We start from the raw sequence: 55175 nt of genomic DNA, 5'->3' as shown, positions 1-55175 counted from the left end.
CCACTCGGTCGGTCCGCATCCACCACTCTACACTCCGTCGACAACCACTCGGTCGGTCCGCATCCACCACTCTACACTCCGTCGACAACCACTCGGTCGGTCCGCATCAACCACTCTACACTCCGTCAACAACCACTCGGTCGGCCTATTATCATCCTACGGGCGACTTATTGCCACCCTACGGGCAGCCTACTAAGGAGCTAGGAGATTCCGAATTATAGGAATCATTTGAGCTCCCCGAAGATTCTAATCGTTTGCAATGCTCGAGGCGACAAGTGATGGCATTTTGTGAGTAATTGCTCTGCCACCTCGAGCACGTCACGGAGATCCTGCAGAGCGACTGTTCAAGGTGACCAATGCCGACATGACACGTCAGACCATCCGCATGTCATCCGTTGAGTACTCACGTGACCTGCTTAGTATAAATAGGGGGATCACACCCCTCATTTTGGTGGGGGAGAACTCATCAGTACTAGACTAATACACTTGCGATTTGATCATCATCTTTCTCTTGCTTACTTTTTATGACTGTTCGTCACTCGTAGAGCGATATAGCTTCGAACCGTTCAGTCGTCGACCGGTGACCCACCGAGCGACATCCTTCACCACCCGTAGCACACGTATTCGTAGCGTAATCGTAGACCCCGTTTACATTAACGCTATCAATAATATATTACACGCAGCTGTGTAGACCAATAATGATTGAAGAGGAAAAATTTAGGACGAGAAGAAAGCATTTTTCTTTTATAATATATACAAAAGTGCCCCTTAAATATTGGGCCTTGGGCAACCCCCAGTCTGCCCCTACCCAAGGCCAGGCCTGGTGGGATGGCAGACAAAAATTGCTTTGATAATATTTTCGCATAAGAACCCACCATTTGTGATTTTTAGATGGTTTTTTTTGGGGTCAAGCATGATGTATAAAAAAGATAACATAGGAGAGAGACAAATCATGTCTACAACAAGGATTGATTTTTTGTGTGCTCCACAAAAAAAATAAAATTAAACAAAACTTTTGCGCACCAGATGTGCGCATGCACTACTGGCGCTCAGCCCTAGTTTTGTTTTGTTTTTTTTTTTTTTTTTTTTTTTTGTTTTTTTTTTTTTNCACTACTGGCGCTCAGCCCTAGTTTTGTTTTGTTTTTTTTTTTTTTTTTTTTTTTTTGCATTTGCTTATTTCTCTTTCTCCTACATAGACTTGCAAAAACCTAAAAAAATCTCCTACTAAAAGTTGCTTTAAGGTGAAGGAGAAAAGCTACAGATAACATGAGTTAATACTCAATAGTAATTAATGCTTTTAAAGAAGGTAATAGACAAGACAAAAAGGGCATAGAGAGGTCAAGCACAGTCTTGTAGAGGCCTAATGTGGACCACTGAATCCGGTACAGGTGAGATTGAAAATGCATGGAACAAAATCCTAGTGGGAAATTAACTAGCTAGGACATTTTTCAGAGGTTTCCTCATATCTTCATTAACCTTAATGATATCTTGAATCAGACAATCAAAATTGCAGTAAGATGATCCACCTTCACTAATAGCTTGTTTAGCTAACTTACCCATATTTTCAGCCCTCTCCAAGAACTCACCCTTCCTCTTCTCCATCAATTCTCTGATTAACTTCTCCACACTACTTCTATCACACACATCTTTCATGTCCAATCCCAGCTTCCAAACCTCTCCGACAAACCGACTATTCATCTGTTGATCCGCAAAGAACGGCCAGCAAATCATAGGCACCCCGGCCGCTATACTTTCCAATGTAGAGTTCCATCCAGAATGAGTTAAAAACCCTCCGACAGCCGGGTGGTCCAGGACGGCCTCTTGTGGGGCCCAACCTACAATGTACCCGTTTGCTTTTGTGCCCTCTTCTAGCTCTAAAGGAATTGGGGTTTCTTCATCTTTCCCTGCAACCAAATCAGACCTCATAACCCACAAGAATTTCTTCCCACTATTAACCAGACCATACCACAACTCCATCAATTGCTGCCTTGTAATCACAGAAATGCTTCCAAAGCTCACATAGATCACTGATTTTGGTTCTTGTGAGTCCAGCCAAGCCATGCAGGTCTCATCTTCTTGCCGAAGGCTGTTTGAGTGGGTGGATTTGGAAGCTAGGGTGGCCTTGAGATGGGCATGGAGTGGTCCCAATGTGTAAACTTTAGGACATTTGGTTCTGATTTGGGATAGTATAGGTCCCTCCAGGTCTTCGAAGGTGTTGAGTATGAGCCCTCGAGCGTGAACGGCAAGCCGGGTTTCAGTATAGAAAAGAACTGCCAAGTCTTCATCTCTGCAAAATGGAGGAAGATCTCTAACCCTCAGAAAATCTTCCATTCCCTTAATCTTTGTTATTGGTGATGAGTCTATTCCATTCTCTGCATTTCATGGTGGATGGATATATGGTGTCAATGGCAAGAGAATATATTTATGGCATGGGTGAATAATGTAACAATTTTCCATTTAGTATAATATGCTATATATATTATTTAAGTATTGAGTCAATAAGTGATTTAATCAAATAATGTAATTTAGATATTCAGGTTGATTTAAACTAGTTATAGGCTTATAATGATGACATGTAAACTTCTAAATAAAATAGTCCTCTTGGAGTTTCTATAAACAGAATTAACCATACTATCTACTATCTAATATTCAAGAAAGAAGTACATGGTGAACAAAACAACTCTAATGTTTCTTTGCAGGTCATTTATTCCAAAGACAACACTAAGGACTATTTGATTGGATGGAAAAAAAAATTTCTAAGAAAAATAATTTTCCTTAAATTTGAGAAAAATGTGATTTTCATCCGTCTGATTCATGAAAAAAAAATTTCCACAACTTTTTCTCTTAATTGTGAGGAAAAAGTTTTCCAATGGGAGGAGATTATATTTTGTTTTCCAAGAAACTTGGGAACTCACTATTATTTTGTCTTTGTGATTTATTCTTACTTTTATTATCATTATTATTATGTTGGGCATATATATCTTTATACTCATTATTTCTTACCATTCCGATCTGAATCCAACCAAAATAGAATTCATATTCCTAATAATATCTTTTTCACCAACCAAACAATGAAATCAATCTTTTTAATAATTGATTTTTCATGGAATTTCAATTCCATTTTTGCTTAAATATTTGTCACGAATCAAACTAGGCCTAAGGGTGTTATCAACTAATCAACTATATATAGCCTGAGACTGATCATTTTAAAGTTTCGGCTATTATTTGAGTTCAGACTCCTAGTGATTTAAGTTTTGCAAAATGATTGGTGTATTCTATTTTATGCTCTTAATTTTTTACTCCTTACAAATTCTTGATGTCCATACTTTTATGTAGACCAACATGATAAAAGTGTCACATAAAGTAAAATTAAAAGATCATAGTAGAATTTAAGAGTATGCATAGTACAACTTTAAGTTTTATTGAAGAAGATGAGGAAGAACAAACCTTTGATAGGTAGCTCGCCGGCTTCAAAGAGATCCGGCAAGGAGAAGTAAGCCCAGAAGCCGCAGGCGCTGATAGTACGAAAATAGTAAACCGGCAGATTGAAACACTCTTCACCAACAACATCTAAGGCGATGCTAAGCTGGAAATCCGATATGAAAGCCGTGAAGGGCAGACTGAAATTCCGCTTCTGGGCTATACACTCCCTCAAGAATGGCTTCGCTATTCTGTTCAGGGAATCACAGAGCTCCATGAATCCTTCCTTTGAATCGATAGCACCCTCATAGATTCCGGCGGGGAAGCTCTGGAGCCGGAATCGGGGGCTGAAACGGCCGGAGTTGACGTCGGTGTGAGCCAGAAGGCGAGCGTGAATGTTGGAGGGGACAGAGAAGGTGACATGGAAGTTGGAAAGATCGAAAAGGTGTGCAAGTTTGAGCATGGAGTTGACATGGCCCTGAATTGGGAAAGGGAAAATCAGTATGTGACCAATAAACTCCATTTCTTCCTTTTAGTCTTCAAACTCTGCCACACATACATAAACACAATATGACAATATAAATATATCATCCTCTATGGGAATCTTCCCATATCATCCCCTATGGGAACAAGTTCTAGTAGAAAACTAAGAACTAATCGTAACTTTACATCTAAAAAAAAATTGAATGCACCAGGTAGATTAGATTATTAAAAAAATGCGGTGGTAATTTCGTAATTATCACCAATTTTACTATGCAAATGTGAACACTGAAATCTGCAATTTTTAGACTTCCACAGGTTTACACATTTAGTATTAAAAGTTTGCACTTGCAAAAATGTTAAAGTACATTGCAATTAAAGTTTCGATTTTAGAGTTTCATGACTGATTTTTTTATTTTATTTGGTTCAAGCTAAGTAGTACAGTTCACTTTTTACTGCTTAAGGTCTAATATTTATGGTATAAATTTAAAACTTTTTCGTTGAATTTATAGAATTTAGCAGGTTTGCATATTTAGTTGTTAAAGATTGCATATTTAAGTGTTAAAGTTTACACAGTGAAATTGATGATAATTACGAAATTGCAACGTCTTTTTTTAAAATTTAATTAGATGCGTCGAATTTTTACAGATGTAAGACTAAGATTGGTTCTTATTTCTCTCCTATGGAAATATTCTCACATGATCCATAGTGTGTGTTGAAAGGAAACTACAGTGTATTATAAAATAAACTGTAGTTGTGTTGAAAGGAAAACTGAATAACAGTTTCACATATTTGAGTATATAATGTCGAATGAAACTGTAGTTATATCGAAAAGGAACTGTAGTTGTGTTGAAAGGGAACTGTAGTGTATTTAAAATGAAAGTTAACGGCGCAGAACGGAGTCGTGTCAGTCGTTTGTTTTCATTAATCAAAATGATGTCGTTTTAATGCATGGATCACAATCCATTGTGAACCGCGGTCCACAGTAAAATTTGTACACGTTTCGCAGTGTTTTGACGTTTCGGAAGGATGGAGGAATCTTTCACGTGAGCAAGACATACATGTGCTCCTGCATGCTAAATATTTATATATATATATATATATTCTTTATATCTTTTTTTTTTGGAACAAAGGGAAGGGCAACGCCCCAGAAAGCATAACAACAAAATCAGTCGCCACGGGCTACCGGACTCCCAATACGATCTCTACGGACAAACTCATCAAGAATAGCATTTGGGCACTTGTTTAGCAAAACCAAATTGGTATCAGCTCCTTGATTTCTCGCTAGCCAGTCCGCGACTTGGTTTTGTTCCCGTAGAACATGACAACATTTAACATTCCAGCTCCTTTTCATCCAACTTTTGCACTCAAAAATAATATTGTTTAAAGTGCCGCCTCTCGTAGCATCGAAAAGAGGGTCGTTAATCCATTTAACCACATTCTTAGAATCTCTTTGTATGATGATGTTTGTGCAAGCTCTTTGCCAAGCGATCTTTAGGCCCATGAGAACAGCCCGAGCTTCAGCAATATCCATAGAGCAATCCCCAAGATTAAGTTGGAATCCAAGAATCCAGTCTCCCAAATGATTTCTCAGGATGCCGCCGCAGCCTGCCTTCTTCTTACTTGGTCTGCTGCTTCCATCAACATTTACGGCAATCCAGCCAGATTCCAGCTTGTTCCAGTGAAGGATAGAGCTTCTCTGTTCCCCAGGTTGACTAGTGAATATCGGGTTGCGATCGAGAGCTTTGTGAATTTCCATGCAGTAATTTCTAATCTTGTTAGCCTTTATGTTTTTGTGGAGAGTTTCATTTTTAAACACCATTGAATTTCTCCATTTCCAGAGTTGCCAACAAATAACGCTGAATGCTGCACTCCAATCCAAAAAACCGTATCTCCTACCTCTGACCTTGAGATTTTTCATGATCCACAACTTGCAGTCTATTTGAATTTCACCCTCAAAGGCCTGAGGTGGCATTAGAGCTTTCCAAACCTCCATGGCTGCGGGGCATTTGCGTAGCACATGATCAATGTCTTCAGTGACATCCCGACAAAGGTGGCAGTAGTCAGAAGCAGTAAAATGTCTCCGTTTCCGTTCGGCATTACACATAATGCGGCCATGAGTTATAAGCCACATAAAGAACTTGATTCTGTTGGGCAGTCTGGTCTTCCATATAATTCCAATTTATGTTATCCTGTTGAAACTGCTGATTAATGGAAAGGTTGTAAGCTGTGTTCACCGAGAAGCTACCCGTAGGTCTTTATGGTTGGGTTCGTTAGATAGCATGACACCATTGAGGGTGTTTATGATCCCTTGGGGAAGAAGATGAGCAAGTCTTTGGGTATTCCAGCCAGTGTCCGAGCTCCAGTAATCCCTGACTGCGAGGTCAATATCTTCTAGCGGGATGTCACTAGTAGCCACATTGCCCAGAGCATCGTCAATGAGCCATTTAGAAGTCCAGAATTTGGTTTGGTTTCCGTAACCAATGGCGGTGCTAGAACCTTTCTTGAGGATATTCATCGCAGCGTTAATCCCTCTCCAGGCATTAGAGCTTCTTGAAACAGGTCTTATGAGGTTGATGTCATTCTGCCTACCAGTATATTTGGCCTTCAAAACTTGTATCCAGTAGGGTTTGTCCTCTTTCAATAGCCTCCACCCCAATTTTGCAAGGAAAGCTAGATTCATATGTCTCATAGATTTGATACCCAAACCCCCAACTGCTTTTGGCTTGGTTACAACTTCCCACTTGACCAGATTGCAACTTCTTTTAAGGTCGGGTCCTCCCCAAATGAATTGGCGAATTTTCCTGTCAATATTATCGCATAATCCCTTGGGCAGCAAACTAGTTTGCATGAGATAATAAGGGATAGAGCTTAAAACAGATTGGGCTAACACATGTCGACCTGCTAAGGAGAGATATTTTGTTTTCCATCCTTGTAGTTTGGTGGTGATCCTTTCTTCCACAGCTGCAAAAGTTGATTTATTGACTCTCCCATGTAGTGAAGGGACTCCAAGGTATTTTCCCAGCTCCTTCGTAATAAGGATGCTCATGATTCTTGATATGTCATCTGCAAGAGAGTTGGCAGTGTTAGGGGAGACAAAAAGTTGAGATTTTAGGAAACTCACCTTTTGTCCCGAGCTTGAGCAGAATTTATTCAAGCAATCAATCATAATTTCAGCTTGGGACACCATAGCTTCTCCAAAAAGAATCATGTCATCCGCAAAACAAAGATGTGAGAGAGAAGGTCCATTCTTGGAGATTTGAATGCCTTTCCAAGAACCATTACTAACAGCACCTTGAATCAAATGGCACAACCTTTCAATGCAAAGAACAAAAATGAAAGGTGATATGGGATCCCCTTGTCGAATTCCCCGACTGGGATTAAAAAAATCAGACCTTTGCCCATCCCAAAGGATAGAGAACCGAGCAGTGCTAATGCATGTCATGATGTTTCTTATCCAATCGGGATTAAATTTCACTTCCTGAAGGGTGTCTTGAATGAAATCCCAAGAAAGCCTATCATAGGCCTTTTCCAGGTCAATTTTGACCAAAATATAGCCTTTTTTTCCTTTGCATTTTCTCATGTAATTTAGAACCTCCTGGTAGATTATAACATTATCCGAAATTTGCCTACCATGAACAAAACTGCTTTGAAATGGGCCAATAAGATTAGGCATGATCACCCGTAATCTATTCGACATAGCCTTCGTGATTATCTTATACGAGATGTTGCATAAGCTGATAGGCCTAAATTGGGTCACAAATTCCGGATTTTTTACTTTGGGGATTAGCACAATATAAGTATCATTCAAGTTATCCTCCAAGACTCCCGTATTAAAGAAAGCAGAGGCCATGTTAAAGATAGTTTTTCCAAGGATAGACCAATGCTGTTGATAGAATGCAGCTATGAAACCATCCGGGCCAGCAGCTTTGTTGGGGGCCATATCGTAGACAGCTTTCTTAATGTCATCCTCAGTGAAAGGCCTATTGAAAACGCGCCAATCTTCTTCTTGAATAGTGGGGAAGTAATTGGCCGGGGCCAAGGAAAGGTCGATATCTTCATCTTTAGTGAAACACTTGGTGAAATGATCAACAACCAGCTCTCTCATTTCTTTCGTGTCAGTCGTGAGAATTCCTTGGTTGTTGAACATGGCTCCAATTTTGTTTCTCCTTCTATTTGCAAAGGTGACAGCATGGTAATACTTGGTGTTACGGTCTCCAGAGACAATCCATTCTTCCTTGGACTTTTGGAACCATTTAAGTTCCTCTTGTTTTAAAACCTCTTCAAGCTCACCCTGAAGTTTTTTGAGAAGTCTGATTAAGCCGCTCTCATAGTTGACTTCAAGTCTTCTTTGGATACCATCAATTCGAGCTAATAGCCTTTTTTTCTTTTTTTCAATGACTCCAAATTCCTCTCTGTTCCAAGTGCCCAGGACCTCAGCAAGGTTTGTGAGGTTGGTTTGGAATAGATTATTAGTGACCCACTGATTGGCTACTATCTTGTTGAGATTCTGGTGAGTTAAGCATGGTAGGAGGAAACGAAAATGGTGATTTCTTTGGGGTTCCAAAACATTTGAGAAAGAAACCAGAATGGGACTGTGGTCCGATCCCACCCTGGGAAGGTGATCAACCTTGAGATTTTTCCACATGAATTGGAAGTCCAAATTGCATAGGGCTCTGTCCAACCTAGCAGCTTTGAAAGTATCCTGAGAGTTGCCCCTTTGCCATGTGAATTTAGAACCAGTGTAACCCAAATCCAATAGTCCTTGATCAAACATCCAATCAATAAAACCAGTACATCGGTAGTGGGAGAAGTTCCTTGGGTTAGAAACCTCTTCATGATCAGCAACTGCGTTATAGTCTCCAACAGATAACCATGGGCCATTGATATTTAACAGAGTCCTATCGAGGTTCCTCCACAATTTCTTCCTAAGAGAAGGGGTAGGACTGCCATAGATGATAGAAAAAAACCAAGGTTCACTTCCATTATCCTTAACCTGAGACAAAATAAATTGGGGATCAGTGAAAATAATATTAACAGTGAGAGGGTTGTTCCAGAAAAGCCATATGCCTCCACTGAATCCAAGGGCTTCAACCCTTATCCAGTTATCAAATTTCAACTTTTGATACCCTGCCTTCCTACTCTGAACTCCCGATTTGCTTCTCCTAACAGTCAGATTTTATTTCTATAAAATCTTAAGGAGATACATCTGAAAGAATACGCAATTAACTTGTAGTATATCTTGATATTTCACAATTCTACAATTCTTCAAGAAGTTTTTAAACACAGCAACTTAAGAATTTCATTCATCTTCTTGATTGTATCTCATAAGATTAAATCTTGAACCTTGTTGTTTTCTTAGAGAGATTTAATGCTTATAGAAAAGTGATTACACGCCTGAAGATCTCGTTTTCTCACTCCCCTTCTCTTCATATTCAACTTTTCTATCAAAATTCTCGTCATATATCTTGATTTATTAAAGTGAAAAGAAAGTAATAGAAATTGTGGCATTTTTTTTTTGAATGATGAATTAAAGGATGACATGTAAGCAAGGATCGGAGTAGAAAACGGAACATAATGTGTGAGTATGTGCAATATTACTCATAACACAATATAATTAGTATGTGACCAAAAAAAATTCATTCTCGGCTTCATCCATTTCATTTTATGTGTCAATTTTAGTTAACGAGATTTGACTAAAGATATTTGCAATTTAAATTTTTGTAATATTTAGTTTAGTATTAGTTATAAAATTTATATATTTAGAAACTACATCAAACTACTACTATACATTAAAATTAAACTTAAAAATTATTAAAAAAATATTAAAGAAAATAAGTGAAATAAAAGAATGATTGATTCATTTGACCAATGCTCGCTAAACATGTAAAATGAGACAAATGAATTACCTTATTATTATACTAGCTATTATAATTGGACAATCAGTAATATGTCATGCATGATTCATAAGTTTTAGCCTTATTAGTGAAAATTTTATACTATATTTAGGTGCATATTTATATGTGATTGCTATTTTCAAAAGGTTGAATTCCAACCCTAAGTACACCCATTTATATGTGATAATATAAGCAATTGAAAACCATACGTATTGTTATATATAGATAAATATATGCATTATGGTACACGAATACATGATGATGTTACTCTTACAATGTTTTGAATGCTGATGATATGTAGTTTTGAACTAAGGGCATCGGTGGGTTTTTTCAAAAGAAAAAAATTGGAGGTGGGTTTTTAATTTGATTTGATGGGAAGTGGGTTTTTTTAACTATTTTTTCTCCTGTAAAATTAAAATTTTTGTGGGACCCATTGAATGGAGAAATTGGAAAAAGCTGTCGTGCAGCTTGGACGTAAATTTCCGTTGTTAAATTTTTTTAAAGCTTTTTTGTCATAATTGTTTTTCATCCTTTTTCCTCTTCTCTCTTCCCTTTCTTTCTTACCTGCAGTGGCACCATAAAATTAATTAAACTTGCAACAATCATGCACCGATGAGGTTGCTCTAACAACTTAAGATTTTATTTACTTGTCTAATGCATGCTAATTTCTTTTAAATTCGAAAATTTGTCTGACATACTTGGATTTAAATAAATTTCTGACGTCTTTGATGTACTCTTCTTGTCATCTTCTATGGACTATGGTGTGAGGCTGTGAGCCTAATAGCATATATATATCTAGTGGTCCGATATGTTTCATTGTTTGTCATATTGTATATTTTATTATTAGCTAAAAAATGAGTAATCATTGTTCTGAAAGCGGTAATGGAGTGGGTGGATCCAGGCCCGGGGTATGTAAAACAAATAGGCTGATCTTGAGATCAGCCGCAAATTATTGTGTGGACCATGGTCCACATAGCTGTGTGCACCATGAATATAAAGTACATTTTTATTATACTAAAAGTACATTATTTTTGTACTAAAGGTACATTATTTTATAGTATATATGAAATAATGTACCTTCAGTACAAAAATAACGTACTCTAAAATAATGTATTTTATGTACAAAAATAATGTGCTTTTAGTATAATAAAAATGTACCTTATATTCATGGTCCACATAGCTGTGTGGACCATGGTCCATGTAATAATGAAGCACCGACACATGGGGTCGGGCACGATAGATTTGGACCGTTAGTTCGAAGTGTTCGGGCCGAATGAAACTCTTACGAGCAATTGAAGCCCAAAGTAAGAAAATCGTCCAAGAAAGCATGTCACATTGGCACTCTATTTTGGGCCAGTCCTTATACCATAGACCATGGTCCACAATGCATTGTGGACCATGGGTCATGGTTGATACTGCAGTTGCGTTGAACTGATACTGCAGTTGTGTTAAAAAGGGATTGCAGTTGCGCGGAACAAAGGCCGTGTCATCTATCTGAAACTGCAGTTGTGTTGAACGGATACTGCAGTTGTGTTGAACGGATGAACGGTCTCTGTTCTGTGCAACTGCAGTTTCCTTTCAACACAACTGCAGTATCTTTTCAACACAACTACAGTATCCTTTCAATACAACTACAGTATCAGCTATGATCATGGTCCACAATATAATTTGCGATTTTGGGCAGCAGGGTTCCCAAGTCGGCCGAAAGATAGGAGGCGACTGTGACCGTCAAATTATTGCATGGACCATGGTCCACACAGCTGTGTGGATTAAAAATAAAAAATACATTATTTTTGTACTGAAGGTATATCATTTTTGTACTGTAGGTACATTATTTGATAAATACTATCAAATAATGTGACGGTAATAATGGGTTACCGGATATGTAATCTGAGTATTATTGAAGTAAGATGGTACAGTGTTTGAGTGCAGTGCTCAGTGTACAAGTGAGTTTAGTATGTATTTGTCTAAGTTCAATTGTCGTAAGAAGTGTCCCCCCTCACTATGTGGTTGTGAGCCTTTTTATTCCCTTCAGCTCAATAACGGAGCATTGATGAAGAGTTGATCGTTGGACATCAGTACCTGAGGTGTTGAATGCTGAGGAGCTGAACGTCTGTCATCAATGCTGAGGAGCTGAACGTTGGCCATCAATGCTGAGGAGTTGAACCGTTGAGCATTGATGCTGAGGGGTGAGGTGTCTTGGGTGCTGCCAATAGTGTGAGGTGTCTTGGGTGCTGCCAATAGTTCCGGGTCGGGTACCCAATTACCCTGTCATAATGTACCTACAGTACAAAAATAATGTACCCTAAAATAATATATCTAAAGTACAAAAATAATGTACCTTTAGTACAAAAATAATGTACTTTTTATTTTTGGTCCATGCAATAATGATTGACTATGACCATTGGATGATGCCCAAGTCATGTGGAGGCCATCCAAATCGTATGCAAGTTGTTTAGGACTAATATAAATAATCAAGTACTTGTCTAGCTTAGAATATACTTTGTTCTCATTGTAATAATCAAGCATTCAATAGAAAAATACAAAGTTCCTTTGTCTCTTTCAAATATTATCTTTGTTTCCATATTCAATTTATCATTAATCTTGTTATTAGATTAATTAATTGGAATCCCAAATTAATTCTCTCTATCATATACAATTGTAAAAATATGTAATAAAATTCTAATTAAAATTTTGCAAAGTATAAAATATACGGAGTAGTTTATAAACTTTAAAAATTTTATTAATTCAGAATTTTTATTTAAATTCGACTGAATTGAGTCAACAATCCAAAAGTGGGAACAATACTGAGCCGGATAACATTCTAATGTGGACGGCTAATGTGGACGGTGGACCACCGACCCGACGAGTTCATATAGCAATAAACAACAATTAAATAACAATTATGATTTTTTCTTCTACTACTAATAATAATAATAACAACAATGGTGAAAGTCCTGGTGGTGACCCTCAATAGCACAAAGCACAAAAACTTTGAGCAAGATGCATAATTGGGTATTGCGCCCAGAAGAAAGAAATAAATAAAACCTTGTAATTCCCTATGTCAATGTATTCATGATAATGACCGTGCACTATAAGCTCAGTGCTCTTGTTCTAATAAATTTCTTAATATTATTACAACATTTTCATAAATATGTTACTCAACCAAATGTCCAATAATTTAAATTTATGATTTTATAAGAACAAAATTAAGATTATACTTGCTGAATATTTTGGACTCATTGTTAGATATACAATCCAATTTGAGATATATGAAGACAATTGAATCCATAATATTTAGTAGAGTATCTTAATAACCTTTTTCCAAATGATCTTTCGATTGAAACGTTGTTGAGTCATCACAATTTATCTCATTCACCATTCTGATGAGTCAGAACGTGAGAATCTTTTGAGACAAATAATTTCTCATTTTGTAAGGAAAAGGATATAATCAATGAACACTCAACTCCTAGGACTCCATGTTTTTATATCACTTACCAAACGCTCAAAACTAGTATAAGATGAACCACCTTCAAGGATGCTTCTCTTGGCCAATTCTCCCATTTTCTTAGCCTCTTGCAAGAACTCATCTTTCCTCACTTCCATCAACTCTCTAACTATTCTCTCAATCGTCACTCGATCACATGTATCTTTCATGTCCAACCCTAATCTATAAACCGCTTCGACAAACCTGCTATTCACTTGTTGGTCCAAAAAGTACGGCCAACAGATCATAGGAACACCCTCGTACACACTCTCGAGCGTCGAGTTCCATCCGTTGTGGGTTAAAAACCCACCAACTGCTGAATGAGCCAATACTTCCTCTTGCGGAGCCCACCCCACTATGTACCCTCTCTCCTTTGTGCCCTGGGTTAACTCCGCCGGAGCCTGACTCTCCCAGTCTTTTCCGGCGACGGAATCCGGCCGGATGACCCACAAGAATTTTTGCCCACTATTCACCAACCCATACCAAAACTCCATTAGTTGATCCTTAGTCAACGTTGCAATGCTCCCAAAGCTAACATATATCACAGATCTCAATGGCTGCTTATCTAGCCAAGCAATGCAACTCCTGTCCTCTTGCCACAAGCTACTCGACGCCGCCGGCGATGCCGTCGCCGGCGTTTCCCCGGCGAGTAGCTTGGTTTTCAGGTGAGCGTGGAGTGGTCCGATTGGGTAAAGATTTGGACAAACTGTTCGAATTTGGCTAAGTATAGACCCATCTAGCTCTTCAAACGTGTTGAGAATTAGACCACGTGCACGTGAATTAATTTGTCCCTCCGTTTCGTACAACCGCACGTTTGGATCGGAAATGTCGCCGGCCCGGCAGAATCCCGGCAAGTCGCGCCGCCGGAGAAAAGTCTCCGTTCCTGGAACGTTCTTTATGAGCTCATCCAGATCATTCCCTATACGATATGATTAACGAATAACGACCGTGAACATACAACTCAAGAAAAAGTGAATTATACGGAGTATTTCATAACATCAAGTCAACGTTTATCTTTCCTTAATCTCTCAGAACAAAACCAATTTCATAGTACGAAAATTCCAAGAAAAGTTCATACCAAAATCATTGATTATACCACAATTTACAAATATTATCAAATTAAAATCTTAAAGTATTCAAATTTTTATTCAAAAATATCCTCTACGCTTTAATTTCTTACTTAATAAAGTTCTCAATTCTTAATACTTCTCCAAAATACTTCTCCAAAATGTTCAATCCACAATATGAAGATTCTCACATTTGACCCGATAAAACATGTGAAAAGATGTAAATCATAGTAACTAAATGTGCACAAAAGACCTGTCCAATTTAAGCATAATTCGCTCACTTCTTCTCTTAAAATATTGAATCTCCAACCTCAAAGGGCCCTACATCCCAATCTTAAAGAATATATAAATCAGGATAATTTAATGGCTCTACAGACATGACTAGATGTTGATGCTTACAAAGGACCTGCCCACTTTAGACACCATCCCGTACTTACTTAATAAGGTGATTTGATGGAAAATTATGATCCGTATTAGGTAAGAATTGAACATTTAAGGTTTAAATTGAAGAAATTAATAATTGAGAACAAATTAATTTGTGAATTATGACATAATCATTAATCAAGGGATATTTGAATGAACAGAAGAACTGACCTGGGAAGGGGATTTCTTGAGATTGAATGAGTTTAGGGAGGCAAAAGAAGATCCAAAGACAAGCGGGGCTAACAGTCCGAGTAGAGACAACAGGAATCCCGACATCATTAGCAACATCCAGAGCAAATCCCAAGATCCCATCAGCTATAACGCAAGTAACGGGGCCTCGTATCCCGCCGTCATAGCCACACAGCAAGTCCCTGAACACCGCCTTGCTCTCCGGCGACTTGAGCGAGTCAAAGATCTCGATGAACTGATTTCCGTCGCGCGGGTGGTCGGCGGGCAGGCCGTCGGCGATGGTGGCAATCTGGAAGCCCGGGTAGCGGCGGAAACGAGAGTGGATGTTGGCGTAAATGGAGAGGCGGCGGTGGATGTGGTCGGTGAGGAGGAAAGTGACGTTGACGCCGGCGAGGCAGAGCAGCTCGGCTAACTTGAACATGTTGTTTACGGGGCCTTGAAGAGGTAAAGGGAAGATGAGAAGATGGGGTGGGAGGGGATTTCTATGCTCCATTTTCTCTGCGATTGTCTTCTTCCTCGCAGCTCGATCGATTGATGGAAGGTTTTTCTGTATTTGGAGCTTTCAAGATTAACAATGGTGTGATAAGATTGACCTTCACCAACCTCTCTCTGTCTTCTTACAAATACACGTGTTTCATAAGATGTTCAATATTTTAGAAAGGATAATAAATTGGGAAGAATTTTTTATTTACTTTTTCAAAATGTTATCAAATACGTAGTATAAAAGATATTATTATTAATTACGAGAGATAAAATTTTCTATTTTCTATTGTAATAATCATAAATATAAGAGGAAGGCATGTCGCAACTCGCAATTACTTCGAGGTAAAAATATAAAATACATTATGAATAAGAAATTTTAAATTTGTTTTGGATAAAGTTGAGTGATCCAAATCAATCCATTCATACATGAATCATGATAGTCCACGCCTAGCAAATTATTTTGTGGACCATGATTCGCATAACTGTGTGAATCATAAATGCAATATATATTTTTAATATATTAAAAATATAATATTTGTGTACTAAATTTATATTAAAAAAATCTCATGTATTTTCAAATAATGTATTTTTATGTACACAAATAATATATTTTTTATTTATGGTTCATACAAATGTTTGGACTATAGTCTAGGGAATAATGATGGTATACCACTTGCCTATTTCCCACTTCCTTTTCCCCTTTTTAACAATGTAATTATTAATACAGTGTAAATGCAATAGGATTTAACGCTAAATCATATCATTAACACCTTGGTTAATACTAAATAATCAATGCACAACCCAAATGGGCAATCCCAAAACTAGGTCGCATCATTTCGGTGGGAAAATGCAATAATTTCATTCGTAAAAAGTTATGACTTTATTATATAGGAGGGAGTTTATTACCAAAATGATCCATCGACTATTGTGAAATTACCAATTTGGTCCTCAACAATTTTTCATGACCGATTAAGTCCCTCGACTTTGAAAAATTTAACCAATTTGGTCATCTGTTTATTTTGCCGTTAAACATCCGTTAAATCGGGACCAAAATGGTAATTTTGCTATAGTCAAGGGACCAAATTGGTAATTTTGCTATAGTTAAGGGACCATTTCAGTGAAAAATTAATTACCAATTTAGTCCCTTAACTATAGCAAAAATACCAATTTGGTCCCCTGACTATAGCAAAATTACGAATTTGGTCTCGATTTAACGGATGTTTAACGGCAAAATAAACGAAGGACCAAATTGGTTAAATTTTTCAAAGTCGAGAGACTTAATTGGGGACGAAAAATTGTCGAGGACCAAATTGGTAATTTCGCAATAGTCAAGGGACCATTTTGGTAATAAACTCAGGAAGATATGAAGATTTAGAGGAAAAAAATAAAAAATAATAAAAAGAAGAAGATAGAATAAGAAGAAGAAGCAGCAACATACATCCAACACAAAATGATCAATATTATGTGTATTTATTTAATTTCTGCTTTTTTTTTTTAACATGGCACACGTTGATTTAATTTATTTAGAAAAATTTGTCTAAAAATTTCAAAGTATAAATCACAGTGACTTATTTTTTAGGATCGTCCATGTTTACTTCCACTTTTTATAATTATAATAAGATATTATAAGAGAATAATACCAAACATTGGAAGCAAACTTCTGTTTAGTTGAGATAGATTGAGGTATCTGAGTCATTGATCCTTATCATCCTTCTTTTATTATTATTATTATTATTATTATTATTATTATTATTATTATTATTATTATTACAATTCCAAGGAGAGATTAATAATGTGAGAATAAAATGGTAATTTAAATTTTACTATTTGGTTTGCAATAATATAATTACTGAAAATTGTAATTCCAATTTTGGTATACATGGTAATTGAAAGAGAATAAGTAGTACAAAGTCTAAAATCAAAATAAAAAAACTCCTAGAATTGCATAACAAAAGCAATAAAATAGATGAGAGAATTTTGAAAAAATATATTTGATTGAAGTTGGCCTACCGATTGACGTTCTATGTTGATAGTAGAAGAAGAAGACACACTATAATCGAAAAGAGATGTCAAACATCAATTTTAGGTTTTTAAAAAAGGTGGATAATCTTGTCTCAAAGTTCTTTTTTCTTCCTAAAATCCATGGAATTGAAATACCAAGGGGGTCGGGGTCATGGGATTCTAAACCAAACGCCCGATAAATGATCCTTTTCTTTTCTTTTTCTTTTCCTTTTCCTTTTTTTTTTATTTTTTAATTTATTGAAGCACAAAGAGCTCGAACTGGTATAATCACTCCATGCCATTAGAGCATCTACATCTATGATTTATATGAAGATAATGTTAGATTTGATGCTTACATGGCAAGTGTGAGAAGAAGAGAGAGAGGGTGTGGGGATCAACTGCAAAGAATGGGGATTTTAGGAGTCCAAGAAAAAGAAAATTACTATCTGTAACGCGCACAGCAACGCCTGCGGCGCGCCTGATAACAACATTAACTATTTTTTTTAAAAAATTTGTTTTGTTTTTTTTTTAATCCCTACCCATTTTCTCTTTCCTAATCACACTTACAAAAACTCATAAAATACCGCAAAAAAACTCAATTGATAAGGATGCTCTTAGACCAGAAGGTCATTGGCCAACATTTATTAATGATTGATATTGAATCAACTCTCTATTCTTTTATTGTATAAATTAAAGTTATAATATATATATATATATATATATATATATATATATATATATATATATATATATATATATATATATATATATTNATATATATATATATATGCATTGGAAACAAAATAAAAATTAAAAAACTACAAGAATAATTGTACTATACACAAGTTTTAACTTTTTTCCATGTAAGAGTATAAATGATTTATCCTCTTGTTTTGAGTGCATAAGAGCATCCACGTCAATTTAGTTTTTGCACAATTTTTTAAAAGTCAAATAGGAGAGAAAGGAGTGACAAAGAAGAAAAAAAAATCAACAGATGCGCTAGTAGGCGAGTGCACTGAGCGCCTGCTTTTCCAACACACTATTATTGCAGCGAAAATGCTTTGTTTTCCTTCCTCAATCAGTCCTGACAAAAATACATATCTTGCAGGAGTAAAATTTCCCCAAAAAACCATGCCCCCTTTTTTTGTATTGTTTCAAAAATTTACCAAAATTCATTGGTGTGGTTGCTCTAACATCATATATAATATATACCGCATCTATTATTATAAATAAATTTTTAAAAAATACATTACACAATTCTATACCGTGTCTACTATTATAAATATAAAAAAAATTAATTACATTTTTAGTTCTAAATTTATAGGTTGCAGTAAACTTTTAGTTCTTTTTTATCAGAACATCTGCATTTGGTCATATATACTATTACTGTGGCATGACTAGTTTGGTCTCGGTCAACAAAATTGTTGAAATGTTGTTAAATACAAAGGCATTTTAGTCATTTTATACAAAGTGTGTTGACTGTACTATATTTTTTATGTTTAATTTTTAAAAAAAACCCGTACGTATTTGAAAATCAAAATTCCTTTGTATTTAACCGCATTATTAAAACTGTTTTGTTGATAATGACCAAAATTGATCATACCACACTATGGCCAAATATGAATGTTTCAATAAAAAATTACTAAAAATAGACTATTACATATAAATTTATAACCAAAAATGAAATTAACTCTAAAAATAATACATTATAAAATTGAAACTATATATGCATGTCGTGAATTGAACAATCCGATACCATAACCATGAATTACTATGTATAATATTTATTTTTCAAGATATGATAAAATTTAAAAGGTCTTAATCCTTGTACAACAAAGTGCCATCCTTTCAGTTGCATATTAACAAATATAATGCTATGAAATAACTATAGAAAAAAAAAATTAGTAAAAATCAGCATAACATTCAAAAGCAAATCAATTAACACACCACAAGTGTATGTATTAGAGTTGCAGTTTCATCTTCTTTAAATCCTCAACCAATCTGTCCAAGTTACAATGGGAAGATCCATGTTGCATGACGGCTTTCCTAGCCAACTTCGCCATCCGGTTCGAACATTTCGTTAACTCATCTCCTCTCACCTCCATTAAATCCTTCACCATTTTCTCCACAGTAATTCTGTCACACATATCCTTCATATCCACTCCGTTCTTCCACACTTCCCCGACCAGCCGACTGTTGACCTGCTGGTCCGCGTAGAACGGCCAGCAGATCATCGGCAGGCCCTCACAGATACTCTCGAGGGTCGAGTTCCACCCGCTGTGGGTCAAGAATCCCCCGACAGCGGGGTGGACCAGGACTTCCTCCTGGGGAGCCCACCCCACCATGTACCCATTCTTCCGGGTGCCCTCGATGAGCTCCGGCGGGATGTGGTCGTCTCCGACGACGGAATTCGGCCGGATCGCCCACAAGAACGCCTTCCCGCTGTTAACTATCCCATACCAGAACTCCAAGAATTGGTTCCTTGTTAACACCGTCATGCTTCCGAAGCTAACATAGAGAACGGATTTCAATGGCTGCTCGTCCAGCCACGCCATGCAGCTCCGGTCTTCTTCCCACAGGCTGCTTGAGGATCGCCATGGAAGCTCCTCTTTGGACCTTGAAACCCTAGCTCTCAGGTGGGCGTGGAGGGGGCCGATTGTGTATAGATTTGGGATGTGTTTGCGGATTTGCGCCAATGCAGATTCTTCTAGGTCTTCGAAGGTGTTGAGTATAAGCCCGTGGGCTCTTGTGGTCCGAAGGGTGGCTAATATCACCGACAGAAACCCGCGATCCGAGTATCCGACAGATCGGTGGTCCGGCAGAAGCTCGGAAGGTCTCGTAGCCTAAGAATATTCTCCATCCCTTCCACATTTTCTAGCAATTTGTCCATGTCACTTTGTTCTGCATAAAGTAAAATTCCAATCCAAAATAAGCCTTATTCACATAATAATGTGTTTAGTTTCAATTCAACTAACGCATTTAAATTTTTTATAACTCAAGTTTTCATGTTTCGTGATACTATATCTTGAACCTTCTAAACTTGTTATAGGCTCATAAAGAGATAAATCAAGCTAATTTAGTTTAGAAATTCAACACCAAAATATATACATTTCTAGATATAATGAGTTCAACCCTACACAAATCGAAATCAATGTTCCTGAGAGGAATCCAATCCAAACACAGAATATTTTTTCACTTTTAGTAATTCCACTTTTGTGATTGACATTTTCAGTTATATAGTAATTAAGTATCTTTCTTTTTTTTCAACTATTAGTCCTACTTTGAAGTTAGTTACCATTTTTAGGTCCTATTTGGTAACATAATTAGTTTAATTTATCAGTCAATTTTAATTTAAGCATTTAAAAAGAAAATGCTATCAACTAGTTAAACTCACTAACCCAATCAGCTAACAACTATTCACCAAACGCCCCCTTAATCAACTTGTTGAAGGCTTTGAAGCACAAATAGTCGATCTCATAACCTCCCATATAAGGGAGTCACTATGCCATTTGAGTACAAGGTGCTTGGCCATTGAAAAATAATTAATTCAATAAAAAATCACTGAAATAACTAAAAGTGATAGAAATTTAAAATTAATATACTAATAGTGAAAAAAAAAAGGGAAAATGACACTTTTTCCCCCTATGTTATGTGCATATAGCACTTTTCCCCCCTGTGTTATTAAAGTGACACTTTTTCCCCCTGAAATGTTAAATTGTCATTGTTACCCTTAAAAATAATTATTTCATTTATTTTTCTTCTCCAACAAATTATTATTTATATGTATGGATGATCACGATTCGGTTCGAACCTAACCAAACACTGTAGCAATCATATCGAAATAGTATGGACGGTTCTGGTTACGATTCAGAACCGAAAATTTTAAAATTAAATAATTGTTGAACCGTGAACCGGAACTTAACTACAGTCATATATAATGAAAATAATCAAACACTTATTTTGATAATTCGGTACGGTTCGGTTCCAATTTCGATTTTAAACCGCCAATCAAAACTTATGTATTTATTTACTACGTATTTATTTTTATAATTTTATTTCTTATTTAAAAAATAATCTAAATTTGACAATTATTTTATTTTATTTTTTCGGTTCTGAATCGTAACCGTAACCGTCTATACTATTTAAGTTCAATTGCTACCGTGTTCGATTAGGTTCGTATCGAACCGTGATCTTCCATACATATTAGTAACAATTGATTGGAGAATAAAAATAAATGAAATAGTTATTTTAAGGACAAATATGTCAATTTAACATTACAAGGGAAAAAACTACCACTTTTAAAATAACTAAGGGGGAAAAGTGCTATAAGCATATAACATAGGAGGAAAAAGTGTCATTTTCCCAAAAAAAAAAAAAGAGGTAGTAGGGAACTATAATCACAAATATTACAAAAGTCAAAAGACTAAAAGAGAAAATTACCTTTTGTTTAAGATTAAAAAAAAAAAAGAAAAAAAAAAAAGGTATAATACGCTCAACCAAGAAAATAACAAAAATGAAATAATTGCTAGGGTAGAAGAATCTTTTGAATGTGTATACCGTTTAATGGAAGATCACCGGATTCAATGAGCTTAGGGACACAGAAAAACGCCCAAAAACAGCTAGCGCTGAACGTACGGAACAAAACGGTGGGAATATGGAGCTCATTCCCAACGTCAATGGCGAAGCACATGATCCCGTCCGCAATTATGCATGTGACAGGCGGCCGGCCGGGGGACTGGAGGCTCCCGGAGGCCAACATTTCCCGGAACCGCGGCTTGGTGACGGCATTGATGGAGTTAAATAGGTCAACCACCCGGTCACCAGTCCTCGGGTGGTCAGCCGGGAGCCCGTCGGGAATTGTTCTGAAATAGAAGTTCGGGTAGCTTGAGAAACGGATGTGGAGATCGGTGTAACGGAGGAGGCGTTGATGGGCAAATTCGGAATTGAGAAAAGTGACGTGGATGGAGGATTCATGGCAGAGAAGCTGGGCGAGGCGGAGCATGCAGTTGACATGGCCTTGAACTGGGAAAGGGAAGATGATAACGTGGGGAGGGAGATGGGAAGAGGATCTTTCATCCATTATTCGGAGTAATTAAGGAATAATTGTCGGGTGAATTTTTAAGGTAAGGTGTGGTGTCTGGCAGGGAATGAAGTAGTGTTCGTTGGTGCAGTTTAGGTGTGGGGTTTATATAATAAAGAATCGAGAAAGTTGCATGGGATCAAGAAAATGCAATGGACATGGGGTTTGGGTTGTTACCTTCAAATAGGGAACAAATTCAGCAGCTTGGTTTGCGTAAATGGCTACTCTTGTACCTTTAAGAGGAGTCGGGATTTTGAATCATTTTTGTATAGAAAAATAATCTTATTAGCACTTTGTTTCTTAATCGGGTTGGCCCAATGAAAATTGGGATTAATTGAGTATGGTGATTTAAAGGTGTCTCTTACAGTTAGGGTATGCTCATGCCACGAGGTGGCCTGGCCAAAAAAAAATATAAGGAACAAATTTCGGTGAAAAATCCCCATCTAGGTGACCTTAGCCGGCAAAGAATTACAAAAAAAGTCTGTTAATGATTACAAGGACGTAAATCCGTTTGGATTGTCCATAGCTGACCGGCTCGAACTAAGAAGGTCAATATGTCACTTTTGTTGAAAGTCAAATTTGTAATTTTGTGGTTTTCAAGTTAACAACTTGACCAATTTAACTGAGGTTGTACCTGTTTTTTAAATAAGATCTTTTGAGGCATTTATAATTTTTTTTTTGAAAATAGGCATTTATAATTTGTTTGATCATAGGTTTCATATGTTTCCAGACTAGCTGTCAATTCGAAGGACGTAGACTTCATTTTGTTAATCACGTACGTAAATGTTTTGTCGCTGGATCCAGTTAATTCTCAAAAGGTTCAGAAATTTTTAATTTTTTACCTTATTAGGAAATAATTCTACTGTATAGTGAAGCAAACTCTTGTGGATATTGGATGGTGAACTACAGCAACGTATCATTTTATAATAATATTTATAACTTTTAACATCTTTGAAGAGTTTAAACCTAATGATCTTTACTGATATACGTCAAAACTGTTCATCTTAGATTATGTAGCCCATTATCTTTGTATTCTTTTTCACCTCTTTATTAAAAATAAATAAATGTATACCAAAGAAAAAGTGTGTGAAAGTTTTGTCAATCATACACTCCTTAGAGAATTGTTTTCCCAAATTAGGATATATGGAATTTTTTTGGGTAAAGGTAATGAACAAAATTTATAGTCACTATTTGAAAATATACACTGAAAAACTCTACTCGATCCTGTACGTGTAATAGAACGTGAATCAGAAATATATGATTGGGTTGTTGTTATTGGGTTCTACTATTGTTGCGATGAGAAAATACTATATTATTGATGAGGTGGCCGCCATTGTTGGTTGTAATGAGAAGAAAATCAAAGGTGGAGAGTGTAGTGGTTGGAGGTAAAAAGGAAATTATGGGTTCTCTCATGGAGGATAATATTGGAAAAATAAGTAAAGTTCATGATTGAATTAAGCAAAATTATTTGTTGAGGATTAAATCGAGAAATTCTACCAAAGTCGATGACTGTTTTGGTAATTAACTATGATGGTATAGGCTCATCAAACCGTCCAAGAGACAGTGAAGACATACAACGATTCAGTCCATGAAATTAACCTAGTGCAAAGTCATTAGAAGATAATTAAGACAACGGTACGTTACACTTGAAAGGAATGACAATCCTACAATTATTTTTTATTTATTATTCTTACTAGTTTTTCACGCGCATTGCACAAATAGGATAATGTACGATGTTTATTTTTAAATAAGTACTTCAAAGTATATTAATACAAGATTGCATATCTAATTGAATGTTGAATTTATTTATTTAAATCGGTAATTCAAAACATATGAATGCAAGATAATATATTAGAGGTTGATTATAATTGTCACTAAAATAAATGTTTGCAATTTTGTAAAAATGCTAATTTAAATACTTAGTCTAGAAATGGTAGTATAAATAAAGAGCAAATACCAATTTTGGTCCCACGATTATTAGCAAAATGACAATTTTGGTCCACATGTTTAATTTATACCAATTTTGGTCCCACGACTATTGTTGTAATATCAATTTTCATCCACGACTATTGTTTTACCGCCAAAATTCATCGCACCGGTCACCCATCCATTTAAAACGTGCAAAAATCTAAAATTGTTAAGGGTATTTTCGTCTTTTTCAACTTAATATCCCAAATTAAGCATGAATAAATGGATTTAAGTCCTAAGATCGATCAAAATTCGCGGTTTTCCTCCTCATTTTACCTTAGCTCCAATAGGTCTTGATCTCCCGGCGACTGATGGGTCGCCGCCGGTGAAGCTTGCTCTAGGAGCATCACAGGTCAAGAAGCCCTCCAAGATTCTATGTCATACACTTCCTCTCAATCATCCGCAAAAGTTTATACTAACGGAATGTGTGGTTATTTAATGGAAGAAAATAATATAATAGAAGGTAAATAAGAAAAATCAAAAAAATTTACTAAAATCAAAATAATATGAACCATTCGTTTAAGTAAATAATTACTACCAATATTTTTTTCTTCTCCTTAGAGTCCTAACTTTATTAGTAGTGTATGTATGTATATATATATATATATATATATATATATATATATATATATATATATATATATATAGTATGTAGATAGATTAAGTTATTTTTAATTTTAAATATTTAAAATATAAAAAGATTTTATTGTAAAAATTATTATTATTATTATTTTTATTATTATTATTATTATTAAATGTGATACCTACAAGTCCACAACCCATGTCAATAGTAAGAATCGGAGATGAAAAATTGGTGATTGAAGATGGTAACAAGGATATGTTTTCCTCTTCTGTTGGCTTCTGTGAGACCAAAAGCGACGAGGATGAATTCCTTGCTAGGCTAACTCGTTTCTTCACTTGGTGGGTTTATAGTTTTTTCTATTGTTGCTACTGTTGTTTTTTTTTTTTTTTTTCCTTTAAATTTGTGAGTTAAAAAATCTAAGTTATGTTGTGTGTTCTAAGTTTTGAGGATGAAGATGACATCCTTCTTATTTCTTGACTGTAGCATTTTCTATTGTTTTTTTTTCTTTACTTTTAATTTGTGATTTAAAAAATCTGCTTTGTGTTTGTTGTGTGTTTTAAGTTTATGGGACCTTGGTTTGTTAAATATGGAAAAAATTTAAGGTAACTCTTTCTCCATTAGGGAGAATATAGGGATGAATTGATGATTTTGGCTTTTAATTTAGAATAAGTTGGAATTAGCTGATTTAGATATGCTGCTCCAAGCAACTTTTTAAAAATAAATTTATTTCTCAATAAGCTATTCCAATAAACTATTTTACCAAACACCAATTTTAGCTATTTCACTTTGACCAAATTAACTAGAAAATAGTTGATGAACCATTTTCCAAACATTCCCAATAACACATGATCAAATATTGACTATATCTCAATTCACCACCCACTCTTATCCAAGAATAATTCAATCCATTTAGATGGATACTTCCAGATTGAATGGAAATTGTCATCCCTAAAACCTATAAAGTCATCCCTAATAGTGGTTTTTGAGAAAGCAAGGATGATGTGGAAAAGAGAGGGTGATGAGAGAGAAGAAATAATGTGCTTGCAAGGGGAGGAGTCTTTGGTCTGACAATGTGGGCCCTGCGGGGAAAAAAAGTTGTGCAACACTTACTCGTTTAGTGCAACTTGAGCGCCTAGCGAGCGTGTGCATTAATGCACGTGCCCCTAGACACACAAGATCTTCTTGTATTTATTTTGTGTTGTCAGATTTGCTTCTTCTTTTTCTCTCTCCCTCTTTCCTCTCATCTTCTATTTTCTAGTCACACTTTAAAAACTATCTAAAAATCACAACTATTAAGAATGGTCTAATACATTGTACATGACCCAATTTCCTATATTTGAATTGTGAACTCTGCAGAAAAGAGAATGGCAGATTGTAATTCTTGAAATTTGGTATTCCCTCTTCTGTTTTTGCAACGGTTATATTTTCGACCGTTGCTACGCTACGCAATTTACTTTTAAATTTTGTCCATAAATACCCTCTTTTCACCTTGTATTCATCTGCATCATTTCTCTGTTCATTTCTTCCTTCACATTTGCATCTCAAAATTTTCCCTTCTCTTTCAATTGCTCCAAAATGAAACGATCATTTAAAGATTTGTCCAACGATTCAAATCAAGAAAATCCTAACGTTCAAAATAATCCCAACTCGTATCCGCACCCTCAAAATAATCCCAACCCATACCCACAACACTCTCAAAATTACCAAAACCCATACCCACAACATCCTCAAAATCACCATAACCCATACCCACAACATCCTCAAACATTCCCGTTTTTTCATCTGTATCCTCCTAATTACTCAAATCTTTCGCAATACCCTCCCAATTATCCATTCTTCCCACAAGGTCCTATGTATGGAATTTCGCCCGTTAATGGTCCGTCGATTGGTCAAGGTACTCAAATTTTACCAAATTTATCATATAGCCACACACCATCCACCAATGTAGGTAACACCTTTGAAGAGGATGCCAATGAAGTCCACACCCATCCAATGGGGCAAATGGCTTTGAAGCAAAAAGGCAAAGAGCAATCTACAAGTGATGATGAGACTATGCCAAATGTGGTGCCAAAACAAGAGCACCACTATAAAGACATAGATAAAATGCAAAAGGACATCGAAGAAAGAAGCATGCTCTTAAAGGAATATGACATCAAGATGGCAAATAACATACTAAATGACATTGAAGAAAGAAATATCTCCATAAGGGAATATGAAATCATGATGAGAGATACATCGACAATGACAAAAGAGCAGCTTAGTGTACATCAAGCATATTGTGAGATAACCAAAACAAGGTGGTATAAAAATCCATAGTAGTCATTATTTTAACTTGTAATGTATTTATGTTTCATTTAATTAAATATGTAGTTCTCTTTTATATTCCATGCAATTCTTGTTTATTTAAATTTGTACTACTGACGTGAGAAGTAAATTATTGAAATATGTAGATATTTAATTTACCACCGATATTCATAGGTAAAATACTAAAATCCGTAAATATTTAAATTGTACACCCACCATATTGGGTGTAACTCTCACATTGCGAGTTTCAGGACTCGATCTTGTATTCTTGTCCACAATTTGCTACCTAAGAATCAACCAATTGAGCTGTCAATGCAGCTTATTTTGTTATTTTCTTAGGATGCTACATAATAATAACTGTGATTTCTTTTTTTCTCTACTATAATAATCTTGATTAGTTAAAATTTATAGAATATTAGTCCTCCCATTCAACTCACATAACTCTTTTTTGACTTATTAAAGTAATTAGTACTCCTACCGTCTCATTTTATGTGTCCGATTTAACTAACGAGGCTTAACTGAAATAAATTTTCATAATATTAAATTTAGTATTAGTATATTAAAAATGTATATTGTATTCATGGTCCATACAACTATGTGGACGATGGTTCACCAAATAATTTGGCCAATACAGTTTGCCCATTTCCTCTAATGGACTTGAAATTTGGCTGAGCAAGCCCAAACTGTGCTAAAAAACCCATAATGTCATTGTGGCCCAATTTCCTTTATCTGAATTACTAAAGCCCAAATTGCATGTTTTTGCCTGCCATACTTACCAAAGCAACGGTAAAAAAACGGTCCCATTTTCGACCGTTGCATTGGTAATGCAATTATTATTATTATTTTTAAATTTCAAATGTTGCCTATAAATACCCTCCCTCAGAGTCTCACCTTCAATTCTTCATCAATTTCTACTGATCTCTATCTTCATATTAAAATCTCATATTTGTTTTGTCATTTTTTCAATAATGGAACCACCATTTAGAGATTCATTCAACGATTCAAGTGAAAAACATCTTAATGTCTAAAACAATTGCAATCCAAACCCGCAATATTCTCAAACTTTTTCATATTTTCAACCGTATCCTCCTAATTACTCATATTTTCCTCAATATCTTCCTAATTATCCATACTTTTCACAAGGGCCATATGTTTGAAGCTCCACCGATTAATAGTAACGCCATCATGCCGTCCATTGCCAAAAGTTCTCAACTTCCGTCAAATTCATCAAGTAGTCACGCGTCCTCCACGAGCGTAGATGAAGTGGAAATCAGTGAAGTCTACCCTCATCCGATGGGGCAAAATGTTACAAAGTGGAAAGGTAAAGGAGCGATGTACAAATGATAATGATGTTATGTTAAACAAGCTGAAACAACAAATAAAACGCATGCAACAGTACAATGATAAAATGAAAAGAAGAAGAGATATCGAGGATAGAAAGTTTCTCATAAAGGAATATAATGTCTTAATGAAGAACACATCCACAATGACAAAAGAGCAGCTCGGTTATCATCAACAATATAGTGAGATGATAAAAAGGTCCTGGAATAATCAAATGTCTGATAGTAGCCATTATTTATTGTAAGTTGTGAGATGATCTAATTTAGTTTACTTGTTGTAAAGTATTCCATGCAATTCTTGTTTTATTTGAAATTGTACTGCAAATGTATCCACTTCTCTTTGCATTACTGTTAAATTTTAATGGATGTTACTTATAGTTCATATTGCATTGTGAATCTTGATACAAAAATTCTGTACATAAACACATTCTGTATTCTTATAGTTAACTATATATATATATATAGAAATGTCTCTACGGTCTATATGTACAAAAATGAGCAGATCAGATAATAAAAATTCAAGATCATCATCATATAAAGCGCTATTAAATTTGCTATTATTCATGATCTTCTTCATCAATGGCAACAATCTTGACCCCTTTTCCCGAGCTCAATTTCCCACTACTCGGCCGGAGTTTCGCCGCCGCCGGCAGCCGGCTCCCGATCTTCGCCGCCGGAGTTTCATCTTCCTTCTTCAAATCACTGGGGGGCAAGAAACAGTCCATGGACAATCCCTTGATATTGAAATCCACTTCTTCGATGCTCCAAACCTCCTCCATCCTCGTCCTCGTCTTCTCCTCATCGTTTTCCCCGAACCGGAACAGCGACACGGCGGTTCGGCCGGCGTGGGCGATGTTGACGCCGTTGATGGTGCGGTAGTCTTGGATCGTCGACTCCATGGTGGTTTCCCAGAAGATGTTTCCGGCGCCGGGGGATTTGATCTTCAGGAGATGGGAGTCTTCGAGCTGAACCAATAGACCGGTTCTCTGGCTGAAACATCCCCAGAGTGTGTGCCGGATTATCTCCACGTTGCTGCTGCTTCTTGCTTTCAGGCTTGGGGCTTCTGCTTCCAGCTTTAGCACGAAGCAATCTTCCTCGTTCACCGTCTTCTCGCCGGTGCAGATGGAGTTCGAGAACAGATTTGCCGTTGATCTTGGATCAAGACCCTGTTTCAAAAAAGGTGATACTTTCACTATCCTGATGGTAGTATGAAAAGAAAACTAAAAATTCACAAGAAAAGTAAATCCCATGTTATCCATGATAGATTTAAACCAAAAAGGTAAATAGGCATCCCATTAAACCGACGTAGATGAGGTTAATAAAAGAAGGTTAATATGCCACTTTAGCTGAGAGTTAATAATCAACAGTCTAACCGACTTAACTAGAGTTGATATAAGAAGTTAACTAAAGTTGATATAAGAAGTTAATAGGTCACTCACTGAGGGTTGAACTCGCTATCCGTTACTAAGTCAATAGCCTAACCGACTTGATTGGAAATAACTAACTACTTCTTGAAAAATTGGATTGAGAATTCGAAATTAATATTTTGCATAATACAAGCAGGGGCGAAAAATACTATGCTAACTTATTGGAGTAAAAATTCAGATTGTCATGTAGGATTTTTACCTAAAGAGTTGCTATATTGTTTGCTGGAGTTGTTATATCATATCAGACAACTAATACTAAAATGTCCCACCAAACCACTGGAAAGGGACAAGCCGTACAAGTTTGATTAACAGTTTTGTTCAAACCCATGTGATTAAGCTGACTTGTAATGTGAAAAATAAAAATCAAGATATTCACATGAAGCAAACAATTAAAGTTGACTTGATTAAGATAATTGAATGTAGGCAGAATCTAATTGGAAGGCTTATTTGAGTAATGCAATGGAAGCCACCAGCTGTACAAGGTTCACATTGGGGAATCAAAGTTTTAGCATTAAAAAAGCATTAAACAAAGTTGTCAGTTGAGATAATGGTAATCCAAGTAGGCCATAAAAGATGGTCTGTTTAAAACTCCTCTTTTGAGTCAAAAAGAGAACACACAAACTCATGAGCAGGTAGATTCCAAGCACTTGGACCCTCACCAAGTGTAACAACAACATGGTAATCACCAAAAACACCAAAAGAATGTTTGCTTGTCCCATCCCTAATTACGCATATTTTATGTATCTGATTCAGTTAACGAAACTTCATTAAAGTTATTTTAAATTTAATTTTTCATAATATTAATATTTAGCATTTTTTTAGGGGAGAGAAGTATGAATACACTTGGCAATGGTCAAATTGGGGGATTATATAAGTCAAAAAAAACCCTCATTTTCATCTAGAAATACTTAGAAATTCTATGCAACAAAATCATACATCTACATTGTATTTCTATTAATATGTACTCAAATCAAATTTGTTAAGCACAAATGACAACACATCACATAATAAATGTATTTAATTTTCTCAAATCCTAATGGGATGAATTTGTAATGAATTTAAGTGACGCGTAAACTGGTTCGAAATATTTTTAAACTAGTTGGAATAGTTATAGTGACAAAAAAGATGGAATCACCCACACTAGACTTAATAGGATTGTAGAGGATAAATCATGATGACTCAATTAAGTAAAACTCAATCAGTGATCTCTTATGATTAATTGGGTTGTGCTGCATATGCGGACAAATTTGAATAGTTCTAAAAATGAATTTTTTATTTGTGAAGACAGAAACTCGTAATCACTATCTCGGAAGTCGGAAAATGAAATTTTGATAGTAGAATGAAAGAAAATGGTACCTGCAAGGAGCGGCGAAGAGGTCTAGGCGGGCCGCGGGAGGCGTTGGAGTTCTGCCATGGAGTTTGGCGCCAAGCCAGCTTGCCATCGCAGCCTGCGCTGATTTTACAGCCCGAAACCACAAGCTCCAAACTCCATAGCCCAGGTCTCCTCTGCCACAGAACAAACCCTCCAACTTCACCCGCCCCATTTCTCACGCTCTTGATCTTCATCACCCTGCCGCCCTCAACATTAGACCCCAATCCATCGCCGGATATAAACTCCGACGCCGCCATCTTCACCTTCCCCATCGCGTACATACTGTCAATCGCATTCATCGCAGTTTCCCCTCCCGCCGCCGCTATGTACTGGTGCACTATGTACTTCGCCATCGACGCCTCCTGCAAAAAAAAAGAGTTAAATTTTATAACCATCTACTCTCACAGGCAAAACATCAAACAGGTGTTAGGCAAGAATTTCTCGGCGGGAATTTACAATGGGATGATCGTTGATTTTCCCGGCGGGGCTGCAGGCCTGGTGGGAGGGGATCGGAATGGGGACGAGAGGAGCTCCGACGACACTCAGCAAAAGCTGAATCTCGGCGCTCCGGCCGCCGGGACCGGATTTCTCCGTCTGGGGTCTCATCCAACATTTCATCGTCTGCCATGACTTGTTCTTGCTCGCCGGAAACATCTCCTCCGGGATTGGGACTTCTAGAACCGTCTCTAGCCCATCTTCCCGGTCCAGATTAGGGCACAGAGTCCTCATCCCACAATCCTCAATCTCAGGAAGAAGAAGAAGAAAGAAAGAAAGAATTGAAGAGTCTGGATTGAAAGGCGAAGAAGAAGAAATAGCAGAATTTGAGACACCAACCGACGCAACCTACGAAGACGTGGTTTCTTTGTCTGTCGTGACCGCACGCTCCCTCTCCTTTTTAAAACATGTACGGAGTTTTTTTTTTTCTTCCTGTTTTAACTGTAAACTGTCTTTATATATAAATATACATACAATTCCATGGAGTTTTCTAGGAAAATCATAAACACAAAACAAATGAGTAATGAGTCTCGAGATGATATTATTAGTTTAATTAAATATGTCATCACACACGTTTATGTTATTTATATTTATTATTAATTATTAATTCCTTATGAATTTATTGATCAGTCACAGTTTGATCGAGTTGTAAAAATATAGAAAAAGATTAATACAAATAAAATTATTTAGAGATTACAAATTAATCAAATGATAAAAAAAATATAGGAAAAAATTGATGCATATAATATTACGAGTATTTCTCGAGCCTACATGTGGATGGTAGAATGTATAGTTTTAAATGTCAGAAAATTCTATCATGATCATATTTTAATTGAGTATAATGCATTTGGCATGAATCTAATTTTAATCAAATTGAACAAAAATTCAAATTTATGGTCAATTAGATTGGGAGTTCATTCTAAATTTTAATCCCTTCCATTAAAGAGTTTAGAAATGGGTAAGGTTTATACTAAATGTGAAAAGAATGGAAATAAAATGAATTCATCTTTGAAAAAAAGGTCAAATCTCAACCGCTAATATGGAAATAAAATCAACATCTTAATATTTTTCCTGTGATGATATCTTTTGACTTTTGAGGAATTTTATTCCCTAAAACAGAAAATTGAAATTAGTATATAAGTTGACAATTTCTTTTTTATTTTCTATTTTAAACTTTTGTTGTCAAAGGGAAATTGGCATAAAAGTTCAACCCCGCTAAAGGTCGAGGAAATAGTCTTGGCACAAATTCAATTTGAATACGACGACATTTTCATAATTATGATGGTGTATTTGAAAATACTGAATAGTTCATCCACATATAACTAATAGTACACACATGTATGCGAGCGCACTATTATAAATTTTGAGTGCACATTCAATTATCAATGGATACACTATTAAACATTTCTAAATATATCGTCGTAATTACGAACATATCACTGCATTTTTCTTTAATTTTTCATTCTTGATTATTCTAGATGAACATATGGGATTAGTTTGTACATTATCACCTTACCATAAAAATAAAAGTTTGCTTTGAAGTTTTAAGTTTTAATAAGATTGTCAATACTCAATATCATGTGTTAATATGATAAAAGGAGAATAGTATTTATAGTCATTTAGTTATTATATAATATGGTAATAGTGCATTTAGTAATTAGAAATTTTTTTAATTGTTTTTAGAGATAAAAGATTAAAGGAAAAAATATAAATATGTTTACATATATATATAAAACAAAAGATTAAAGGAAAAAATATAAATATGTTTACATATATATATAAAACAAAAGATTAAAGGAAAAAATATGAATATGTTTATATATATATATATATATATATATATATATATATATATTTATTTATATTTATATAAATAAAATTAAGAAATAGTGGCGTTTTTAATCTTTAAATACAAAACCTAATTAAAGTATTTTTGTTTCAATTCCTACGTGGACTAGATCGAGCGTGTTGATGACCTAATAACGACGACGACACCTAATCTAAAATGGCTTTTTGAGGTGATTGCGGTTGCCGCTTGCCCTAATATAATTCGGGTCGGGTCGCTCATGCAATCACTCCCTAATCCATTGCGATTATTATTGTTAAAAATAATTAGGGAGTATATAGCTTTAATTAATAGACAATTAAGCCGAACTTAGTTGTTAAAAAAGGTCATAAATCATGCTGTGCACGTTCCCAATGAATACACACGTCACCATTTTCCCCATGTCAACTTTATTATTTTATGCTTAAAAAAACAATTCTCCCCCACCCTGAGAGCAACTACATAAGTGTTGTTTTTCAAAAAATGAACCAAACACACTAAGACAGTTTTTCATAACGCAACTAAACACTACAAAGAAAAATGTTTTTTTGAAAAATGACTCATTTTCCATAAAATATTTTTCGGAAGTCATTTTCCTACTTTTCAATCGAACCCTTAATGGTTTTTCAAACAGTGTTCGCTGACATCATTTCGAAGAAGCAACCTTTGCTATGCGGTTTCGCGTACAGTAGGAGCCTAACTGGTGTGTTTGACGCATCTGTCATATCTGTTTTTTGTTTTTGTTTTTGTTTTTTTTTTTTTAAATTAGATTTGTTTTTTTTTTTTTCATCTTCTCCCATTTTCTCTTTCCTAATCACACTTACAAAAACTGCTCAAAAATCGCAAAAAGACCTCATTATTAAGGATGCTCTTAGAGTCTTAGGGATATAAACTTCAATATTATGCTCACACGGGCTTAGCTCACTGATTTAGTAGACAATATTTGAGAAAAAAATCAAGATTCGAACCTCGGCAATGACAGTGTTGTCGTGTGGGGATTATGTCCAAAGTGGGCTGATCCCATGTGCGCACCAGCATTTGTCCATGTCTGCTAAGCCCTTGGGATTGCGCATTCAACTTTTTGGGAGAAGTAAAAGCTACAATATTATATTTGTTCGAGTGAGTAAAAAATAATTTTTGTACTTTAAAATTATAAAAATTTATCACGTGCATACTCTCATGTGATCATTTCAGGTTCTCTCGTTACAAAAAAAAAAAAAAGAATATTATATTCAACCACACATAATGATCAAGCAACAATTTTTTGTTTTCGACAATTCCATGTAGCCAAATTTGTTTCAAGACATACAAAGTTTGTTTGTATGCTCTATAGATACTTTCTCATTTTTTTAGTCTAAAGAATTAATGTCTCCATCACTCGAGTACGACTTCATGACCATCCACTTGGAAGGGTAACAAAAGTGTCATGAAGCTATATGATAGTTATGATGGAATTGCTTAATTCAGTTTATATTATACGTAGTATAATTTTAGTAACGTAGGAGCTAAAATGTTGTGTCTTTATTCACTTTTTGAGGGTGTGAGACTTTTCCATATACATTGAATTCTAGCGAATAGTTTCTAGTTCATTTTTTCACATTTTCATACATCTCATTCCTTTAAAATATTTAAGTAATGTTGTGCAACTTTCAAAAATATAATGGGACATTACCTAAAGTATCCCAGCCCAAAAGTCAATTATAAAATAATTATGATAAAATAATTATAACTCAAAAGTCAAAACTATAGCTAGTGTATAAAATAATATTATATTGTTGAAAGCTTAAAATAAAATATGCAAGCAATAACTCTTGAAGAANTTTTTTTTTTTAAATTAGATTTGTTTTTTTTTTTTTCATCTTCTCCCATTTTCTCTTTCCTAATCACACTTACAAAAACTGCTCAAAAATCGCAAAAAGACCTCATTATTAAGGATGCTCTTAGAGTCTTAGGGATATAAACTTCAATATTATGCTCACACGGGCTTAGCTCACTGATTTAGTAGACAATATTTGAGAAAAAAATCAAGATTCGAACCTCGGCAATGACAGTGTTGTCGTGTGGGGATTATGTCCAAAGTGGGCTGATCCCATGTGCGCACCAGCATTTGTCCATGTCTGCTAAGCCCTTGGGATTGCGCATTCAACTTTTTGGGAGAAGTAAAAGCTACAATATTATATTTGTTCGAGTGAGTAAAAAATAATTTTTGTACTTTAAAATTATAAAAATTTATCACGTGCATACTCTCATGTGATCATTTCAGGTTCTCTCGTTACAAAAAAAAAAAAAAGAATATTATATTCAACCACACATAATGATCAAGCAACAATTTTTTGTTTTCGACAATTCCATGTAGCCAAATTTGTTTCAAGACATACAAAGTTTGTTTGTATGCTCTATAGATACTTTCTCATTTTTTTAGTCTAAAGAATTAATGTCTCCATCACTCGAGTACGACTTCATGACCATCCACTTGGAAGGGTAACAAAAGTGTCATGAAGCTATATGATAGTTATGATGGAATTGCTTAATTCAGTTTATATTATACGTAGTATAATTTTAGTAACGTAGGAGCTAAAATGTTGTGTCTTTATTCACTTTTTGAGGGTGTGAGACTTTTCCATATACATTGAATTCTAGCGAATAGTTTCTAGTTCATTTTTTCACATTTTCATACATCTCATTCCTTTAAAATATTTAAGTAATGTTGTGCAACTTTCAAAAATATAATGGGACATTACCTAAAGTATCCCAGCCCAAAAGTCAATTATAAAATAATTATGATAAAATAATTATAACTCAAAAGTCAAAACTATAGCTAGTGTATAAAATAATATTATATTGTTGAAAGCTTAAAATAAAATATGCAAGCAATAACTCTTGAAGAAGTTTGAACCTATGACCTCTAGTATTGCTATTTTCTCAACCTACCGAAGCACAAAAAATTAACAGTTGTCTTTACTGAAGTTCGAACCCACCCCTATCATCCAAGACACCGGGTGCCACTAGACCACAAGATCTTTGGCAATATTTTAGAGTTTAGTTGACTTAAATTTGAAATTAAATTGATATATAGTCATATAACCAAAATGCTATAACACGAATATACGTACACGTTATAACATAATATAATGATCTTTTGGTTTATGGGAAATCAAAGCTTGCAGTCATTATCAAAAAGTGTCTTTTGGATGAATTTCGTATTATGACCTTAATTGTAAAAAGGCTACATTAATATAAACTTGTCTAAATTGCTTATAACTGACCGTTTCAAATCAAGAAAACCAATAGGCATTTCCTATAAGACTTGAATTTTGGAAAGAAACTCAGGCCATCTCATTCAATTCGTACTCGAAACCTAGGGTATTTTAATACAGCCTTATAATGATGTTTTTATACTCTACCAGGCTCATTAGAGAAAATGTATCTATCTCATATATTAGAAACAAAAAGAAAAACAACATGGTTTGGCTAAAAAATGAAGATTTTGGAATGTGCAAAGTCCCATTCCGGAATAGATTTGGATATAGACAGCAATGGGATTGTCGGACCGACCATTATAAATAATGACCAAAAATTCTTGACAACCTAAGATAGATATAAGATATGTGACCTAAATTAATAATGTTAATTGTTATATATAGTTACATTGCATATATGTACATTCTATGTTTTTGAAGTGAAGCTAAAGCTAATCCTGCCGGCCGGCCGGCCTTATCCTGCGAAGTGACTTCTCTCCCTTCTGGCGTGTAGGGTAATCTCAACATATTTTCTTTAAAAATTTGTGTTCCAATGTCCTTGTTAATATAAATTAAAAATCAATTATATTTTTTAAAAATCATGATTGGATTTTGATTTTGAATCAACTGTTAATGATCGAGAATAGTTTAACCGTTCATGATCGAGAATAGTTAAAATCAAAACTTGAACATTACAAAGAATGATGTACGGTTTGGTTCAATAAAAAAAAAAAATTCCAAGGCATTCGTTTAATATATAAGAAACTTCGTTTAAGACTTGTTTCCAATGGGTAGTTGAAATTTCGATTCTTGTCACCACGAACATTGGAGTTTGAGTTTGGGTTAAACACTTAAACTCATTGGATGCAGAAGCATACACAATTTAGTGTTAAATCTCATGGAGTTTGAGTTTGAGTTAAACACTTAAACTCATTGGATGCAGAAGCATACGCAATTTAGTGTTAAATCTCAAAATTAAATTGATTCGACATATATATTCTTTTAGGAATTTAGGAGCGAGTTTATAGAGTTCATGATATAATTCACCATTTGGTGAAGTCAAGAAACTTAAATTATTTTTAAAAAAAATGATATATCCATTATGTTGAGAAGCTAGCCAGCTAGCAACTAGCAAGGTTGTAAAGCAGAATAATTATATTGTTGTGGCTGCTATTTCCTCCGTTAATAACGCCACCTTCATCATACTTCTCAACTGCTTGATTGACTGAACAGTGAACATGACCTTAAGCTACATCTCTTATCCTTACAATATCCATTTTTATTTAAAAGAGAAAAAAGAAAAGAGCTGCATTGCACAGCTAATTTGGGGTTTGAAGTTTTTTATTTTAGACCCTGAGGTGTCTTGAGTAAGCTTAATTAATTGTAAGAGATATATTTAATTTTTTAAGTTTGTATAATAGAAAAATTCTCGTGCACGGCTGTTGCAAAAGGCTCTAGACGCTAGTCGGGCGCTCGGGGACGCCTAGGCGACCGAATAATTTAGGCATATTGTCTCCACTGCTTTCCACTCAGGGCTAAGAGTTGTTAGACTGTTATAATCTCTCAAACTAGTCAAATGCATATGCAATATGCTATAGATGGTTAATTGAATACATGGTTGGAGAAATATAGAAGATGAGTAGCCGAGCAGGCAAAAAAAATCACTTGGCCGAGTTGAGCGCCAGCTTTGTTGAGTTAGGCGCCCGACTTAGCCAAGTTATGCGCTCAACTCGGCCGAGTTAGGCTCCCAACTTGGCGCCTAGTCCGCTAGTTAGTCGGTCAGTCGACTAAAATCTGTCTAGAGCTGAAATCGCATTTGCCTAAGAGCACCTAACGCCTAGTCGGTGCCTAGGCAATCGTTTAGATCAATTTTTACAACAATGGTTCGCACTGAACTGGCCCAATTAAGCAATAAAGTGTTGACCATATTAGTTTCTCTATACGGGATAAAATTTTGAACTTTTAATTTCTCTTAAGGAATGAGAGTACATAGTCATCGCCTCAACCAAGCTACTATGAACATGATTTCCTTAAAAGACAAGAAGACAACCAAGTCCCAAAACAACGTGGGTGGTCTGTCGTTGGATATTTTTTTGGGTGGGGGGGGAGTGAAATTCATACCAGAAAAACATGCATGTATGTATGTATAGTAGTTGCAAGAATCTTCTTCTGCTACGTAGATCTCTTTGCCAGTAGAGAAGATTTTATTCTTATCACATCCAATAATAATTCTAATAATTCAATGTGCGATAGATTGACGAATATCTGCTCGGCCCGACATACCATCCTTCCACACCAGTACCACTTCTCTAGCTTAGCTTAGCACAAATTCAGATTTTTATCTGCAAATCTCCGAATGTTTTTTTTTTAAATAGATTTTTGGATAAGCATGCTTCAACCCCGAAATTATTTTTAATTTGCAAGTTCAGATCACCCATCACTGCGTTTATTAATTTGAGAAATTTTTCTGAGAAATGAAAATGTAGAGAAACAATTTCTCTCCAGTTTGAAAATATTCAGTGAATAATGAAAAACGGGAGAAATGAAACTGAAAAATTGAAGTAAATGCAACTCATTATGGAAGTGTTTGGTAAATAACTATTAGCTGATTGGATGAGTAGGTTTAACTAGTTAATAACTGATTGTAAAAAAAAATATTTGGTAAATTAATAATGTTAGCTGATAGCTGATTCCATGCAAAATGATTTTTTTTTAAATCTAATTGAAAAAACTACTTTGAACAGCTTTTTGAATTCTAATTTGAACTTTAATTTTAACATTTTAGAGCAATAAATCATTAAATTGTTACGAAAAATTTAATTAATCAAACACTTAAATTGACTGTTTAATCAAGTCAAACAATTAATAGCAATCAAATAAATCAAAATTAACTAATAAACTAACTACGTTACCAAATAGGAACTGTAAAAAAATGAATAAAGGTAGCATAAAATCATTCCTTGTGAAACAATAGTTGCACATTATGAGCAGGACTATGTTACAGCTAAGTACACAACAATATTCTCTTCTTAAATCTATTTAAAAAAACTATAATGTCACTATTAATACATAAAAATCTCAGAACAATATGAACAAGTTTGCAAACCAGGGCAAGGACAACCTGAACAGGCAAGAGTGGTGTAGGACAGGACAGAATTCTAACCTGAACCAATGTTGTTGGTAACTATACAAGGGTTTTTCAGTTGGGCGGTTTACAATCTTCGAGGATCACGATTCACGAGGACACGTTGAAGTGAAAGAGCCAGGAGATTACAAAGGCGAAAACCATACAGGCTAGCATGAAGTTGAGAAACCGATGACCTTGCCAGAAGCGTTGAGACTCTACCTGGGGCACTGGCCTGGATCCCGCTACTGCAGCAGCAGCATTCGCTTCACTCCACAGCTCAATCGACTCTGCCTCGTTCACGCATACAACATTGCTAGCAATTGATCCACAGATCTCACAAATCCTGCAGACAAACCGATTTAGGAAAAAAATATAACGTGTTTTAAGGAAACAACCATCAGGCTATTTTCGGGTTTCTAAGTCCAAACAACCATCAGAAACAAATATTTAAAACTAAGAGTATAAAACTCATGCAAAAGAGAATATGGAATACAAACTTTGAATCTTGACATTTAAGTTGGGATCAATTCCCAGGTTTTTTACTTCTGGAATAGCATAACCACTCAAAAAGCTTAACCAAATATCAATATTTATTCTCCAGGTAAATCTGGGGAAGGCTTATAAGGAACTTTAGGCCCTCGGGGCATCTCAATGTTGGGTTCTGCCATCAACTTTGGCGGGCCTTTTACACGTCACTGTATACTTTTATTAGGATCTGTTCCAGGAAATATTCGAGATAATATCTTTCCTTATCAATTGGTCTAGAACTCCCACTTCACCGATCAAACGGGGAAGATAATAGTTTAGAAGAATAAGCTCCCGATGTTGATAAGTAGAATTTGAGAATTGAGATGCAACTAAAAATAGGGAATCACGTGCTAACTTAATACTATCCAATAGGAGAGAAACAAGTCTGTAATTTGGAGAATAAGTTTAACTCAGCAAAAAGTCCGATCAGATTAGGAAACAACAGTTAATGACAATAACACGCACTTATCTGATAATAGAACTATTACTTGGTATTGGCAGAACAAGTGAGCCAAGAAAGCTAGTGAGTGGTAGGTAGGATTAGACACGTTAGCATGAATCTGCCTCGGTGTCCATTTTGGTTATTTATACCAAAAACGCTAACTACCTCCATTGGTCGAGCGCTCTGTTACACAACCACGGCCACCTTGTCCATTGGTCGCTTGCACCTAGCGACGCACATCCGAGTCTTCCAGCTCCAACCGACTAGTTTGACCATGGCATCCGGGTCAAGGCCCCCCGGTATCACACCAAGGCCTATGCCAAAGCTAGACACGTGACTTAGGCCGATTGGGCCAAGAAAAAAACATAGAATTCTTTGCCTTTTATACCAACATCAAAATTCATTGAACAAAAATGAGGAAAAAAAAGATACTATAGGCCACAGTTCAAATCATCGAATGATAGGAATAGGAATTATACCAAAAAAGGGTATAGAAACTAGCTATTCTGTCAATTAAAAGATCACGTTGTGTACTCATGCTTGCAATGATCAAAGTGGTCCACATCAATGCAAGACAAAAGTGTACGCTTGAATAACTTATGTAAGATCCTCCTATTATTATTTATTAGACTAAATCCCGTCTGTATTTGCTGCCAGTGATCCTAAAGTAACCTTTCGGGTTAAACATTAAACAAATCGAACTGTAAACAAATCAGCGACTACTGCCCAGACGATGCAACAGATGTCTACACTCCAAAGTTACTTACGAGGGCACACCGTTTTCTACAGCAAGACAAGTTAACTAGAAATCGGGAATCTGTGTGCATTAGAAGTTTTGTACATCCTGTGAGCACTACAAGTTTTATAAAGTCAATGGTGAACCAAACCCCAAACAGCAAAGAATAATATATTCATAGCCCCTGCCACATAATTTTGTCCACTCTTTTTTTGTCTATCACTTCATGATTCTCCCCAGACATAAAGATCATTGACCACTCAACCTTTCTATCCTTCAAATATATATCTTCACTTTACACATCATTCTGGCATTGCTTTCCCTAATAAAGCTTCCACTAACACTCAACACAAAGTTCTTTATTTACTGTTGTATGATACATCCAATCCTTCCCTTTTAGGTCAGCATCTTAGGTAAATGATCACTAACATCTGAACTTAAGAACAAGGTTTGGGAACTAAAAATGCATATAGAAGAACTTCCAATCCCAAATAATCACCCATCAAAGGCATTTGCAAGAATAATTCCAACAAGCCCGCATAGGCAACTCAGTTGGTCACGGGATGAAGTTGGGAACAAAAATCAAGGATCGAGTCTCGCCAACAGCAACGTGGGAGCAACCTCTCAAAGTGAGAGGTCCTTGTGTGCACTAGGCAAAGTTTAGCCTCTGTGTTAAGCTCAATTACAATGATGAAATACTCATACTTTGTTGTTGGGCCTTGAGCTTGGGGATTCAACCTTTTGGGAAAAGAATAATTCCAACAAAGTAACAATAGACAACAGATTCATAGTTAAATTTGAGTATGTTTAATGTAAGAGGTTACCTGTTTCCCTTAATCTTGAACCAGGCCTCAGCACAGTGTTTGTGGGCAGCAGCCAAATCATCCTTGCAAGAACAACCTAGTTCAATGAAGACCCCCCCAGTCCCGGAGGGTTCTTGATTCTCTGAATCCATGCTCAGATGGCAAATCCTGCAATCCCTATCTGTTCTCAGAAAATGCAATTTGGTTTCCTCTTTTGCATAAGCCCCCTCCAGATCCACCTCCACAGAGCATTCCGACACGGAAGAAATCCTCTTCTCCGGCAGCACGCCGGAAACTTCAGGATTACCCACCTCCACAGCTTCAGAGGAGCACGGCCGGCCACCGCTCACGGCGGCTGAATTGCGCCGGCCGCCGTCCCCGCACTCCCCAGCTTCTAAATCAACGCCGGACTTGTCTAAAGATTGCATTTTTAGCGAGACCCAGACCACCAATCCGCAGAAAAAGTTCAGGTTTTCACAGAAAATTCCCGCAAATACTAAAATTCCTCCAAAGAATCAAAAACCCAAAACCCCACCGCCAAATGCCACCTCTCTCTCTCTCTCTCTGTGCTTCAGAGAGAGAGAAGTTACGGAAGAAGAAAAGTTGCAAGAAGAAGTTACCAATTCAATTTGAAACAGCTGGTGATAATCGCAGGCGCTTGAAAGATTCACTCCGAATTATATAAAATAAAAAGATTCAAACAATGAGAGTGCATCAATATTTAATATATTATACCGCTATCAGAGCATGATTTGACACCATTTTAAGTGGTTTTAAGGATGATTTTACTCGTAGATTTTGGGTTTAGGTAAATAGCTTTTGGTTAATATCACATTTCTCGTGATTAAAGAGAATAAAAATGGCACCACCTTTAAAGACCATAAAGAGTTTCCATGTGAACACATACGTGGCCAGTAAGGTTCAATCGCTGAAAAGGCAATAATTACTTGCACTGAAATGATTAAAATAAATAAATAAATAAGATTGTTGGCGAAAATATCTCTCCAAATTCTATCTTTCAAACTCCTGTATTGTCAGGATGTTGAACCGAATCGTGCATTGTTAAAATCAAATCGGAACCAAAATTGTACAGACGATTTCAATTTCGGTTAAGAATCGGAACTCATAAAGTTTTGGTTCTACTCTCAAAAAAAAAAAAAAAGTTTTGGTTCTGATTTAAATCGGAAAAAATTAAGATGATATTACAAATAGAAAAGTAGAAAAAAAAATATCGTATTATAAATTGTATTAATATATTTTAATGTACAATTGTAATACGAATATAAATTATATTACAATATTTTATAATATTACACGAATCTTAATTGTATAAGACTATTTTGTTCGCGAAGTTATAATAGAGGATTTTGTTTTGATTAATACTCAATAGTATATATTACGTTGCAGGAAGTATATGTACAGTTATATTACGATTACGATTAGTAATTTTAATCTAAAATTGTATTACGAATGGGAAAGTATGAAAGAATATATTGTATTAGGAATTGTATTAACATATATTAATGTACAATTATAGTACGAATATCTACCAAAAAAAACAATTGTAATACGAATATGAATTGTATTACTATAGTTTTCAATATTACACAAATCTTAATTGTATATGATTGTTTTGGGCAAGAATTAAAATGAAAGATTTTGTTTTTATTAATAGTATAGATATAGAAGTATAAATTACGTTGCAGGAAAGTATACTACAGTTATATTACGGTTAGTAATTTTAATGTAAAATTTTATTACTTATAGGAAAGTATGGAAAAATATATTATATTAAAAATTGTATTAACATATTTTAACGTACAATTGAAGTACGAAAATAATTAATATCACCATAAACTACATATATGTCTTTTTTTAGTACTACTTTTTTGAATACTACTAACTCTATTACAATGTACTATCTGTTCATAACTACTTTTTCAACCTACTGAAGCACAAAAAGTCAACAATCACCTCCACGGCTCCACTTAGAAGGAGCCCACTCCCTTTCATGTGGGAGTGTAAACCGGGTGCCACTAGACCACAAGGTATAAATACCAAAAAGTAATTTTAAAAGTAGAATTGAAAAAAAAAAAAGTAGAATTGAATTTAAAGTTTTTAGTTAAAAAAATAAAATATTTTCCGCATGACTAATTGACTAAGTGTCCAGTATATACTCTATAGAAAGATGATTTTTATTTTTTCTTGAAAACATAGAAAGATGAATTTAGGTGGAATGTTTGGTGTAAAGATATTTTATCATACAAAAAGTTTTTATTCCTCTTTCAAAATAAAGTTTTTTATTCTCTTTCTCTCTCTTTTTAATGAGGAAAACCCACACTAAAATATGCACTGAATAACCCCTACTCCTGTATAATAACTCACAAATCGCACAAAAAATATATTGTGCGGTGAATTCGACTGATTTATATCCTTTTTTAGTACTACTAACTCTGTGGCCTCCCAGTTGAAAAAGTTATAATCATGTCGTTCGATCACAAGGTCTTTGGCAATTTTTTTTTTGAAAGGAAACATCAAGACTGCATTAATAATTAACCAGATGAGAAATACATGCCGTTGGAACAGACAAAAACGACCCTAGGACAAACGCATGCAGAACCAGTTGCCCATGCTAACACAAGAGCTAAATGATTCGCTGACCTTTTGACATGATGAACAAATACGTTCCCAATGTCACTAGCAATATAACGACATTGCTTAACTAGCAAACCACATACGACAAGTCCAATAAGTTCGAATTATAACTAGAGCGAAAATTAAGACTATCAGACTCAATAATATAACTATGAAAACCAGTAGACTTTAACCACGTAAGGGCCTCCTTAACGGCCACAGCTTTGGCTAGGTAAGGGTCACGATCACATCCAAGACGAGCAATATACGTCGAAATAAATTTACCTGTGTGATCCCTAACCACAGCACCATAACCAGCCCCATCTTCAAATACAGCAGCATCAACATTGCATTTTAACCTGTTAGCCGGAGGGGAACCCAACTAGCATTGACCAAAGAGCATTCCACATTCGAGATGTCTTTGGAATACACCCTGCACCATAAATCACATAAACCCTCAACATGTCGTCTCAAACCATCAACAAAAACTAACACACCCTTCCAAGCACGGCAAATTATTGCATGGACCATGGTCCACACAGTTATGTGGACCAAAAGTAAAAAGTACATTATTTTTGTACTGAAGGTACATTATTTTTGTACTGTAAGTACACTATTTGATAGTATATATCAAATAATGTACCTTCAGTACAAAAATAATGTACCCTAAAATAATGTACTTACAGTACAAAAATAATGTATCTTCAGTATAAAAATAATATACTTTTTATTTTTGGTCCACCGTGATCCATGCAATAATGATTGTCCAAGCACATAATACGAGAAGATGTATCAATTTGGTCCATAAAGTATGGGCAAGATAGCTTTGATTATGGATTCCAACTTCCAAGCCCATATATAGCCCAATAAGTCTCAGAATGAATAAATTAGACAAATCTGGCCCTAGAATTGGCAAGAAAAATCAATTGAGTTGTAGAACATTTTAATATATGATCACAACTTAGCTAAACCAATGATATAATACGCTAAAGTTCAATCAATTTTATTGATCAATTAACACAACAATAATTATGAAATCAAAAAAAAAAAATTTGGAAGGTTTATTATATTATAAATCATTATATTCATGTCATCAAATCAATTACATTACTTCTCCAATCAATCATTGTATTAATTTACTAGTGACTATTGTGGGATTGTCACAAATAATCAGTAGCGTTTAATATGAATACATTTAGTTCCACAATTTTATTGATATTCACATTTAATTATCTACTATTATAATTTTTATTAAATTAATGTTACTATTTAGATTAATCAGATAAATTTATAATTTTAACTTCCTATTCTTGTTGAAAAAGTTCATAAATGATTTAATGGATAATAATTTAATTGAGTTTTTTAATGAAAAATTATATTTCTCTATATTATGTCATTATCAATAACTCATTTCATCAAATCAATTTTTTTTTGAAAACATCAAATCAATTAATTCAATCAATCATTACATTAATTTCACAAAAGATTATTTGTGTTATTGCCACATTTAGTAAATGACCTTTAATCAAAACACATTTAATTATTAGTTATAATTTTCATTAAATTCATGTTGATATCTAACACAATTTGGTAATGTCACAATTTTAATCTCTTATTTTATTAAAAAACATTTATAAACAATGATTTAATAGACTAATTATCTTGTTTTCTATATTAAATCGTCTATGAGCGTGTTTTAAGCAAGACTAAAAGATTAAAAGTGTGAAATTACCAAATAGTCTCAACATTTAAAGTTAGTTGAATATGAATGGTAACAACTGATCAAATTTGAAAATATCTCCAAAGTTGTGGAATTAAATATGGTTAAATTAAAAGGAGAAAATTACACTTTTGATCTTATGACTATAGGGTCTTGTTAATTTCAGTGCTCAATTTTAAAAATTAACAATTTAGTCGCGTAACTATGTAATTTTTAACACATTTGGTCCACCCCGCCAAATCACCGACCAAATGTCGCCGGAATCTTTTAATCCATTTTAATTTGTTTAATTTGGGGGCAAATCAATCATTTCCTTCTTCTTCATTCTTCTCCGTTCTTTTTCAGTTATTCTTCCTACACAGTCTGAATTATTCTTCCTACACAGTCTGAATTCTTCATTTGGCTGCTAATAGTCTTCGTCCTACACAGTCCGAATTCTTCATTATACTGAAGAGAGGCGTGGGAACTGCGACATTTGGCAGCTAATTTTATGCGCAATTAAAAAATACTTATGGTTTCCTTCGTCTTTCTTCGAACGCTGGTTTAATTGAAACATGTGTTCCATCCCAACTAAAAGCCTAAGCTAGTAGTTGGATTGCACTTTTTATATTTATATATTATATGCTCAACATGCCCCCTCACATGTGCGGGCCAATTTCTTTTGATGGGCTCCAAGCAACACGTGGACCATATTCTCTTCTTTTATCAGGTGACACGAATATTCGAACGCATGACTTTTGCCATGGGGTTGGCTCTAATACCAGATGAGAATTGTATTATATGATTAACTGTACAATGAGAATACAATAAATATATAAAGATAATAGTAGAGACCAACTAGAATACTAACACTAATATAATCCTAACACTCCCCCTCAAGCTCAAGAGTGGTCGGAACAACATTGAGCTTGCCAGGTAGGAAAGAGAACCGAACACCGAAGAGGGCTTTTGTAAAGATATCAGCTAGCTGATCCTTGGTCGAAATGAAATTAACCTGCACTTCTTTCTTGGAAACCTTATAACGAACAAAGTGATAATCAATCTTCACATGCTTCGTCCTAGCATGAAAAACTGGATTTGCACATAGATATGTATCACCGAAATTATCACACCAAAGCTTAGGAGTAGTAGTTAAAGGCAAACCAAGCTCCTTCATATGTGAAACCAACTACGTCACCTCAGCAGAAACATCTGCTAGAGCCTTGTACTCAGCCTCGGTAGAAGAACGAGCCACAGTTCATTATTTATGACACGTCCAAGAAACAAGATTGACACCAAGAAAGACCGCAAAACCACTAGTAGACTTACTATACGATCCTCCGGATCTCCACCCCAATCCGAATCAGAAAAGGCATGAATACCAAAGGATTGAGACCTGCAAATCCAAAGACAATAATGAATAGTGCCTTTAACATAGTGAAGGACCTGCTTAAGCATTCCCTAGTGCGCAGTGCTAAGAACATGCATATGCTGACATAACCGATTAACTGCAAATTAAGGCCAGATTAGGACGAGTGACCGTAAGATACTATAGGGCACCCGCAAGACTCCTATATTGTGTCGGATCTGCATATGGCGTAGTAGACCTATCAGCTACCTGAACCAAAGACACAGGAGTAATTAACGCCTCAGAATCAACCATACCTAGAAAGAATGAAAGACGGCCCATATCACACACCTTAAATTCACGATCCATACGAGCCACAAGATCATTCACACAAGCAGAGTCAGAACCCATCACTAAGATATCATCAACATATACTAGCGAGTAAAGTTGCACAACACTAGTAGAATAAATCAACAGACACCAGAAAATCATGCAACCGAGTGAACCAGGCCTGGGAAGCCTGTTTTAGACCATATAGTGAACACTGCAAAAGGCACACACTCATCATAATTATTGAGAATAAAATGTATTAATAAACAATGAAATAGGCCTATTTCAAAAAATGTCATTCTAATCTAGGCTTATTTCGTAAACTTCATGTTGTAAGTGATGCAGGAATTGGGCTTGAATCCATAGAGTGGTAGGAGCCCGGGAGTTGAAGAGGGATGTAAGTTGTGCTTAAGGAGCCAATGAATGTGCAAGTTAGGCATGAAGGCTAAGAAATGATGGGAGTGCAAATTATGCTATGGTGCAATGTTTACAGGATTAGTATAAGTGGGGTTAGGTTCAAAAGGACCAGTTAATTCCCATCTTTAGATATCACCATTCAAGGACAAGACGTCTCTTGTCTTCTCTCTTCCTATATTTTGGGCAAGCTTAATTGCTAGTCTCAATGTGAGACCGTCTCACGAATTTTTATTCATGAGACGGATCGGGTCAAAATGAAATATAATACTTTATTAATGATTTAGTAGTATATTTGTTAGTATAAGTATTACATTTCATCTTGATCCGACCCGTCTCACAAATAAAGATCTATGAGACGGTCTCACACAAGTTTTTGCCGATGAATGATAGTTCATTTCGGTTTGTATTTAGACCCTCTTTTATATTATATTTATTCACAGTAAAAAAGAATTGTTATTATTATCTTCTTTTTTCTTTTACTCCTCAACAACCTTATTATTGTAAAGTATAGTGTTCGTTGTCATATTATTTATTTACAGTATAAAAGAGTATTATTATTATTTTTTCACTCCTCAACAACCTTATTATTATATAAAGTATGGTGTTCGCTGTCAATTGTGCTTATATTGATCTAATTTTGAGATAACTTTAATTTAACAAGGCAAAAACTCGTGTGGCACTTGTTTTACGGATTGGGTCAATATGAAAATGTAATAATTATACACGAGAAAATGTAATACTTAAGGAATGCAATTTTTGTTACTTATAAAGGAAAATGTACAATATTACTTTTACATTTTAATTTAAAAATATTACATTTTTTTCCTCAAAAGTATTACACTTTTCTTTATACGTAACAAACATTTTATTCATATTACATTTTTCAGTATACGTATTACAGTTCTATTTTAATCCGACCCGTCTTATAAATAATAATTTGTGAGACGGTTTTATAGGAAGGTGTTCTAAAAATAAATTGTTTTTTTTTTTTTCAGTCTTTACATGTAAGATATCTGTTCTCTATTTTTAGAATGTATGGCTTATAATAGCATACTCGCAAGTCACCATTTTTCCAAAAAACGAAAAAGATATATAAGATTTCCGACCAACTATCATGGATTATAGATAAGGTCGAGAAAGAAAATGTAATAAAGGCAGACCAATTATTATGAAAAACACGTGTTGTCCTATCAGGTGACCTGCTACGCATGTTATTCTTGTGCACATATTCCGCTTAACCATGATAAGATTTTTTTTTTTTTTTATATAAGTAGTTGCACGTATTTAATGATATTTTTTTTAATAATTCAGGTTTTTCACGTTCATAGTTTCACCATATTATATTCTAAATCTCATAAATTGGCCTCAAGATTCATGAAAAAAATAAATTTTTAACTACATACCTAAATGATTTTAGGTTTATCAGCTTTTGCCTGTACACTTTACTTACTAGAAGTTTTTAACATTACTTATTGATAAACGTTGATTGATCGACTATTTGAGCTATCCGAGATTTATTTAGTGAGTCTTGTGTTGTTGTCATGTTTGACCGATCGAGAAATTCTAAAATCAATTATAGAATGCTTTGCAAGTATGGGGGATGAACCCATCATCTTCAACTGCTAACTCTTCAAATATATATCTGCTCTGGGCTTACACAAAACGTATACTAACGTTAGGTTGGCACATAACTCTACCCATCAGAATTTCCCATTTGTCCATCTACAAGAGATCAGAGTCGATTCTCGACCACATGTTCATTACATTTGAATGGGTATCAAATCCTTAGGATGTGTTTAGTTCGTACACGGGAATCAGAATCGGAATGGGTATCAAAAACTTGGTAATGGTAATGAGTTTTAGTGAAAGTATTTTGCATGTTTGGTATTAAGGTGGAATGGAAATAATTATTAATAGTTGGGGAAGAGGAGGGTAAGGGAAATGAAACCCTTATTTTATTAGGGAATGAGTTTTGCAATTAATAGAGTAATCAGAATCCATAGTAGTGTTCTAAAAACCTACCAACCAAACAATAACAATGAATTTGATACTCATTCTTGATAACTAAACCTGTCAACCAAACAAGGTAATGGTTTTGGTGAAAGTAATTTGCATGTTTGGCAGTAGGGTGGAATAAGAATTATTATTAATAGTTGGGGAAGTGGAGGATGAAGGAGGTGAAATCCTTATTTTATTAGGGAATGAGTTTTGCAATTAAGGGGTAGTCAAAATTCATAGTAGTGTTCTAAAAACCTGTCAACCAAACAATAACTTTGATACCCATTCTTGATAGCTAAACTTGTCAACTAAACATACCCTAAATATTTAGCACTTCGAATCAAAGTATTATTGTTAAATAATATCGGGATCCAACATAACCTCTAGGATAAGTGTTGAAAATGTTAAGTGTTGAGAAATCAAAACAAGAATAAAGATCAACAATGGTATGTAGAAAGAAAATAGGAATGTACACAACAATTTATGTGGTTGGACTATTTGCGTAGTGGTTCGATTGTTGTATATTGAGAAAAATATCAAATAGACTCTCAAAGTTTACACGAAAATAAATTTAGTTCTCTAAACTTTCAAAAGTGCAATTAACACTCCAACTAGTTATTTTGATGCATTGAAACCCAAAATTTGATTAATGACCTTCAATAACAGGTACTTCCAAGTCATTCTCATATTCTGAAAATTCTAGTGACTGTCGTTAGCCGCCGGCTTCATCCAAATAGAAAGCAACAAACAATTACACAAATATTTTTTAGTTTCAATTAAGGGCCTAATTTTATTGGCTCTTATTAAGTTGGAGATTATTAGGTTTGTAGATATATAATAACAAGAGGGAGTATAAATAAGTGCAAGATTAGAGAATTGAATCCTATTTAATTTGTTGGCACATGATTGTAGGGCATCTTATGGGTGCTTTATTGTGAAAAGTATGGAGCTAACAATAAACTAAAGTACTAATACAATTAACTAAAATTAATTATAGCACAAAAACCTTCTTTTTTTTTTGTGCATAATGGGTTAAAGAATAAATATTTTTCACAATACATATCACACTAAATGGAATTAAATTATATATTTTATTAAAATTAAAATTGACTTACTTTTACCATTAAGTTAAGGGTCAAAGCATTCTCTTAATAAATTATGGAAGAATTGCAGAGTAGAGCTAGAGGTTGCATTTAGAGCAACCTTATCAATGGATTATTTGGGGTTTACAGTACAGTGCAATATGATGTGGAAGTGAAAGAGTGCAAGAGAGAGAAGAAATAGAAGCATCTGCAAATAAGAGATATTGGAACAGTAATTAGAGGAGAGAGAAAGATTTGAAACAAAAAAGGAAGATCGTGTGAACTGCAACTAAGGCACCCAGCGGGCGCGTGCAGTGCACGCGGGCGCGCCTAGACATGCCTGTTTTTAATTTTTTTTTTTTTAATTTGATTTTTTTTTAAATTTTTTTTCTTCCCCTCCTATTTTCTCTTTCCTAATCATACTTACAAAAACTCTTCAATTACCGCAAAAAAACTCCATTGATGATAAGGATGCTCTTAAGAAGCATCTATCTAACTAGAGTGCTAGAGCATATATATGTTTTTTCAAAAAAAAAAAAAAAAGCATATATATGTTCATACCTAACTCAACTTATAAGATACCAAACTTTCATGATAAGCTAAAGTGGCATCAATGAAAAAGTAAACGATTTCATCAACTCAAAGATGGTAGAATCTAATGACAGCAACATATTATATGTATTTTGTTAGACCATTATTGATCAATTTTCGATTTTTTTTTAATAATTTAAAAGTAGAAGCATTATGCGAGATAAAAGTCGAAGCAATATATATTATGTTTTTGAAGAATTTATTCTCGTTTGATATAAATTGTAAGCAATAGTGGTTACGTTGCCAATTGTAGTAGGAATGGCATAAATCGTAAGCAATGGTGGATTGGTGGTTGCCAAATGGAGTAATAATAAATAGTCGTCATTCAATCATTAATCGGGTGTTTGGTTGGCAAGAATTGCAATTCAACGCCAATATAATTTCATAAAAGTAAAAACTACATTGTTTGATTGGAGGGAATCACAATTCCCTCAATTGAATAAATTGTAATTTAAAGGTCCCCCATATAATTTGGAATTCATCCGTACAAAGAAAAGGAAAAAGGAAGAAAATGACATATTTACACTTAAATATTATTATTAATATTATTATACAAGGGTATTTTAGTCTTTATATCATTTCTCTCCTTTTCATTCCGAATAATATTATTCTCCCTACCAAACAATATAATTTGAATTCCTACTTAATTCCCATTTTATTCTTTTTTTCCCACCGAATTACAATTCCTTTTGCCCCTTAATTCCTTTCTTCCAACGAAAGGTCCTATAATATTCTTTACTCTAATATAAGGTGGAAAAAAAAAAGATTCCAATTTATATAGGCACTATGGCATAAACGATTTTTTAAACTCAACATCATAGAATCTAACAATAGCAATTTATAATATCTTGTTAGACTGTTATCAATTCGATCCTCAATATTTTTAAAAGTATTAAGGTAAAAGCATTATGTGAGTTAAAAGTTGGAGCAATATATATACTTTGTTTTCTAAGAATTTATTCTCGTTTGGCATAACGTGTAAGCAATGGTGATTGTCAAATGGAGAAATAATGAATAGTCGTCATTCAATCATTAATATTCTTTACTCTAGAATAAGTAGAAAAAGAAGATTTCAATTTATATAGGCAATATAGGATTTTAAAATATTTATATTTAAAAAAAAATAACACACAATTTTCCAAACTCTATATCTTAGAATCTACCGATAGTAACTTATAATATTTTGTTAGACCGTTATTAATTTGATCCTCGATCTTTATAAAAGTATTAAGATAAAAACATTGTGCAAGTCAAAAGTTGAAGCAATATATTTGCTTTGTTTATTATCATAGTTAGTTTATCAGTCAATTTTAGCTTGTTTGACCACTATTAAGTATTTGACTTGGTTAAACAACTAATATAAGTGTTTGGTTAATTAGTTTTTTGTAAGAGCTTATTGCTCTAAAATATTAAAATTCAAAAAATTGTTGTAACAGTCCGTTTGGTTCTCTGGAAAATATTTGAAGGAAATGGAATTCAAATTCCATTGGAAAATGTTTTCCATCACCAAACAACATAAAACAATTTCCCTTCCCTTTTAGGAAAACATTTTCCTTGGAAAATGTCCAACCAAACACTCCCTTAAAGATTATTTTGCATGTAATCAACCATCGACTAACAACTAATTTACCAAACAATTTTCTACAACCAACTAATCCTATAATCTAATCAAACTCACTAACTCATCAATCCCCTAACAGCTATTTGTTAAACACCTCATTATGTTTTTTATAATTTTATAGCATAAAGTGTAAGCAATTGTGGTTGCCAAATGGAGTAATAACATTGAATCGTCCTCATTCAGTCATTAATATTCTTTATTCTAAAATAAGGAGAAAAAAAAAAGAAGATTCCAATTTATATATGCACTATGGGATTTTAAAATATTTAAACAAACATAAATGATTTTCTAAACTCAAGATCTTAGAATATAATGATAGCAACTTATAATATTTTGTTAGACAGTTATCATTGATCCTCGATCTTTTTAAATGTACTAAGGTAAAAGCATTCTACAAGTCAAAAGTTGAAGCAATATGATATACGGAGTATATATAGATGTGTTAGCGAACAGAATTTTTGGTAAACTATTCATATTTGTGTTCAGTAAGTGTTCATTTATGATCGTTTACTTCGTTTATTAAGGTAAACGAACATAAATGAACAAATTTTAAAGCTTAGTTTATAAATGAACAGAGTCTGAACTGTTGTAGGCTTGTTTGCTAAAAGCTCGTGAGCAAGTTCGTTTAATGTTCATTTAATAATGTTTACGAACATGCAATTAATCATATATATATATATATATATATATATATATATATATATATATATATATATATATATATATATATATATATATA

At 34.7% G+C, this 55175-nt stretch overlaps 5 protein-coding genes and 1 pseudogene across 5 annotated transcripts; all 6 read right to left on the bottom strand.

Moving 5' to 3' along the window:
- Positions 1-1258: 1258 nt before the first annotated feature.
- On the bottom strand, positions 1259-3967 carry LOC116019083 (7-deoxyloganetic acid glucosyltransferase-like). Its single transcript, XM_031259168.1, has 2 exons — positions 3448-3967; positions 1259-2372 (listed from the first exon to the last, which is right to left on the bottom strand). The coding sequence occupies exons 1-2, from the start codon at positions 3941-3943 to the stop codon at positions 1429-1431; spliced, it is 1440 nt and encodes a 479-aa protein (XP_031115028.1). The 5' UTR covers positions 3944-3967; the 3' UTR covers positions 1259-1428.
- Positions 3968-5068: 1101 nt separating this feature from the next.
- On the bottom strand, positions 5069-9210 carry LOC116019654. The gene is made up of 3 exons (XM_031259935.1): positions 9188-9210; positions 6149-9065; positions 5069-6064 (listed from the first exon to the last, which is right to left on the bottom strand). The coding sequence occupies exons 1-3, from the start codon at positions 9208-9210 to the stop codon at positions 5069-5071; spliced, it is 3936 nt and encodes a 1311-aa protein (XP_031115795.1).
- Positions 9211-12831: 3621 nt separating this feature from the next.
- On the bottom strand, positions 12832-15586 carry LOC116021246 (7-deoxyloganetic acid glucosyl transferase-like). Its single transcript, XM_031261862.1, has 2 exons — positions 14946-15586; positions 12832-14203 (listed from the first exon to the last, which is right to left on the bottom strand). The coding sequence occupies exons 1-2, from the start codon at positions 15454-15456 to the stop codon at positions 13260-13262; spliced, it is 1455 nt and encodes a 484-aa protein (XP_031117722.1). The 5' UTR covers positions 15457-15586; the 3' UTR covers positions 12832-13259.
- Positions 15587-19408: 3822 nt separating this feature from the next.
- On the bottom strand, positions 19409-22527 carry LOC116019653 (annotated as a pseudogene).
- A 6546-nt stretch (positions 22528-29073) lies between these two features.
- LOC116018833 lies at positions 29074-32414 on the bottom strand. The gene is made up of 3 exons (XM_031258842.1): positions 31978-32414; positions 31506-31883; positions 29074-29888 (listed from the first exon to the last, which is right to left on the bottom strand). The coding sequence occupies exons 1-3, from the start codon at positions 32248-32250 to the stop codon at positions 29280-29282; spliced, it is 1260 nt and encodes a 419-aa protein (XP_031114702.1). The 5' UTR covers positions 32251-32414; the 3' UTR covers positions 29074-29279.
- A 7582-nt stretch (positions 32415-39996) lies between these two features.
- LOC116018839 lies at positions 39997-43567 on the bottom strand. The gene is made up of 2 exons (XM_031258848.1): positions 42738-43567; positions 39997-40550 (listed from the first exon to the last, which is right to left on the bottom strand). Exons 1-2 carry the CDS (start codon positions 43142-43144, stop codon positions 40316-40318), a joined length of 642 nt encoding a protein of 213 aa, XP_031114708.1. The 5' UTR covers positions 43145-43567; the 3' UTR covers positions 39997-40315.
- Positions 43568-55175: the final 11608 nt, after the last annotated feature.

The sequence above is a fragment of the Ipomoea triloba genome, chromosome 5 (genome assembly GCF_003576645.1).
Source record: "Ipomoea triloba cultivar NCNSP0323 chromosome 5, ASM357664v1".
Taxonomy (NCBI): domain Eukaryota; kingdom Viridiplantae; phylum Streptophyta; class Magnoliopsida; order Solanales; family Convolvulaceae; genus Ipomoea; species Ipomoea triloba.
This window is presented reverse-complemented; position numbering and strand designations above follow the sequence as displayed.

Coding starts and splice junctions, on each gene's coding strand:
- LOC116019654 (XM_031259935.1), bottom strand. CDS start 9,210: ATGAATGAAATTCTTAAGTTGCT. Junction 9,066..9,187: donor AATGAAATTCTTAAGTTGCT/GTGTTTAAAAAC, acceptor TCTGACTGTTAG/GAGAAGCAAATCGGGAGTTC. Junction 6,065..6,148: donor CCAACCATAAAGACCTACGG/GTAGCTTCTCGG, acceptor ATTATATGGAAG/ACCAGACTGCCCAACAGAAT.
- LOC116021246 (XM_031261862.1), bottom strand. CDS start 15,456: ATGGAGCATAGAAATCCCCTCCCACCCCATCTTCTCATCTTCCCTTTA. Junction 14,204..14,945: donor TCAAGAAATCCCCTTCCCAG/GTCAGTTCTTCT, acceptor CATATCGTATAG/GGAATGATCTGGATGAGCTC.
- LOC116018839 (XM_031258848.1), bottom strand. CDS start 43,144: ATGCAATCTTTAGACAAGTCCGGCGTTGATTTAGAAGCTGGGGAGTGC. Junction 40,551..42,737: donor TTCAAGATTAAGGGAAACAG/GTAACCTCTTAC, acceptor GTTTGTCTGCAG/GATTTGTGAGATCTGTGGAT.
- LOC116018833 (XM_031258842.1), bottom strand. CDS start 32,250: ATGAGGACTCTGTGCCCTAATCTGGACCGGGAAGATGGGCTAGAGACG. Junction 31,884..31,977: donor AAATCAACGATCATCCCATT/GTAAATTCCCGC, acceptor TTTTTTTTGCAG/GAGGCGTCGATGGCGAAGTA. Junction 29,889..31,505: donor CTCTTCGCCGCTCCTTGCAG/GTACCATTTTCT, acceptor TTTTTGAAACAG/GGTCTTGATCCAAGATCAAC.
- LOC116019083 (XM_031259168.1), bottom strand. CDS start 3,943: ATGGAGTTTATTGGTCACATACTGATTTTCCCTTTCCCAATTCAGGGC. Junction 2,373..3,447: donor CGGCGAGCTACCTATCAAAG/GTTTGTTCTTCC, acceptor CATGAAATGCAG/AGAATGGAATAGACTCATCA.